We start from the raw sequence: 61,836 nt of genomic DNA, 5'->3' as shown, positions 1-61,836 counted from the left end.
CTTCGATTTTCGAAAATTGCTAAATAGATAAGCCTTTGTGGGGTACTAGTACCAATTTATTTATTTATAATCATAAAAAATGAAAACAAATCTTGGAATTTCATTATTTAATAATTAAGAATGTATATAAATAAAGAGGTATTTATAAAAGAGGGGTGTTTATCAGTACTAGTCACTCAAAGCGCCTTTTAAGCCCCCAGTCATTATAAACCCCCCTTGAATTGGCCCATCATTTGGTCATTAATCTTGGGCATTATACAGTTCTGAAGTTGATGACTAGAGCCCCATACATGTTCCGATCAAATATGTAACACATTGAGATCTTTACGTAAATTTTAAAAATGTCGATCAGTGTTCAGTATGTCTTATTACAACTATTAGTCAATTCTTAGAATCTTTCTTTTTTTTATAAATTTAAAGTTTAAAATACCAATAAGCTACGCTAAAAAAGCTGAATGAGATAGCACGTATAATAATGATAACTAAACATTATAGATTATGCCAGAACACTAATTTGTCTGCAGCCAGGCAAAGGGAGAGATCGTGGAACTCTTTTAGCGTTCTAGGAAAATCATCGAGAAAAGTAATTCATATCATAAGGATTGTTTTTGCAACAAGCTTACACATTTTATAAAGTAATTATTTATTAAAAATACTAACTTGAACACCCAAAATATGTAATTGTATCTTTAAAATTAATCGATCTATTCGTATATGCTTGATTCCATATCATCTGTTAAATTGTTTGTCTGAAAATTATTAATTAATTTCTCATTTCGACTCAAGACAATTGATCTTCATATATTTTAAAACGATTTGCTACCAACTATTCCATATTTTTTGGCATTACAAAGAGAATAGAAAACCACGGTTAAATGAACAAAAAAAAAAAAAGCAACATTTTCAGAAACACCACTTTAGACCATAGCCCAGTCAAATTATACAAGAAACAGGGGATAGTTCTTCCAAAAGAGCTGATTTTTTAATATACTGTAATTATATCAATTGTAAGGAGCTAAAATTCCAGCTTCAGAAAACGTTTGTGACCCACATAGCCCATCGAAAATAAATCGATCTCAGATATAACTACGTATTGCTATTAGTGAAGAAGATTTTCAAAGCCGTATCAATTTATTGTTACTAACTTATTTCGCAACGGCTGATTAAGCAATCATCCAAATAAAGTAATTTACTAGTATGTGACAGCAATGATTGATTAAAAAAAATTCCTATTTTACATTTGCATGGTAATACACGGTGTGATAGGTCATAGTAGTGCAAGAGCCCAATAAGAGAGAAAAGGCAGTTATTTCACCCCAATTTTTGATTACTTAATTGAAAACTAGGTATAATTACTGGTCAAAATTAACGAGTCTGCAATACAAAATGGTGGATGTTTCAAAATGTTAAAAATAATTACTTTTTTATTCGGAACTCTATATCAACTACCAACAATAATAGAAAATCTAAGAGAGAATCATTTAAAGAAGAGTAAATTTGCTAAAATGTAAGCCCTAATTATACCTATTTACGTTCAATAGTTTCCGGGATGTAGCTTTTTAAAAAGCAGCATTTCCTAAAATTGGTGTATGGAACGTACTAAGATTACGTACGAGATCAGTAGTTAGTGAATTTATTTTGAAAATCTATATCTCAAAAACCATTTGACTTACAGATGTCTATTAGCACTCAAATTAAAGCTAGTTCAATGAGCTATAAAGTAGTTTCTGACATTTATTTTCGTAGGAGTAGTAGTTTTCATGTAATTTGCTAAAATAAATAGCTGTATAGTTGTTCCGCAAATTTTGTCAAAGTTATGTTCATATGTGAATATCATAAAAACTACTACTACTCCTACGAAGATAAGTGTCATAAACTACTTTATAGTATTTTAAATTTCCTTTATTTTGAGTGCTAGCAGACATATGTGCTTCTTATGGGTAAAGAGTTATATTTTTTCAAAAATCCAACATTTTATACGAACAACTAGAAATTAACATTTTGTGAGTTTATTTTGTCAAATATCATAAAAACTGCTAGTCCTAGCAGACATCTGTACGTCCAATGATTTCTGAAAGAAAGTTTTTCATAAATCAAACCGATTGTCCGAAAAACTATAATAAATTTATTTTAGCAAATTTCATGAAAACTGCTATTCCTAGGAAGGTAAAGGTCATAAACTACTTTATAGTAAATTAAACTAGCTTTAATTTGAGTGCTAATAGACATCTATACGTCTAATAGTTCCTGAGATATAGATATCTCAAAATCAATTAACTAACTATCAATATTCTTTTGGCCTCCGGGGACAACGTCAACCTTTAGTGCCAAAAAATTGGAAGAATTTGTTAATGTTCCTAAAGGATAACAACTTGTATCGAGAAATGTAACCACTAAATCCAGAAACGGTTCCATTAACCTTATAGTTGTATACGGCACTTAAAAATTAAGCAAATATAATAACTTACTATAAAGTAGTTGATGACATTTATCTTCATAGGGGTAGGAGTTTTTATGATGATGTTCACACATAAATTTGGAATATTTGTCCGAACAACTATAAATCAATTTATTTTAGCAAATTTCATGAAAACTACTACTCCTACAATCATTAACTACTTTTTATCTCATTAAACTAGGTTTAATTAGAGTGCTAATAGACATCTGTATGTCAAATGGTTTTTGAGATATAAATTTTTCAAAATAAACTCACTAACTACCAATCTCTCGATACGCCCCATTTTTATGAAATGTTGCTTTTTAAAAAGCTATATCTCGAGAACTATTGGACGTAAATAGCTCTATTGGGGCTAATATTCCAGCAAATTTACTCTTCTTTAAATAATGTTCTTTTAGATTTTCTAGTGTTATCTTGAATTATCTTGTGCAAATCGAGCCATATCGAACATTATTCATTTTTTCTTATAGTTTACATTTTTTTCGGTGAAATCTAAATTATTGAACATAACAATAATATAAATTTACTGAAAAAAGGTAATAATACTATAAAACTGCATTAAAACTAGAGTTAAAAACTATTATTATTACCAACAATAGAAAACAGTATTATTAATACTCAATTGTTAAAAATATATCAAATTGCTTGTAGATTTTAAGGTATAGAGCTCCGAATTAAAAAATTAATGTTTTTTAAGGTTTTGAAACAGCCGCCATTGTTTATTCCCCAAACCTATACTTGGCAGACTCATCAATTTTGACTAGTTTTCATTAAAGTAATAAAAAATTGGGGTGAGATAACTGCCTTTTCCCTCCTCTTGGGCTCTTGTACTATAGCGACTGTCGGTAATAATGACCGTTTGCCTGGTCCTCTAGAGGTCGTTATGAATTATATCCAGAATAACTCTAAAACTTAGCTCCTAGGTAAACCTGTAAGGTAGTTTATCATATTCTGTTTTAAAGTAGTTAAATTTTGAGGATATAATAAGCTCTTCACAATCATTAGTTTTAAACTTTCTTTACAAATTGATCATTTTTGCAAAAAGCACTTAATGTATTTTTCGTTATCACCTCATATTTTTGAAAATATCTTGAGAACTATTCGTTATACGAGGACATATATAAAGAATGAATTTGAGGCAAATTTTATTATCTTTCATTTTATTCTATAAGAGAACAATGGTCCTCTTTAAAATTGTTAATTAACTTTATATGAAAATACAGATAAGTGCATTTCGAGAAAAATACAAAACAAAAAAGTTTTCATAAATCATAATGCAAAACGCTGACCGAATATACGAAACACAAAAGCCATTAGTGCACTCAAGAATTAAAAAATTGGCCCAGAGGTAAGTCAAAATAAAATGTAAATAAAATGACTACAAAATATACTAAAGCCTATGAAATTGTTATGTTTACTAGTTCATTATTTTTACTCTTCTGGCTGAGAGAAAGTTTTAAACAAAGGATTCATTCCAATGATGGTAGGGTTGACCAATGTGAGCTTAGTTGTGGGATATTTTTATGAAGAAATGAGACGAAATTAAGCTCGAGTAATGTCCCGTTCATACCCAATTTTCTATCACATGTTTGGCAATGTGCTTTTAAAACTTTTCCTCAGCCAGGAGTGTGAAAAATGATGAATGAAGGAAATATCTTTTATTTATTTAATTTATAAAAAAAAATATGATAATTTATCACTTGAACAATTTTTGAAGTATTTAATTTGTTTTATTAGAATTCAATACAATAATCATTTAAAACTTGTAACTGGAATTTTTTTTAAATTTATTTGAAAATGTATTTTTTGATGTTTTTGGTTCTGTCATTTTTAAGATTTATCCTAAAAATTCACTTATGGAACAAATGAATAATGATGGAATGAAATAAAACCTAATTAAATATGCGTCCAGTCTAGTTTGGATTCCGTACACTCGATATTTATTTATATGCATTTTTCGATGTTTTGAGCAACCTACTATTTTTAAGATTGATCCTAAAGATTCACTTGTAGAATGAAAATAAAACTAATTAAATTTGCATCCAATTCAGTTTGAATTCTGTATACTCAGTATTTACTATTTATATTAGAATTCAATAAACGTTTAAAATTTTTAACTTGAATTTTTTTTCTTCCAAAATGCTTTTTTCGATATTTTGGTTAACTGTAATTTTTAAGAGAACTATTGAGCTTAAAAATCCACTTGTAGAATATCTAATTATATTCATTTATATCATAAATATCTAATTATAAAATAAAGTCATAAAATATGGTTATAAAATGAAATCTAATTAAATTTGCTTCCAATCCATTAGTTACGTCTGTACATTTTTTTTTTTTTTTTTTTTTTTTTTTTTACGTCTGTACATGTAAAAAAATAGTTTTAAAATCGTTTTGAAGATATTTCACTTTATGAGAGCGGATTACAAAAAAATTATCTTTAAAAAAATATGGCCAATTTTTAAAGAAATTATTGTAAAGAGCTCACTTTGGTCTTAAATATTAAATTATATTTAACTAATTTAACAAATAATGGGACAATGTTTTATAAAAGGTGAATAGTTTTGAAGTGATTTGGTAGCTACTTGCACAATTTTTTCAAAGCAACAAACTTGATTTCTTACTATTGGTAAAGTTCCCTATGGCCTATTAGAAATTAGCATTATTGTTTAGTATTAATCTTTTGTACACACAGATGTATAATTTGTTTGAACTATTATGATTTGACAAACGTTTCTGATCGTATACTGATTCAGAGAATCTAACCATTGGAGATCACCAGCGTACTACAATTTAAGTAAATCTACTCAGTTAGATCCATTCTTCTCATTTCCGTTAGAAGCTATCCAAATGAGGGTAAAGTATTCTTTCATAATAAAAAAAATGACAAAGATTTTAGCGAAGCAATCATTCTTAGAATGTTGACCCGGTAGGTAGTTGTCATTGCTTAATCGATGAAGCAGTTAAAATATTCAGTAGGAGTAATTTCATGGCTTGTAAGTGGAATTCGTTCCTCAATAATGTTTTCCATAATTATCATTAGCTCGAATAATAAAGCAATTTAATCTAATGTAAAGTTTCTTAAGATTGTGCACTTAGGAATTTATATAAGCTATTTAAAACAGACGTCAATAATGTTATGGGAATTGAAACAATATTTACTCCCTTTCCATAGCGGGCTTTAACTTATTGATTTAAACGACCAAATACTGAAAATAACTAATAATAGCATAAAAAATATTCAAATTCATTCGCATTTTCTTTGGCTCAACTACATCATCATTAAGAAAACTTAATTTATTTTTATTTTTCATACTCTTATAGATGTTATAAAATTCTTTATTATCTTTTATTTTTACTTTAATTTATGTATTTTTATGTTATGTAGTTTCAACGATTTTAGTGTTTAAACATTTACACTCTTATCTTGGGAATACTAATATTAACGAGTTTTATAGTTTCCTATCATCGAATAGTTGAAATATTTCTACCTATAATTTTTCGGAAAAGTTACGTGTAGGCCACTACAAATGGGTCTGCAGATGCGCTATCCAAAATTGTTCAATTAATGCTTAGGCTCAGTTTTTTCCCAGTACTTTTGTTTGCTATGATAAATTTTGTCGAAATTTGCCTCATATTTGGGAGAAAATAAAATACCAGAAGTCCATTTGCTCTTCAATGGACCTCCTGCATGACTTAGCTCCTTAAGTAATATAGATAACTTTGAAAAACTCTCCAAAAACTTTCAGCTGCAATGGAGTGGAATGTTAGCTGCATTGTAATCTTTGCTTTAAATTAGCGACCCGTTTCAATTAAAAACGGCCTCGTTCAGTTCAAGCTTAAATTTTTTTCACGTGTATTTATTAACACGTTGAAATTTTGAGGAAATATATGGAAAAAATTGAAACATCGCCAATCCAATTTAATTATGAACGTTGTTTGAAGTGAGCCTTCAACCTAAGGTCAGATGCTACTTTATTTTTGAATGGCTGGTTGGATATTTTTGTGGACTGTGTGAAATTAATTGAAATGAAAATAAGACATAACGTGACAGAAAGAGAATTTATTTACAATTTAGAGGTTTTTTGAACAAGAGAGAATGTGAATGTTAAATACTAAATCTATTGTAACTACAAATATGAAGGGTGGCCGAAACAGAACATTTATGTATTAAATAAATCAAAAATTTGTATCCTTTTTTGTCTCAACACCTTTTATTTTCCACCAGTCCAATGTTTCGGCCATTTTAGCCATCCTCAAGAACATCTTCAATTATAATTTCTTCCTCACATTAATTTAAAGTTACTTTTGCAGGCTATTCTGCCCAGGTCATTTCCTTTATTATAAGTCAAAAGCCTATTTTTTTAAAATTTAAAATCATAAATATTTAATTCTTCTTATATAAGATTATCCACAACAAATTCACTACCACATAACTCTATAGTTGAGGTTATTTTGATCGGTGGCTATGAAAACTGCAAAATGGTGACTTACTCATGTATTCATGCTTCATTTTTCTTGTCCTCCGTGTCCCTCCATCTACCCTCTCCTATGGCTCTTCAGAAGTGTCCTTACTCACTCATGGTTTTCTTTACAGAACAGAAGTGAAGAAAAAAAGACAGCATCTGGCCAAAGTTCGCCGACGGGTGTGAGCGTCTTTTTTTTTCTTTCTTGGCTCTAGCGTTACTAATTAGCCATATGATTATAGTATGAGTTTCAAGTGTTCCGTTTAAACAGGAAAACATAGTTGCTGAAATTTGAAGTATGCAGTATTCTAATTCTGATATGGCGTGAAAAACAAATATTATCGGATCTTTAAAGAGAGTTCCATCGACTTCCTCTACAACTTAGCTATGTTTCTAATTCAAATACTCTCGTAAACCTCTCTGTTGAAAAAGAGTGCAATTGTGGTTTTAGCTCTTTTTTTTGTCTTAGAAAAGGAGCTGAGAAGATTATACTAGAGGCAAAAACCTTATCTAGAAGTAACCAATCTATTCTAACCAAACCAAGCTCTCATTTCGAGAGACTACCACCACAAACGGCTTAAACAGGCTTGTTTGATTCAATCGGCCTCGGTTTAACAATACAAAATTTGATGCAATATTTCTGTGTCCAGTAGGGTCCCGATGCATGTAAGTGAAGGATTTTTAATAGCGAAAGTATATGATCAAAGTAATATTGACTATAACAAAAATATAAAAATGTGAATTTGATAATTTTTATTTAAAACTCATCATTCTCAAATAAAGTATTCACGAATTGACTTGGAGTGAACATTTGTTCAAAGGTTGTTCTGAAAAGCTGAAGGGATGAGTTATGTCAAGAATATAAGAATAGAAAGATTAGTTTACCAGATTGTAGCGAGTAAATTTGCAGAGAATGAAGTATGAGGATAAAAATTCGTGAGCTCTAAATATTATGTACCCACAAAGTCGAATAGATACTGAAGGAAGATTTAATCGCAAAGGAAGATTTAAACCTTACAGTTTTCAACTGATCGTCTAATTTTATTGGAAATGAAACAAAAGTTCATTTCCATATTAATGTGATTTAAATTAATTTTTAATCTGTGAAAGTCATTTTAAAAATGTCATTTTAATTAAAAGAACTTATTATTTTTGTATCAAATAATATGCTTAAAAATGAGATTTAAAATTAAATAACATATACATATATAATAGGGAGTGGGTAGCTCATTGGCAAAGGATTGGGCTACAAACTCCAAGAACCAAAGTTCGAATCCGGCTGTAGCAGATAATTATTTTAGGTTCACTTTAGACGTGAGTCAGCCCTGTGGGTTCGCGAGCCACCCAGCCTCATACCCTTAATCGAGTGTGATTCTGATCAAATCACCTTGCACAACCATTGGTCTAGTGACAGTACTTCTTTGCAACGTATTGCACCGCTAACCCTTCATGGGTTGTAGCGGTACATATTTTTTTTTTTTTAAATACATATATAATATTAAAATAGTAACTGTTGTTCCAATAGTGCAAGAGCTAATGTAAGAGATTACCGGAGTGAAGTTCAAACAGAATTCAGGAGAATAGGATTCAAGATAGATAAAGGTTGTGGAACTCGGACTTATCCAACAGACTGACAATAGGAAGTATCTTTTTATCTTGGAAAGAAAATCGATGGAGCCACGTGGAGATCATTATATGGAATTGGTTCCCAAACAACAGACTGACCACAAGTTAGTAAACCCAGACCATGATGTTCACCGGTAAATGGACCCCTCCAATCTCTCTACACAGCATTGATTTGTGCTATTCATTATTAATTATTTTTTTAAAAATGAATAAAAACGCCAGGATAGCTTTGCTTCAAAGAGTGTTTCACCAGTGAAGACGGCAAGTGACATCAACCTAAATATAGCCTACTTATTTATAATTTTTTGTTTTCATTTTTTTTTTTACAGTTTTTCTGATCACAGGATAATTAAACACTTTTCTTCATTGACAAATTATAATGTATTGGTAATTAAAATTAATTTTTATTATTTTAATGAGGTTCTATTGGGTTCTTTTTAAAGATAATACTTACAAAAAGAACAGTTGAATACCCGGCTGAGGAAAAAATATTGCAAGGAGAGAAAACAGGAGAGGAATTTGCCAATAGATGAAAGGAATTCCAGTAAAAATGAATAAAATTACATTTATATATATTTTGCTCGAATAATTCCTTTTCTTTTGTAAAATATATTATTAGTCATAATAAATGACATTTAAAACATCTTTCATAACACAGAAAATTAAATGAGCTAAAAACTGTTCGCTATTTATTACACATTTATTTATTTAGTATTTGTACAATACTATTATCAAAGACGCAAATATCAGATGGTAATCTGGCAAATACCAAGAGTCTCGGATATCTTTTGTTTTCCATTTTTTATTCCATTTATAGAACATTTCCAATTTGAAAAATTAAACATCTGCTTGCTAATTTAAAATTATTGTGGTAAAGTGGGTGACAGTTTTAATTTAATTTTGGTTCTATATATTAACAGATTTGTATTCATCTATATTTTAGCAAGTGCCCTTTCTTCATTCTGCTTTAACACACTTGATTTACATAGAATAGAAGAGAAGCCACTAAGGGTTTCAAACTATTTTATATTGTATCTTCAGCACAATATTAAAAAAATATAATTTTTGTTTCTATAACCCCTATTTCTGAAATTTATTGTTTTTAACATGAATATACACCAATATATATTTTAATTCTGCACTTCTGTAGTTGCCTACATTTTAAGGAGTTTTTGTGTTGTAGTGGGCGTTCTTTGAATTTTATAATGTGCAGGGGCACACATTGGCTTAGAAATTTAAACTAAATCTAAAAAACTTATTACCTATATACGTTTCGTGGCACGGCTTAGAGAAAATAAGGATTGCAAACATTTTATGAGGATTTTATTTTAATTAAACATTTTCTTAGTTTAAAAACTTTCAATCATTATTTTTTCTAAAATTAGTTATTATGTCGAGATAGTGTACCTAGATGACAGTAGTACTAGTACTGAGCAGATGTATTTATGGTTATATAGTTCGAATAGTTGTATTAATAGTTCACAGTAGTGCTAAGTACGTTTCCTCCAACTTTAAGAAAAATACAATTAAAGGTTTTCTATTTTAGTAAAATTACAACTTTTTTAATAAAAAATAAAATAGTTTTTGTTACATATCATTAGTATTAAAGTATTTCATACTTTCATTATAAGGGAGTGGGTGGAAAAAAAGGATTTTTTCACCCTCTTTCTTGTAATTTGAGACATGTTATCTATTTATTCTAACATGGTAGGGGTTAATTTTTATTTCGTGGGACCGCCACAGAAATAAAACTCGAACAACCAGGCTGGATTTTAATTGGCGCCGCTATAGTAACAGGCCAGTTAAAATTGGCGGCATTACTGGTTTGGCTACTTTCAGCCCATAGCTTAATTCCTTATCCAGTGTCACCTTACATAGCTATGTTGAATCGAATTGAATGTTTGTTTGTTTTTTTTAATTCAGCTAATGTAGTGTAGACTTAGTTTCCATTTGGTTCTCAAGTTAACATTTATCGAAGATGAAAGTGAGAAAGCGTGTTCTACACATACTGTTCCTCCTTTAATGCTCACTTCCACTTGAGCAAACAAATTTTCTGCTTCACGGTATCCAAGGATTCTTTGTGCTAATATAGCTCTCAACGATTTCGTAATATTGTTTATCAAGGAGATAACTCGGTAGTTTTCTAGATCTTTTTTGTTCCATTCCTTCTTCAAGATTAGATGAAATTTTGACATTGGCCTGAACTGCGTGTGTTTCTGTATATGCATTATGCAAGTAGAAAGATTAAAGAGGTATATTCTTATTAGATGACAGGAATTTAGTAGAGGAATAAAAACAAGAAAAAAAGGAAATTCTTGCTGTGCTGCCAGTTATTAGTACGGACTCTCTTCTCTACTTTTCCCTTCTCCTTACTTCCCTTTTCCCTGCTTGGTATGTCAGAAATGACCGGTTATCGGTGAAAATTAGTTATTTTTAGGAAACAGCAAAGATACATTATTTTTATAACACGAAAGTAATCATTACATTTTAAACATTATCCTCTACATGGTTAACACAAATAAAATAGTCTACAGTTTACATGTAAGATTTTGTTTGGTAATCTGAATATGTTTGACAAAATTAACGAAGAACCAATGAAGTGTGAAGTAGTCATTCACTTCCTTATTGAAGAATTTTACTGTAAATGTGCCATTCTACGTCTGCAGATATACATAAAACATTAATTTAAGATTACATAGGTACCACAAAATGATATATATATATATATATATATGATGTTTGTTAAGTATGGAAAATGTTTGACGAAAAATTTAATAAAATATGTTGGTAGAATATTATAAAAATATTTTTCTTGCAGGAATTCTTGATTTAAAAGAAACATTTTTCAAAATGCGTTGGAGTGTTGGTGGATTTGGAGTGGTTACTGGCTTCAGACCATCTTTGATTTTCTCTCGACCCTCTTTTTCAGAGTATTGTTCATACCCAAGCCATTGAACTTGAAAATAATCTCTCAATGAATGTTGAATAGTATTCCTTTATGAGGTCGGGGCGCCAAACCTAAGTTAAAATGTTTAACATTGTATTTCAATAACGTATTTGCCTTGTCTGCCATTTTATACGATAAGGCAGAAAAAAGATGGCTAGCAAGTAACTGAATCGGTGTCTTTAAAAATCTCAATGATTTTAATCAATGTAGGGTTTTTTTTTTTTTTTTGAGATTTTAAGGAAATATCATCTTTCCTGATTTGAACTTGGTTGATGTAGTATCACAGCCTTCCATGGTATACAGAAGCAAAATGTTAGCCATTGCTCGACCAAGTTTGCGATCGGGGATGAATTAATTGATCCAAAATTTATTCGTCATACTTCAATAATCTTAACACCCAATTTCGTATTAATTTTTGTTATAGATATGTCGAAGACAGTTTCTTAAGAATCAAAAATCAATAGGTATCCATAATAAAGAAATTTGGTGGGGAATCCTTGCTGTCCGATACGAGACAATTTGGGGATAGTTTTACTTATTTATTTATTTATCAGTGGCTTCTAGTATTAAGGGTTGTCTTCCTGTGTATCTAGACCTATTCTCTACATCACACCGACCGGGTCAACAGTCTAGGGGGAAAAAAAGTTACTTCACCTCAATTTTTGATTTCTTTATTCTAGACTATATACAGACAGGTACTAGTAGAAATTAATGGCTTTACTAACCATATTTAAGGGGATTTAAAAATAGTGGCTTGGGAATGAAAAACTGTATGAGCTGTGTTATAAAAAAATAATTTATCATTCGCGAACCTATATCATTGAAACTACCTACTAGTCTACAAAACGTATCACAACACTATTAAAAAAAGAAATAAATGGTTGAAATATGAGCCCTAATAAAGCAGTTTTCGTTAAATAGTTTCCGAGATACAGTTTTACAAAAAGTAACATTTTATTTTTTTTCCAAATAACCAAAAATTAGTATTTAGTGAATTTGTGTGGACTAATATGAAGGAACTACTATTACTACTCCTCCGAACAACATATAGAAGTCCATTCCCTCTCAGTTGAGAAGTAATAGTAGTAGCAGGAGTAGTTTCATGATATTCACCAACATAAATTCACTAAATGTTCATCTCTCCTTGTTCGAAAAAAACTTAGTTTATGGAAAACTATTTCTCAGGAACTATTAGACGGTTGCTTATCAACTCTCAAACTAAAGGTCATAGAATATATGATGTATTATGAATATATTCTAGTTGATAACGTTTATCTTTGTAGGTGTAGAAGTTTCCATGATATTCACCAAAATCCATTCACAAAACATTGATTTTACGTACTTTGAAAAAAAAAAAAGTTGGTTTTTGAAAAACTACATATCGAGAACAATCCTAAAGAGCCCTGCTCCCATAGCTTATATTTTATAAAATATACTCTACTTTAAATAATACACTATGAAGCATTTTAGAGTTGTCAGTAGTAAGGATATGGATCTCCGAATATAAAATAAGCCAAAAAAGATTAGGTTTTTCCCATTAAATTCTTCAATATTTGAATTTGTATTGACATTTACTGTATTTCTTGTAAAGGGCAGGTGAAAATTGAATTATTTTCTAAAATAAATTATTCGTGACTTCTGGAATAAAAAAGGCGACTGAGTTTTTCATTCCCCAGTTGTGAGGGTTATAAATTTGTTATAGACACTGAAACTGCTCTTGAATGTACTCATTTTTATTTAGAAATCTAAGATTTATCATATTAAGTAACCAAAAAAATAAAATGTTATGTAAAAAAAGAAAACATTTCATACTTTGTGTTCAAAAGTATTCACGTATCCAAAACCTAGATAATGTGCTAATGATTCTACATGTATAGATGTATTTGTAATGAATAATAGAAGTTTTAGGACAAGATGGTTTAAATAATGTTTTGGCTTTGAAATGGTTTCGGTATTTGCTGATCCATTACAGTGCTATCAGAGCGATAACAAGAGCACTGAATCATTTCTCTTGACGTCTTCTATTACAGGCTTCGAGCTTCCTTGGCTGTTTGCCATAGCGAAAACAGACCGTTTATTCAAACACTCTCAAAGCCTGTCATAACCTCCAGTTCTATAGCTATAACTTGGCTTGTAGTCAACTAACTGTTTATCATTTTAACCCTAATAAGCTTACTTCAATTAAGCGGGAGATATAATCTATGTTTTGAGGTTTGGTGGACAATGATACAATAAAAATTAATATTCTAGTGTACACTAAGAAATCAGGCCATGCGGTATCTGGAAATATTTTTTCGGTGGCTCTACACAGCTTGTAGATCTTTGACCACCCTAACCAGCCTACACGCCTACCTGTCCTTGGGTCATTGCATTCCTGTTTGTGGCATGTAGCTCTTTCGCAACTTAGTTGATTTTGTCTATCCATCTGGATTTTGCATCCCACGTGGTCTCTTGCCAATTATATTCATAGTATGCATTCATAGTATAGAGGATTTCTTCGAGCCATATATCCTGCCCATCATAGTCCCTTACCATCCTGAGACATTAACTTACCACTACTTATCATAAGATATTGACTGAGCATTTTCTGCAAGCAATTCACTGTTAGTTTTTCTCCTCCACGTGTTAAGACTCTGATCCCAGATAGCTCCTGTAATTGTACAGAAGACTTTCCTTTCAATGCTCGTGATTATAGCAGCCGTTCATCAGGGCTGGCTTTATCATGGCAGTGTACACCCTTGGCTTCAGATATTTTAGGATTTCAGTGTTCTTAAAATAGAGAAGAAGTCTCTGTTTTCGCTTAATATACGCTGATATTGATAAGTTGATCATTTATTGAGGTTATTGTTGTCTATATATACTAAAGCTATTTGGAACCTTTGAATATATACTTATGTAAAATTCTTATAACATATACAGAAAATGTTTAGCTGTTGCAAGTAGTTAAAAGAAAAACATTAAAATCTGTACCGTAACAACTCAACCATTCATGATGGTTAGAGGTTCAGTAATTTGTAAGGAAGTACTATTTCTTGAACTACGATTGTGCAAGGAGGTGATTTTTTCATGATCACGCTCTACCGTCAGATTTTTCCCCAATTGGGGCTACCCACTATATAGAGGCTTGATGGACCCCAGAGGACTCCTGAGCTCCTAGGGCTGACTATATAATTAGGCTATAGGGTGAATATATAATTGTCTGTCACAATCGAATTCTAATCCGGGTCCTTGGAGGTGGTAGTAGTGCCTTACTAAGTGAGCCAAGCTGTTTCCCTTTAACAGCTAATTTACTGAAAAATCATAATATGCATTTATCCGCAGGAATTGCAGGAATGAAGTCGCTCTGTCCCTTAGGAAAAGCATTCTTACCACATTACGTATTGGCCAACACCATCGCACAATCGAGTATTTTGCCAATCTAGTAGGCAGGAACTTGATTTTCTTTAGATCTACTTTACAAAGAAATGGTCAATGTGAAATCTTAGAAGAATATACATGTACAAAGTGTAATGCGCAATGTGCTGATGTGCGAAATCGTCATCGACTTCAGTGACGATGTTTTTATAAAGCGGAACCCATATTTTGGTCAGCTAGATTAAAGAAATGCACCGCTGTGCATCTACTCTGTCCAAGATTTTAGATATTGCTATATTCTATATCCAGTATTTATACACTTTATCATACAGTTTAATTCAAAAACTTATTGTTTAGTTTTGTGATAAATTATTGAAAAGTTTTATTATTTTCAAGACGTCATTTATTCAGTCCAGGTACAAATTATTTGGCGAAAATGCAATTAATTGAATGGAAAGACTTTTTTCTCTATTTTTGTACTTCATAAAATTTTAATTTTATTTCCAAAATTAACCCTCTAACATAAGATCCTCAAATAATATGATTCAACCCAAAGAAAGTTAGAACAAAAAATAGACGAAAACATACTACATTTATAACAAGGTTAATCAGTATAATGGAATTTTTCCTTTGCGTGGTTAGGGCTCGGCATTCAAGCATGATAAATATTGCCTGAATATTTATGATGTTATATCTGCCAGATGTAAATATACAAAAATGGTTAGGAATCGTTATTTAGTATTTCTGCTACCAAGCAGTTCGATTCATAAATAAATGGAATGGACAATTCTTTTGATTGCCCTCAACTTAAAAATATTTTACTAAAAAATATTTCTTTTAAAAAGATATTTGAATTTCTATATAAGGCGGTATCACAGCATAAATATTTAGGCCTTTCATACAAGTATTTATTAAATTTTAACGTATTTTTAGTGTACAGCTCCAGTAATATACAGCTTTTTTCTCATCTTTATTATATTCACCTCACTCTGCTTAATGTTCTCATAATGTTAAAGAAATCCTATGAAGTAATTAGAAAGTATATAAATCTAAAAATTTTGTATATTAATTTAAGGTTGTACGACTACTGGTAAGATTTTAGAGAACATATATTTACTGTGTTTCTAATTAGATATTCGAACGGATGTTAGAGGAATATTTTCCCAGCAAATTAATCGGTACTCAAACGTAATTTATTTTTCAATGAGAAAATGTCATATAAACTCGGCAACACCAAAATATTTTGAGAATCTTTTGGGGAATAAACTGACATCTTTGTTGCAGCGATATATTAAGGCTTGTCTTACAGTAAGTCTCACAATTCCTTTATCAGGACAAGCCATTGTAAAGGTTGCCTGACATTTACCACTCTAGAGATAAATTTAAGGTTGATGAATCAAGAACGCTGGATCAAATCCGTGTAAACGATAATTATAATTTCTTCTAGTAAATAATTATTTTATGCTAGATGTGTTTAGGATAAGATTGATGCATAGTAAGCGATGTGAGAGACTAAAGATACATTTTTCATGAAAAAAAAATATATACATAAAACTGCTGACCGTTGAAAAGATTTAAAGAGCTAAAAATCTATATAAAACTGGCACAACTTGTTCACAATATATCATTTCGTTAATTAATTATTCATTTGCAGAGTGTTAATGATTATGAGTTTATAATAAGAACATGAATAATTCAACTTGTTTGTTTAGTTATCTTAATTTAGTAATTATTAGAAGAATTCAAAACAAACATTTGAGTATTTTAAAGAGCACAAAATACGTTTTATCAATTGGTGGATAATTGGAATAAAAATTAATATCAGTGAAACATCATCATCATCATCATGATATGCATTATAACCAGGTACGGTTTCTTCCCGTCCCGCATCAGGACATTGGCTCCGTTTTTCTGTCTTGCACTAGAGTCTACCATGCTCTTGTTTCAAGAAATTTCTGTATCGCGGTTTCAACTTCATCTGTCCATTTCAGTGTTACCCGTCCTCTCTTTCTTTTCCCTTCCACATACCCAAACAATAATTTCATAATAGGAGAGTCACCATCCATTCTTGCAACATTTCCAGCCGATCGCAGTCTTGAGAGGCTTAAATAATGTACCACATCCAGTTCTACAGGTAGATTTGGTACAACTTAGCATTGTGCCTTAGCCGATACTGGTCGCCGTTCTTTACATGGTCATACATTCTTCTTAAAACTTTTCTCTCAAATATTATTGAACTGTTGGCATCCCCACGTGATTAGGGCCTTGTTTCGGAGGCATAAGTTAGTACTGGCCTCTATAGAGAGATTGTTGTGTTTCTTAACGGTAGATGGCTTCTCAATGTTTTTGCCAGCCTAAACTAACACTTATTTGCCTAACTCCAAGGTACTTAAAATGATTACAGGTTATTTCGTGATATGATAACAGATTTCCTAACAATGAGGCAGTGAATACATGAACAACTCCTGATTTAAACATAATAATGTTTCTCTCACTATCTGTTAGCCATGGAGTAGCCTTAGTCCATTTCCTGTATGTCTTTCAGTTTAGAGCCATTCCTCCTAGTCCCTTTCCAAGCCCGTCTATACAATCATTATAATACGTCTTCGCCTACCAAACGTGATAAAAAATGAGAAAAATAACAATAAAAAGAGACAAGTAATGGATATAAAAATCCAATAAAAAAAAAAATCAGGATTAGAGTAAAAATGATCCAATATAAATTGCATCCAATACGACTCACAGGTTCCGCTTACGCATGCGCAAATGTATTTTCCTTGACACGTCTAAATTTCTTAATTAAATTTAAATTAAAATTCGTCTGATTTAGCCCAATAATGTAGGAAAGTTGGGGATTAGTGTAAGGATGGTCTAGTATATTTAGTTTATTTAAATTTTATTTATATACAATTATGGACGTATCCTGGATACGTCAACAGTAGCAAAATTGATATTGTGTCTAAAAGACCAATCATTCTTAATTTTATTAAACATTTTTTCAAAATCAACAACCTCAAAAACATCCATAACAATAATAAAATAATTAGGTCCGGGTGGATCTGTTATATTGCCCACTCTGCAGCTGCTTATGACTTCTGTTTAATACTTCATTTAAGAAACATGAACTTGTTAATTATTTATTAATGATTCAGTTGGTAACTTGGAAACTGTTGGACCATGTTATTACTTGATATAGCTGATCAGCGGAATTAAGCACCAAGTGCGTGCTTCCATTCCATTAGCTCCATGTTTAGTACCGGTTGGTTGGATAAGAAATGATTGCACAGTGCACAGTTTGTATCACTAGTTCATATAGAAAGTACAGTTAATTCCAGCTTGACGTTTCGTTTTAACAAAATGCATCAAGCAACTATAGAGTTTTTGCCATTTATTGCGTACAATTAAATACTTAAAAAATGGCGTTTGACGATCGTTACATATTATTTTGGCGATGTACGATACCAAACTAAATCTATTTGGTGTACATAAATTGATAGCTTATAATTTTTTTCCTTTAACTTCCTTCCACAATAATCTCTTTTTCTTATCTTTTGAAATTAATGACACTAGAAATAACGGAATTTATGTATACAAGCTGACTAGAGATAATGTGGTGATAAAAAAAAAAAAAAAAAATACAATATTCTTTTGCTTATAGATATCATTTTTTTTTATTACATGATCCTCTGGCTTAAAAAATATTTTTAAGTGCTGTTCTATCATTTCCGTCTCCTATTTCCAAGGACTTAAAATTTTTATAAACTGAAGAATTTGTTAGGAAAATTCTTGATTTATTATTCATAAATAGGAATATCAAACTCATACACATTTTGTAAAAAATATAGGAATAAATATTAAAATTATTATTTTTAAACTTTCTGTTGTAAGATATGATAGTTCTTATAAAGCATGATTCATTGGTGTTTTAGATTTAAATAAAGTGGCTAAAAAAAAAATTAGAAAAAAATTCATTGCAGTTGTGGAGAAGCACGAACACAACACCGACAACTATTTTTGCAAGAGGACATGCGATAACTAAATTTCTAAATTATTATGATCACATAAAGCATATCTATGCACAGCTTCACACATATAAATGTAAACATAGCATGACACACATTAAATACAAAATTCCTGTTATATTAAATTAGTTTATAATTGAGAAGGTGGAGTATAGGAGAGAGGATAGTTTTAAAATCATGATCAAGGATAAAAGGGTTTGAATAATGTTGTAAGGGAAATAGAAAAAATAAAACAATCTCGAAATACCTACTTAAATATTTATTGTTCTTCACAAATTTCATTTCGAGAAATGTGTAAATTAACAATGGAGATCTCTATTCATGAAGAGTCTTGCTGTTCCATATTAGTTTAGTTGATTATTTTGGGCCAAACTGATTTAAAATAATTTACCTGGACTGTAAAAAAGTTAAAATATTTCTTCTATGTACCAAAAAATCGGCATCACATTCTAATCTTCAGTTAAAAATTACTCATTCCACCTTCCAAGAAAATAATTAGAACGAATCAATAATGCTATCAATAGCTTCCGACAAAAATCAATTAAATTTTCATCAAACCTAACGGGAAACTTGAATAACTTTCTAAAACATGACATAAGAATGACTCGAAAAGTTTTCGCCGACATAAAAGTCCCCTAGCTGAATAAAGAAATAAGAAGTGTATTATTGAATACAGTGCTTCTGAGAAAATAAGATGAACCTACTTAAAATGGCGTAGATCAGTCGAAATGACTTTTCAAAAATGAAATAATTAAAATAGGAACAAACATATAATTCTTTAACATTTAAAATGCGTACAAGTAATTGACAGTATTTTATCTAATATTTGAATCACATTTGGTAATAATTGAAAAATATGTACAAATATTTGAAGTCAAATGTACTATGTCAAATGAAATACAGTCTTAAGTATTTCTCTAAATGTTGGGAAAGTCCAGCTGCAATTTTGTGTTTTTCGACAGCTGCTAAAATTGTGCTAAGCATCGGAATATAAAATGAAATGCCTCCAGCGGTGACGTACGAAGCCTATTATATAGACATATAGACAAGATGCATGACTATGTATAGACATAATGTTAAGATACACACCGAAGATTACCGTGCGCTGATCGGACCTGGCTGAGAATTGAGGTCCCTTAGCGGTAGACTGGCGGGGAACTGGGAGGGTGCTACCCCCACCACGCCCGGCTCCCCAGCACCGCCTAGCAACCGCCCTCAGCTCCTCTCCTCTCTCGTCAATTGGAGAAATTCCTCCATCCGTTCGCTCCAATAACCGATTAATGGCTCTTCGTCTCAGAAAATTAATATCACCCATGGATGAATCGCCTCCAGCCAATATCCCAATATCGAATAAGAACAAGCAGTTAAAATAAGCTCGTGTTTCAGGGCGAGTATTCAGCAACGTTATAATGAAAAATTAGCACACTTAGGATGACAGCATGCCCATGTCAATGGGACAGAAACATAATCTAAATCAGTGGTTCATAAGGTCCGAATCTTATTATTGATAAAACAGTTATATTGTTTGCATTATCCGAGGTTTTAATGTTAGCTGAACGGTTTAAACCTGTACATACATTATTTAGATGTTTCAGAATACAATAGTAAAACATTTTCGAGGGAGACCCCCTTTGTCCCAAAACGGGAGTGGAGGTGATTCCCGTGTTTTTTTTTTTTTTGACGTGACAACGTCTTATAAATCATTTTGCGGGATGCAATGTTAGAAAAAGTGTCCCGTAACGGAAGTAGATTGTTTTGTTTACATTTAATACAAAACATTATTGGATAACTATAGTAACCATTTAAACATTTATTGTTTTGTTTACATTTAATACAAAACATTATTGGATAACTATAGTAACCATTTAAACATTTTACTTATATAAACTTTTATTTTTGACGTGACAACGTCTTATAAATCATTTTGCGGGATGCCATGTTAGAAAAAGTGTCCCGTAACGGAAGTAGATTGTGGGGGAGGTAATTAGTAGTGTAGTAGTGGGGGTAAGAGGATTATAGATGCTGAGAGTCATGCAGGCAAAAGTGTCCCGTAACGGAGAAGGTAGTGGTGGGGATGGGTAAGAGTGAGGTGGTGGGGGTAAGAGGATTATAGATGCTGAGAGTCATGCAGGCAAAAGTGTAGCGTAACGGAGAAGGTAGTGGTGGGGGAAGGAAGCCTGAGATGATCTTTAAATTATGCATGAAATTAAGAATATGGTGATAATAATAAAATTCATTGGAATTAATTAAACTACCATCGTCCGATTATGAATAGAATATTGGAAATAAAGTCTTAGAATTAAGTATAACTGTATAAATATTTTGTATAACCAAGCAAAAATAAATATCTGAATACAATATGTGAACTGGTTTATTATTTCAAATATATAACATTGGATTGATTTTAATTTATATTTATGTAATATTAGCATAGAGTATACGTTGTCACGGAAATATGTCGCCTACACGGGCACGGTTTTTTTATAATTTCTGTCTTAATGGTCCACACATTTCTATGAGATGGAAATTACTTTTCTGTGTCTATGATTGTAATAGTTATACTTCCTTATTCCGCCAGATTCAAAATTAGACTTCATCTATTTGGAGTTGAGAGGATACGGAGATTTCCAGGATGATCATCTGATGCAATGCCAGCACTCTACCGGGCTTCTACTCTTAAAGAAATATGAAGGTGAGGAGCTATTTAGGGTCCTGCATGAGTTATTTATTAGTATTTGGCTAGACTAGAGAATTCCGCAGCAACGGGTCAAGGCTGTCATATGCCCTTTGCATACCATAAGAAAGCAGGTCAGGTGCATTCTGCATACAAGATGTACACGGAAATTCCCATCCGATATAGTATTATGGTTAGAAAACTTTCTTGTCTTCATTTTTATTTAGCGTTGGAGGAGGAATTAAAGGTCGCAGGAATATAAATCCAAGCCACGATATTTTCCTGATTAGTGTAGGAAATTACGTTTCCAACTCCTTACGTCAATTGAGATTAAGAAACGATTAAGATCGAAATAGCATCTGTGGCAGCAGTGTGGTAGGATAAAGATGTTCTTTCGATATCCTCAAGAACGTTTGAAGTAGATTCCATCAGTATACAAACCATTTCGTTCCTTCACAATACTCTTGTACTAATTTATTTTTCGCAGATCAAGGACATCTCTAAGAACCACAAAAGATACCTATAGAGCTTCAAACGTAACTTCGGAAAATGGTGTGGTAGCGATACTCAAAGCCTGCATTAGATCAGGAACTGGAATATGGTCGCACAAGACAGCCGGTCAGCGATGGCTCATTGAGTAAAGATTATGGGTACCAATGAATAAAAAAAAAAATCTAAATAATCGATTTAGAAGATTTTCAACCTTATATTATTTTTTTTTATTACTTATTTTGTAATCACAAAGTATATCTGTAATTATGTCTTAAAATTCATCTCTAAATTTTGTGAGAATCCACAAAAAAAGGCAATATGAAATATCAATGGTCTTGTTGGTTTTAGATTGACCGAAACCAGATGAGGAAGGGACACATGTCCCAGCGGCCTTGCGATTAATACAAAATAAGCTATATACCTACATGCAGTATTAAAATCAGACTTGGTTATAATACAATCAGTAACTTAAATTATCCAACACCGAATAATTATCTAAACTTGGGCCATCAAAACTTCATGAAATGATGTGTCATTTGTGTTTTGTGAACCGGACCTTCATTAACCAATTAGAAATGGAGAAATAAAATAAAACGTTGGAGAAGTTTTCATTAATTAAGACTACTTTTCCCTAATAAAAGCAAACAATCTGAAAAATATTGATATGGATAGGAAGAGCGGGAATTAAGATTGCCACTGTTCTAGTAAAGGTGGAATAGAACAAGATTCTAAGAAGTTGTGAATAATATTTTGATCGCAGGATAGCGATAGAAAAAATTTCCTCTCAAAATCAAGTAAAAAAATTCCAATTTTCAAATTTATATGAAAATCCGTATTTAAGTGTTTCAAAAGATGTTAACAACGAATCTTACTTGATTCCCCCTTCCGCCTAAAAAAAAAAAAAGAAATACTAGAACTATCTTTTTTTTTGTTTGTCATTTTTCGTGCATTTGAACATATTTAATAACTGTAATTGCGTTTTGGTTGGATACATAAACTTACTTATTTCCTTTTAATCCATAATATTTATGGTAAAATTCAAGAAGACATGTAACATCCTACTTCTATTCCAAACCTTTTAGTTGGAAAAGTTGAAAAATGTCTTGATGATTTTTATATTTCGAATTTATTAAAAAGGCCCACACAAATGATTCTCGATTTCAATAAATTAGCGTAAAATAATAGTACCTACGATGTTTATAAATAAAACATTAAAACTTGTTAAAAAAAAATAAAGAAGACTATAATTTAAAAAAAGGAACACCAGATGTAAATGGTACCTTATTTTTAATATTTTTTAAATAAAAGCTGAACAGAAAATATTGTAAAATTCATGCACTTAAAAATTGTTTTCATTTTAACCAAATAACTTTGGCGCTCACACAAGAACTGAACATCTAAAAAAGAATGTAGTACAAACATTAATCCATGTTTTCAGCAACCAGCATTTGTTAATTTGAAATGAATTCTCCCTAAAATAAAAAAATATTAGTGGTTAAATAGGATAAAATCACAAAAATTGGTAATTATATAAAAAATATGTATATAGATAAGAAAGGAATGATTTATTGGAAAATAAAGTCAGCTGTAGGAAAACATGCACAGAACTATTACAAAAATCCGCAAAATCACAAAAAATGGAATTTATTAATAAATATACAACAGCACCATCTGTAACCGAGGGAGTGAAGGCGACTGCCCTAGCAACTCGCACCTGCAGCGGCGCCTGATTCGAATCCGGTCTGGGGATGTTGACTTTTATTTCGTGGCAGTCCCACGGACTGAAAAACTTGACACTACCAACATGGTTAAGATAGGTTGGTAACCTCTTGATGTCAAAAATAACCAGCCAGGGGGTAATAAAAAAACAAATACTGTAGACAAATTAGTATCAATAAATATTACGTACTCAGAGCAACTGGACCAATTAAATCGTAAAAAAATGAAAAGAATTTAAGACCAAAAATACACAAACCAAGGGATTTAATGGATTGTGATAGGAATGCATTGTAAATAACAGGTTTTATGGTGAAGGAGATAGTGACAGATGTCGCAGCTAGCATCCTATATCTGACATTTGCTGTCATACTATCAGGATTTACTTGATCAACATGTATTTTTCATGCGGAAATGAGTCTTAAGCGGAATATAACAGTTTAACTAATAATTTACGAAATTGATCGCAAGAGGGCTTTGTTTGAGTGCGATCGTGACCAGTTGGGCGATCCCGACTGCTTCCGATTTTGGACTAGTTCTGTAGATATTCAGCTCACTTCAGGGGCACAGACAACTCATGGCAGTCTTCTTGTTGTATAGGCAATTAAAACAAAGGAAATAAGAAAACTGCGATGGGTGAATCCTGATTCATCTGAATCTTTGCAAAACTCTATTAAAAAGAATAAAACTGTAAATAGAAACATAAATCTTTGAATAAAAACCTTTTCTAAAAAGTACAGGTATAAAAAGAAAGAATGAAAATTGTAAGAAGAAACAGAACAAATAGAAAGACAAACATGATTGGTCAGCGAAGTCATTATTATCTCATAAAGATTATTAGATGGTTTATTAAAGGATTTCATTGTTGGTACTGACAATTGATGTCTCACGGTTTCATAGTAATGAAGGTCTTATTGATTCTATTGTAAAAAACACATTAAAATAACAATTATTAAGGGAAAAAATATTCGAAGCTCAACTGGAGGCAGCTGGTGACTGGAGTGTAGCGATGCACTGGCTTCCTACAGGTGCTTGGAAATTATGTCCTATTTTCTTCAAGTCTATGATAAAAAAAAAAAAATAAATAATCATGAAAATATTTTTAATAATGAAAAAAAATTATTAGTAAATAATGTACCATGCTCAACTGGAGGCAGCTATATTGTGGAGTTGCAGCAGGCGTTTGCTGAGTTATGCTTGGATGCACTTGCATTCCTAAAGATCCATCATAATGTACAATTCCTCTTGAGTTTATAGCGAAAAAATAGAGTAAATACTTTTAAAACACAGGATAATAATAATAATGAAAGAAAAAATACGTTTAAAAAATATATCGTACTGAATTGAAGTCAGGTTATATTTAGTGCAGCCGGCGGCTGTGGAGTGGTGTTAGGATGCACCTGGCTTCCTGTCCAAGCTTAATATTGATCAGAATGAAGAAACCCTGTAGTTGGATAAATACGTTTGCAGTTTTTTTTTGCTTGGTTTAATGCAACTATTGATTGCAAAACATCTAATTGGAACTAGATAATCTATTCCTCATCAAAATTTCTCCCTTCCTTTGAAAAATGAAAGATGTCAGTCAGGCTTTTCTTTAATTGCATGAAGCAGTTCATTGCCTGCCTTTTACTTTTAACAAATGTATTTTATAAAATTTAAATCATCTTTCTTTGCACAAGCAAGAATAGTGACAGTAATTAAACTAATGTCTTTAGCCTGTTCAACATAAACAAAAAAACTGCTTTGACAAAGGCATTCTTGAGCATTTTTTATTTATTTTAGCTATGGATCAAGTACCTAAGTTATGGACTTCTAAATCTCTTTAATTTTGTCTTTTCTTAAAAGACAAATCTTAAACAAATCCGAAATGTTCACCCCCTTCTTCACTGATTCTATGAAAAAAATGTTCAAAACTGTAACAATGATTGGTATCATAAAATTATGATTTCTAAAAAAAATGGGTATTTAAAGTTGGTTTTTTTAATATATCTTTATGATTATGATTGTTTTTATTAAAAATTTAAATATATTTTCAGAAATATTGAATAGATACTATTGAATGAATATTGGTATTTCTTCTAAGAGTATCAAATTGGTTGTGTTTCAGACATCTTGCAAGTAGTTGTAGATTGATAATATACACTACACTATAAGGTCAGTATTACAATTATAAGCAAGATAGTTTGCACTGTGTAAGTTGCTATCTGGTCTCTTTTTGTCATAAATGCATATCTGCACCAACTAAGTACCAATAGAAAAAAATCAATCAGAACATTGAGCAAAATTTTCCAAACTGAATTGGAGCAATTGATGCGAAACATATAACAATAGCCATTATACCTAATTCAATTTACTTCAACTTTAGATGTTGTTCATCTATAATATTAATGGCTATAGCAGATTCAGATTACCATTTCACCTATATTCATATAGAAAACTATGCCAAGGATTGTGATTCCAGAATATATAAGAATTCACCATTTAGAACATAGAATCAAATGAAGGAATTGAGAATCTCTGAGGAAAAATATCTTTCTGATGTAAGAAATAAGGTGTAAGAAATACAGTTATATATTTTTAATTCATTTATTTACAGGGGACCAGCTTTTTTTCTATAATCTTCATACAAATTTAATAATGACTGTGGTGTCCTGGCAGTAACACAAGATAAAGCAAATTCAAAATGAGACATCTGAACATGTTCAGCATTCATTTCTTCTTGCAAAGCAGCCAGGGCTGCTTCTGTGCAAACTGCAACAACCTGAATAACAAAAAAAAAACAATTTAACATGTATAAAATTTAAGGCGAAATTTCAACTAACTGGGACACACCAAAATTGGTAGAATATACGTTTTGCTTTTCTTCAGAATGAATAGTCTGATTTTCAATCTATACAGGGCATTTTGTGATTTTTAAATATAGAATTCAAGCTAATTGGGTTCTAAATCCATCAACTGAATATACGAAATACAACTTTTTTTTTTTTAAATATTGGGTTAGAACCACTTGCATAACCGTTCACTGTAACCAATAAGACATCTTGCATAATTCTTCCATATATATAGGGAAAGAAAAAACAAAAATATCATTTTATTTACAAGTGGATGGGAATGAGATGATTACCAGCTTGAACAGCAACCCTATGCTACAAAAACTAACTGTCTCATATGAATACCTGAATTTGTGAAGAGTCAAAAGTAACATTGTAATTAGCTTTCTGCTATTATTTATTACACTATTTTTGAAACTAGTTTTTATGTTTATTAAATTTTCATGGATCATGAGATTTTGACTTAATGGCTGTTTTAATTTTTTTAATCATTTTGATTGAATGTTTTTAAATTATTCAAAACTATTGGCTGTTTCACACTTTCACAAACTAAGAAATAGAAGAAGAAATAAATAATTCTTTAAATTTATTGTAAGTGAAAATGTCTTAGAATAAATTGTAGAAGTACAAATATTATTCCTAAATGTACACTTTCGATAAAACTCAACAACTAAGTTACTTGTCTTTTGTAATTAATTAGGAGAAACAATGGAAAAGGGGATGCAAAAGTGAAACCTATATTTCATGGAAGTATCCAGGATTGTTTAGAGCTGGAAAACAGGGAAAATTCTGGGTTTTTATTTTTCTCAGGACAAGTCAGGGAATCCGAGAAAAAGCTTGGAAAACTGAAAAAAAATGCAGATGAAATAAAAAAAAAAAATTTATGAATTTTTACGTAAACAAATTAAATATTTTATTTATCATATCAATAAATAAGAATTATTTTGGAATCACAATAACAACAATAAAAAAAAGTGCTCATAAGATTCATTCATTCATGACAATTTGTGAGATCATAATGACAAACCCTTATGATTAATGATTCTCAATTGTGATAACTAATTTTTATGGGAATTTAATTCTCAAGCCATTTTGTTTTTTATATAAGATACATTCTATTGTTTGATACTCATGTACACAAAAAATTTAAATATGCTTATGATAATTTTAATTCATAAGCTCATTGTTCAGAATGAATAACTTTTCGTCGATAAAATACCTATTTCTTTCTTTCTTTTCTTTCTCTAAAAATGAAAAAAATAATCTGAAATAATATTCTGATAACACTGGTATATTAAGCTGAACTTAGCAGTAAAAATTTTGATTAAGAAATCAGAATTTACCCAAAACAAAAATATACCTGTTTTATGGTAAATTTTGTATTCATTAAAATAATTTAGGGCTTTTTAAACCACTGTTTCTCTTTGATATAATAGAAAAAAAAAAGAAATATCAGAAATATTTAGAAATACGTAGGTCAATCAAATATGAGTTGGAGCTCTAGGATGGCAAGCGAAGTGGGGGGGGGGGAAGGTACACTTCCCTTCCTCCTGGTATAAGTACTAACCACAAATCTTGGCTTTTAATTGTTATACTATGCTTTTTGATATTCGATCATCATGTGCAACCAAAAATGACTCTGTTTGCCCAGGATTTTTTTATTTGCTATAACCTGAATTTTTAATTCACCAATATTAATAAAAATATTTTTTTAAATGCCAAAATATTAATAAACCAATTAGCATGAATTTAAATGGGGTTTTAGATGATAAATCCATTTACATATTAGAAATTTATGATTCCATCAATAAATGAGATGAAAAGTAAATTTGCTTTCTAAGTGCTGCCACCTCTTGAAAAAAAAACTAAAATTTGTTGACATTGAACCTTAATACTTAATTATATATTAAAAAAAACAAGAAAACAAATACCTCAGCTCCAGAATAACCCTCAGTTCTTTTTGCAATTTCCTCGATCAAAACATTCCTTGTTGGAACTTTTTCAAATTGTATTTTTAGGATTTGCATACGGGTTTCATAATCAGGAAGAGGAACATATATTAATCTATCTAATCGCCCAGGGCGTAGAAGAGCCTAGAAAAATTCATAAAAAATATATTTAACAATAATTTAACTAGACAATAGAGCTGGAAAAACTATCAATAGAGAGGGAAACTAATATAGTTAATAAATACAGTATTATGTTTTAATAACCAAAAGTATTGTAAAAAAGTTAAAAACAGAATTATTTAAGTTAATATTATATTCAGGATGATTTTTAACAAACATAATGCTGAAAGATGTAAAAGCTAATGCATTAATACTCCTTCAATTAGGCCTATAATTCACTAGTTTTAACACATTGAATGCTGATGGTGAAGCATGTTCCTCTACCATGAGTCTGTGAAATATCAAGAATTTTTGATATTTTACTTTCCTATTTAGATAGTGCCTATGAAATTCCAGTTTCAAAACAGCAGCTTAATATTTAGCACTAGATTTTTTTGATGAAATGATTTTTTTTCTTCTTTTATATTCTGAATCAAAATAGGATTAATGGTTATAGGTGCTATGCCCAAAACACAGATTTGACTACTGATAAAGTTGGGAAAAAAGTTGTTTGGCAGTCTTTTTTTTTTTTTAATTTTTAAATTCATCAAACTAAAATAAATCTTGTAATAGAAACAACTATAGAGGTATTAGTAATAGATAACTGATTAATATGTTTAATGTTTTCACCTTATCAATACAATCAGGTCGATTGGTGGCAGCAACGATAACAACACCATCTAGAGGGTTAACTCCATCCATCTCAGTTAGGAGTTGAGACAGAACTCTTTCATGGACTGTATTGCCCATGGAGCTCCCTCGATTAGCTCCCAAAGCATCAATTTCATCCAGAAAGATAATCGCTGGAGCCACCTTTCTAGCACTACGAAACAAATCACGCAATGCTTTTTCTGATTCACCAACCCATTTGGAAAAAATATCTGATCCCTAAAATGAAATAAATAAATAAATTAAACCAAGATTTGATGTCCTCAAGATTAAGGTTAATTTTTTTAAGGCAGAAGTTTAATTGCAAAGGTATTTAAAAAAACTATGTTTCTATTAAGTTTATTTAAAATGTGTTTTTGAGGTTTTTTAGCTTTACAAATAAAGATTTTGTTACTTCTGATTCAAAAATACAAAAGTTAAAGTTTTTGATTTTTGGTTTTGAGAAATATAGAGTTATTATTTTACAAAGATGTATAACATTTAATTATGATATTATCACAATTATTTTTGCATTAATACATTCTTTTCTCAAATTAAAAATTCAATTAAAATTATTAAGATTTTTTTTTAAACCTGAATCTACCTTTATTCCACTCCTGGAAAGTATTGGAAAATTTTCACAGAAATCTAAACTTTACCATATTGAAACCAAAATTACAGGAGGGGGGGATAAGAATTTTACTAGAATGAGTAGTTCACTGGAAATTTATTAATGTAGCTTTTGCTATTTTCGATAGTTTCCTAACCGCTTTAATTGAATTATAAATAAGAGGAAAGAAGATTATATTAACTAATATTAATGAGACATTCCATGTCAAATCAATTCACCTATGAACCTAATCATCTCAGATTTTCTTCAAATTTCAAATAGATGTTGTATAGGTATAGATTTGGAAAATATGAAATTTTGTTGAGATATGTCCACTAGTTTTTGAATTACAGAGCTGTTAGGCCCTCATAAATGGGTTCAAAAACAGAGAACATGTTTTGGAATTTCTGCAAAAGCTTTCCTAATTTAGCCACAGAGATATGAGTCTAGGGATAGGTGTCATTTTATTATTATATTTCATGCTCTTCCATATGCAAAACCTAGTTTAAAAATTAAATTTTAATTTTCTCAGAAAGTGTATACTTTAAAATTTTCAAATTATTCCTTGAAAAGGTTATCTTGATGTAAATCACAAAGCAAAATATAAATGCGGGACAGGAATGGCTGTACTGGGTTCATTATAGCTAATTAATATCCTCCCATCTTCTATGAAAATTTCCTTAACTAAAAGACATCCTTTTTATAGAAATTACTATTGGGTTGGTAAATATCTATATTTGAAGGTTAAGGATTTGTCATTAGAGAACAATGTCTATGGAATGGCATTGTTGAAATGTAGGTGTATCCAAAAAGACGTTTTTCGCATGTATTAGCAAAAGCTGTGGATGAAATTGATATTAAATCTGTTTTAAACAATCCCCAACTTTCTTATAAATTTGGGCCAAGGAGGTTTTTTCAAAATATAGATATATAATAAAAAATATATATAAATATAGGAAACTGAAAGAAGTAGATGAAATCTGATAAAATTCAATGTACTAATTAGATATCAACCTGCAAAATCCCTCAAAATCAATTGAACAGCCCTATTTTACTACAGATAGGCATGGAACCAAACCAAAATTGGTTCCTTGATATCTAAAACATAAAGCAGGAGTGAAAATTTTTAATAGTGAGGATATAATTTTTTTTACTTCCAGCATGAATAAAGCTTCTCTACCTTTAATTGTATAAAAGATTGATAAATTGTTCAAAAAAAAAAAGAAAGAATAACTCCGAAAAAATTGAAATCTCAGAACCAATGAAAGGTAAAAGATTAAAACTTCATTAAAAACTACAAGGTATATTCAAAACAATTATCAGAACTTTATAGAAATTACCTAATAGATTATTAGTATTGTTTTATCCAAGAATACACATGATTACGACAGGAATGAATATTCATGCAACTTATAACTTTAACGCTACTATGTTTTATAAAGAAAATATTGATGTATAAAAAATCATAAATAAATAAACCTTTATAGAAATAAAATTAAGATTGGTTTCTGTAGCCAAAGCTTTAGCTAGCAAAGTTTTAGAGCAGCCTGGTGGTCCGTAGAGAAGAACTCCTTTGGGAGCTTTTATACCAAGCCTTTTAAGACTTTCACCATGTTTTAGTGGCCACTCCACAGCTTGTTCTAATTTCAATCTAACTTCCTGTCCACCTCCAATGTCACTCCATTTCACCTAAACCAAAATATAACCACAAATAGAAAATGAGAATTGAATAATTAATATAAATACAGCAGACTTCAGGAAACTTTTGTTTTGCGTTACATCAATATATATTCTTTCTACATTAATATTAATTTTCTGTGACAACTATTATAATTATTTAAGAAAATCACATAGGTCCCAATGAGATCAGAAGGCTTTAAGTGTAAAGTTCGACACCGATATTTAGATCTATTAGTTTTTAGAAGTATTTTTAGTAAGGTTGCTTCTGCAGACATTAATCTATAAATTAATAAACGTTTCTGATTATTTGTCAAAATCTTGATGAAAAATATATAAAACTTAGATATTGTATTTTTCATAGGTAAATAGTATACCATAGATAGAATAAACAATACTTGATTAAAAAATTAACAATAACTTTTTTTGGGAGAAGAGCAATTATTCATAATATAGGTCAACAATTACTGCATTAATTATTACAGCTGACATTTCTGATGAATAGCTCCTCTACTTCAAGGATAAACTACTTCATTTTACGAAAATAACATGGATTGTTAACTAGGCTCTTAATTTAATGTAAAATAAAGAAAATGCTATGATTCATCACTTTCTACATTCTGCTTTACAAGAGTTACCAGTAGCTGTAATCTTAAACAATCTTTACATCTCTAATCGATAATTTAAATAAAAAATAATAATTGAAACCTACGGAATAAAATAACAAAGCTCAGTGAACCTGGTGGTGTGGTGCTTACATCACTAATGACCATTGCCTACATACCTACCCTGGCATGAACCTTGTCTATATCTAAAAATAAAAGCTCAGAGCTATTGGTATTAGCATTTGAGTGGGAAAAAAGTTTGGAAAATGTGCTTTTTGGGTCCTTTTAACCAAATCCTAATAGCTAATAAGAGGATGTCATCCGCAACTAGCCTGAGTAGGAATATTAAGATTCATTTATCAGCACTGTCCTAAAATCAATGTTTATCAACTCAGGTAGGAGTCAAACACACACTGGGCACTCTGAGACTCTCCCCTTCCTTACCACAAGCTAAAAACTGACACAGTTCTCCAACCTAAGTCTGTGGCTGTAATGGCTGAACATGTTGGGATGAGGATTTTCCAGTGGTCCCTATATGTGAATATTTACAATTCTATTTTGGTCAGTAATAGACAATGACGTCTAGGTAGTTAGGGTTTGGCAAAAACAAATCTAAAAGGCTCACTTTTCATAGAAAGCGATGAATTATAACATTTTCTATATTTTAAATATTTTTTTTTTTTATCTTTTCTTACGTTAATTTATATATAAATATATCAATTCCCACCTTGGACAATTAATATTTATTTTTTAGTGGTCCCGAGCAATGATTCTTGACACTCTCACTCTGGTAGTACAGGAAACCTCAGGTAGCTATAACGGGTTGGTAAAAAGACCACTCGGTCCACTTGCTGGACTAGTTCCACCACCAATACCAGTCTCAGCTTACCTCTAAGATCTTACATCTATGGCTCAGAGCAGATAACCTTTAGACTAGTGCATACTTCATCTTTTAAAATATCATTGAATAATAAATTAATTAATATTTTATTTAGGACACATACAGCTGGAACATGGACTTGAAGTTCCCGCATCGCTGATGGTCTCACTTGAGTGAACGCCCATATCAAATCTTCGGCAGAAATATTTCTTTCTGATGTGTTCATTAAAGCTTTTGATAATGTCTTATCAACTAATGAAACTAAATCAGCAGCAACATATCCATGGCAATGTTCAGCGATCTCTTCTAATTTAGATACATGTTCAACATCAGGGATTAAACTTTTCAGTATTTTAAAGCGATCAACTTTGTCAGGAATGTTGATTTCAATTTCAGTCTCTAATCTGAAAGATTTATAAGTAGTTTACTACTTTATTTAATTATTATTTCAATTTTAATTATAGGACCATAAAATATAGAAAAATCTTTGTATGCAAATTATTTGCGATATTTAAATTTGACAGTTCAATTAATTCATCTATCTTAACCCATTCGAGACAGCAGAGAAATTTTTTTTCAAATACGGTCCCCAGGAGTGAATTTTTTTTCTTTGTATTGTTCATTTTCAATAAAACAAATTGTTTACTAAGGAACCACTCAATTTGTAAGTGAATTCGCGGCCAAAAGAAACAAAAATAATTAAGAACTATTTATTTGCCGACGTTTTGCCTTACTTTGTAGAGCTTCATCAGGGCTAAAAAGATACAAAAACAACTAAAAATATTTTGACATAGTAGGATCATAAGATATGAAAAGGTAAATTAATGTAGAGTTAAAATAATGTAAAAATGTGTGAAAAGAAAATTATATACAAATGAAAGAAAAGAAGAAATAAAATAGTATTAGTAGTATAGTATAGTAAGTAGATATAAATGGAATATGGTTTGGGTGCGGTCAAATTAAACTCAAATAGTAATATTTTTATAAAATTAAAAATAGAACAAAATTTTACTATTTGAGTTTAATTTGACCGGACCCAAACCATATTCCATTTATTAATACACACGGTCAATCAGCAATCTTCCAGAAAAGTAGATATGAGAAAACAAAATTTAACAAACTAAAAGGTAGAAAATAAAGAAGATAAGTTGAGATTAAATAAAGGTCAAGAAAGGATAAATAAAAATAAAATCAATGATAATAATAAATGAGTAAAGAACAAATCAGGGCCACCTACCTATTTAAGTTTTCGATATTTAAGACAGAAAATTGAAAGTATACAAAGTAGAGGGGAACAACCGTTAATGGTTTTATTTAAAATACATTGTGTATATAAGAATGCGATATAAAAATATGATGAAAAATAAAAAATTACTAAAACTATTTTTGTTTCTTTTGACTGCAACCCTACCATCTTCTCCAGGATTTGAAATAATATGGTCAATTATTTATATATATAGTAAAATAAAAACTTATCATTAAAATTGATAAATATTTGTTTTTTGTTTTTTTGGTACGCAATAAAACCAATGCCAAATTTGGTTTTAATATACTTAACAAATACTATAAAAACAAAAAAAAAGTTATTACTCAGAATAACTGATAAATGTTCATCATTTTTATTGTACACACGGTGTGCAATCAGTCTCATAGCCTCAGAAATCAATTTCACACTTGATGTGCAAGCGGTATCAAATGTGTTTAGAGCAAAGAACACAAAGAATTCATACAACAATGAGTGATATAGTTGCAATATAAATCAACTACCTGAAATATCTTGAAAGGGACAAGAATAATATAACAAAATACATGGCATTTTCTAGGCAATTTGATATATAAAAACATTGAAATAAATATATCTAAGAGATTCTTATTTCCATTTAATAAATTTGTATGACCATAATGAATCAATTTAAACATATAGAACTTAATGAAAGCCTGAATGCTAAATAATAAAATTACCTTCCAGGTCTTCTAAGGGCAGGATCTAATAAATCAGGATCAACTGTTGTTGCAATGATTACAACAGGGAGGGAGCGTATAGAATCGAATAAGCTTAAAAGAGTAGATAAAACTCTTCTCTCCTGATCACTTCCTTTTTTAGAGCCAAGAGTTTCAATATTGTCCATTAAAACAACACAGGGTACTTTTGATTTAATCTCTTGAAATATCATTCTTAGACGATTTTCAGTTTCTCCATAAAACTTGCTAAATAATTCTGAACCCTTTAACATGAAATACGAAATATGTATTAGTATAAATATATTAATTATAGGAAGATCGTATAAGCCAATAAAATACCTGAATATTAATGCAGGGCTTCTGGGTAATATTAGTAAGATATTGAGCAATGTATGACTTTCCTGAGCCACTCTGACCATAAAGCAGAACACAGTAAGGGGAACAGAATTGCTCTAGGACAATAGCAGCTTATTTACAAAAATACATTTTAAATAAACTTAATAGAAACATAGTTTTTTAAAATACCTTTGCAATTAAACTTCTGCTTTAAAGTATAATGAATATTCTGAGTCAATTCATTAATCAAAGAATCATATCCTCCAATTTTCAACGGATTTATTTCTTTAGTTTTTACTTCTTTTTTTATTTCTTCATTAATCCAAACAGTGTTTTCTGTTATAGTATAAAAAACAATATTTAAGTTCATTTGTTGAAAACTGTAGGCAATATCCTCTTCTATGTGATAAACTTTATTAATTTTTAATTTTACCTTCTTTCCATAAAATGGTATCATTAAAAACATATTACTATGTAGTACTTTATCCTTGAATCGATAAGATAAATGAGGAATTTCAGATTCAATATTAGGAATGTCATCATCATTGATTAGTACAATATTAAAATAAACTTCATTAGCAATTAAAGGCTTCACTGGTAACTTTGAAACTTTGACTCGATTAGAATCCAGTTTCAATCCTGATCTCATTTCCATATCTGAAAGGGTGAATATAACCATTAAATTCTATAAATATGAATCTTAAGTAATATTAATGATTTGTAACCAACCTTCAATGCACATTCCGACACTTGTTAAACTACCTTCAACAGTAGGCCAAGCTTTTAAAACAGTAGTATATTGAGAGGTTTCAACAAGAAGAGGGTATCCAATTGAGAACCCACAAAGTTGCATAGCAGATTGAGATAAAAATACAAGATCCATGGCATAATTGTCACAACTTGGAGGTAGTATCTCTATATGGCAAAAAATAAACACAAAACAATCAGTAGCTTATTATTTTAAATGTTGATGAATTAGGCACAATTTATTAATTTTTACTGATTGTTTTTCTCTAATCTGTAATTGATACCCAATACGAAGCGAAATGATTTGGTCTATTTTAATTGCCTCCTTATATCTTCAGTATTCTATAAAAAAAGCGAATATAACAATTTTCAAGAGAGTATATTTTGTATTGTACTAGTCTATATTAATTAGTATCAATGAATATTATAACAGTAAAAAGATGAAAATCCGAAAATATCCAATACGTTGAATTCACCTTTTTTATAGTTGATCGATCACTTAAATACAACTTTATTTAGATATTAAATTACTGCTTTAATTTGATCTCAGCTTTCAACTCAAACAATGAGCAAATCACCAATGGATCCTTTTCAGTTAATAACATTTTCAATGTGCAAAAATATTAATTATATTATGGTATCAGATTGGAACTAACAATTAATAGGATCAAATGACTTGTAAATGTCAATAGTGTCAGTGAGTCCATGACAACCACAGTGTCATGAAGTGAACCATCACCTTATTTCCCTTCCAGCAACCTCTACAACCTTTAACCAATGGAGGATAGCACCTCTAAAATTATTGTATAGAACTGATTTTCATCAAATTGAGGGTTACAATCTTTTACCTTTCCACTGATTAAAAATATTAACAGTAAATTAAACAAAATTCTATATGTGTCACTGTGTATGGCATCACTTATGATTCAGCCTTAGCAGTAGTTCCCAACTGGTGGTCCACGAGAGCTTTAAAGGGGGCTGCGGGAGGGTCTGTTCACATATATTTTTGTGAGAATTTATTGTTACAATTAATTTTCCTGATGCTTAGGTGAAACATCATTAACAGGCAAATGTACAATAAAACTAACTCAAAATGCACTTATAACCAAACTAATTTTCAAATATTTTCAGAGGAGAGCGCTCTTATCGGCCCAAGTCAGGAGTGGGCTACACATGTTTCAAGTGGTTCGCAGACTTCTACGGGTATGAGTGGAGCAATCAGTAAGTGAGGATCCTTGAAGTGAAGGAGACACATTGCAGTTTTTCATACATTGCAAACAGCCTTATCATGACTAGAATACTTGATTTAAAATTTAATTTTTGTGATAAGTTCTACATTTTACAAAAGTAAGCAATATAATGCGAAGAACTCACATATACAATAAAATGCAAGTAAAAGAAATAAGACACTACAAAGTTGTTAAAATAAATTAAAATTTTTAATGGGAACCTAACTTGACACAACCATACATTTACCCACTATTGCTAAATACATACATTCATTAACAGGTCTAAAAAATAAAATATAACTCTATTAGATAGATGAACAAGGCAAAATATTTTATAAAATTTGAATAAATTTAATTTTTTTTAAATAAAGGAATATAATAAAATACCTTTGGAACTAAAATCATCAATAAAACTATACAGGACAAAGTTGTCAATAAAACCATAAGGCCTTTCCGAGTTCGATTGTTGACAATATTCAATGTGGATGTCTAAATCCTTATAATTCAATATATATGAACAATTTTCACATTTATGCCATAATGACTGATTTTTTTTTGACTTAGGAGGCATTTTAATGCCTTAACGTCTTTTAAATTACCTTCACTGAAAATTAGAAATAATTCAACTGACAGTTTATAACCAAAACTTACAGAAAACCTTCCTCGTTTGAAATAAACTCCAAACTATACCATGATCGATTTAAAGAAATTGCATTTTAAATATTTTCCATAGATTGCTGCAAAGGGAAACGAAATCATACTTCCTTTAAACTAAAAATTATTTATAATTTTGTACGCTCTATTTAATTTAACTCATAACGAGTTAATAAGACATATTTATTAATGTCGTTAGAATCGATTAATTACTAATTAGATTAATCCTAAGTTTGCACGTTATATCAGGTAGGTTGTATTTGTTGTTATATCAGTAAATGATTTAAGAGTCTGTTAACACTTTACATGGCTTTTTAGTGAGAATACCTTTTTCTCTAATATCCCGCCGTTTTTACAAACTCTTTGTTGCAACCTTGGTTTTGGTATCTTGCTTTAAACATAATAAATATTTCATACTTTTGTTTTCTCATTTTTGAAAATGTCAGAATCTGAAACTAAAGAAGGAATTAATGATCCATCTGACAACCCAAAAGATGTCGATGCTTCTAGTGAAAATTCTGAAAATATTGGCATTACATCACAAGGTGGAGATAGTACTGTACCAAAAAAGAACAAAGGTTTGTTAAAACATGTAATTAATAAATTACATAAATAAGTTCATGTCATTGATGAACTTTTCCTTTTCCTTATATGAATGCTCTGAAACCCTTTTCTTATTTAACTTACATCTGTATCATATCTTAATCTGTAATGTTTTGGTATGTTGTGAATTTCAGTTCTAATGTCATTGTGCCAAGTGTAAAATATAAATAAAACAACATTTTTTCATGTTTGTTTCCATGCTCAATGATGAAAGTGTGATTTCCTTAGAAAGTCATATTTCTGAGTTAATTACGCTTTAAGTATATAGCTGTATAATGTATGATCTCCCTAACAACTGTGGTAATAATGAATATGAAAAAAAAATTCACATTTTTGCCTGAGGCATAATCTTCGTACTTGTATCTTACGGCAAAGTTAAAACAAATTCAGAGCTTCTGAAAAATCAAGAAGGATGCAGATAATTGTAAATCGTATGCTGATGATTTACAATTACTGTGAGAATAAATCCAAGGAAATTTGGACATGTACAAGTATTTTTTGAGATCCTAAATTCCTTTTGAGTATACCAAGTTTTTGAATAATTTGATGTTGATGAAACTGAATATCATATAAATATTTCTTTTCATTTCCTAATTCCTAATATGTTTGATATTATGATTTAATCACTTCACTATTTTCGATAATGGTCAATTATAATTGATAAAAAAAGAAAGATATATATATATTTTAGCCCCCTTTCCCTCTAAATTTCTGGTTATACATTTCAATAGGATGTATGATAAATTTCTGGTTATAAATTAATAGGAGCCAGAAGTAAAATAGAAAAAAATCAGCCCGTTTGTCGTTTGCAGCTTCCCTCAAAAACTACTGGATCAGTTTTTATTCAGATTTGACACATCTCGTCTCACAGTGATACTTGTAACATTTAAAAAAATTGAAAAACATGTTTGTGCAGGGTCACCTAACATTTATTTTTGTCATTTGTTGATATGGTATTTAACAGACCATTGTTATTCTCAGAATTTACACTTCGTTTCTAATCTCTGACTGAATTTTTACTATCTTTCAAACCAAAATTTTTAAAATTCTTTTGAAAAATACAATGTAATTGGTCATTAATGGTGACACACTATAGTGGTTTGAACCAGTGTAGTATAAATTGGTAAACGTTTTAATCATCATCACCGAAAAATAAAATTGTCTCACTTCACCCTTATTATTTGTGATATTACACTTTCAAAAGTTAGTTTGGTGTAAAAGGAAGATTGCAGTAACTTAATGTTTTTTCAGTCTTTTACGCATTGTTCAGTAGCATTTATTATCTCTATCATATTTTATAACCCCCAATTTTTCAATTTGGTGTTAGTTTCTCTGTATTCTGTTTATTAACTGGAGCTTTAGGTTAGGATATTAAGTGGTATTATATTTGAAAAGTAATGTATGTCAACACGAGCCTAGGCAGAGGGGAGGACCCATAAAAAAAAAAAAAAAGAAAGAAAATAGTGAACTTATTTGATAGATGATTTCTTTCTGGAAACATGCTATAACCAGGAAGGTAATGGCGGAGAAAGATGGTGGCGTCCAAAAAATCAGAGATAAGTGCAAACTGTTTTATATTTTCATTGGTAAACCTTGTTATTAACGATTTAAATTCAGTTGTTCCATTTTCAATAATTTATTGTGATCATAGGTAATAGAAATTTAAAAAGTAATGATTGAATTTCATGAAGTAGAAATAAAATGGCGGGGGGTATTTCTTGGAATGCAGTATTAGGTATCTTTTACCAAATGTTTCTGTTTTATGTGTGTGTATGTATACTGAGGCCTGATCCCCCCTTGGCGAAATCCTCCCTACGCCCATTTATGTCAATCCTGTTTAGTCCTATGTCCTACTGTATCTCATAATTTATCCTTTAGTTTACTCTTTCACTTACTTATACATGAAATATATAGTGAGGAAGTGTACTCTTCACTAAAATACCTTTAATTTTTGTTATTTGAAATAATTCACTTCATTTTTTTTATCTAGCTAATAAATATAAATATAGTTGGACGAAGTATTTCCATCAATAAAGTTGTTGAATCTGAAATGAGTGATGATTACAAATCAAAAGTAAATTGGTGCACTTAAATTTAGGTTATAATGAATAGAAATCTTCATTTACTATTTTTTTCATGAGTAATTTAATTTATCTATTTATAAATGGGAAATTAATGCTATATGTTATTTTTAGTAGATATTTTTCTCAAAGCTACTGCTAATGCTCCAATTATGAAAAGGAGGAAATGGACTGTTGACCATGATAAAACAATTGCATGGATTATTGCTTTTCTGAGGAAATATTTTAAATTGGATGCAAATGAATCTTTGGTTTGTATCCTTTAAATAATATATTTTCATTCTATTGTTTCAATAATTTGATATATTATTTTGTATTTTTCAGTTCTTATATGTTAATCAGTCATTTGCACCTTCGCCAGATCAGGTTGTAAGGAATCTTTATGAATGCTTCGGCACAGATGGAAAACTTATTTTACATTACTGTCAAACACAAGCTTGGGGTTAAAAAAAAAAAAAAAAAAAAAATATATCTGTAAATAATTAAAAAAATATATTCAGAATGTTAAGGTGAACAATGCATTTTTTACATGTTTACTTAGTTATTATTTATTCTTATTATCTAATTATGCTATTACCAGGCAAGTCATCAAATGCTCTTGGCTGGTGACTTATCCTTTGCTAGTGATTGGTAAGTTTTCATAGCAAAATCTATACAAGTTTTGTATTATTGATACACTAATTTGCCTTAAAATAAGTTCCCAACACCATAATTGATCAATTTTCTTTTTAAATAGTGTAAATAAATACATAAAAATTTTTATTGTTTCTTCTTTGTTCCTGCCCAGAAAAAATCTGTATTTTAGATAGATTGTTAATAAAAAGATACAAACACTTAGATAGTGTAAGCATAAGTAAAAGTGTCAATGAAAAATTAAAAAGATATACTATGAAATGTAGAAATGAAATAAGAATAATAAAACCTTATAGACAATATATGAAAACAGAAATAATAAAAATATAAAAAAAATAAATATAAAAGAAAGTACCAACTAAGAGGTGAAAAAAGAGGATAAGAATAACGTAAGAAAATGAACGAGACAGAAAATGTACCTGTTAGACAAATATCAGAAGCCAGAGTGAACTGTAATAAATAAAGTGATACTTTATTATTAATTTTTGTATTATATAATTACCTCTGTACCCCTATTTATTTGGTATATTATCTTTCTTTATCATTTATATTTATTGTATCTATTCTTTTAACTCTATTTCTTCTGTGTTTTATATCCATGTACATTAATAATTTATTTTTTTTTTTAATATATAATTTTCCCCCTCATTATGTATATTATCATCTATTGTTTACCTCATTTTAATATTTTCTTTAATTTTCTATATGGTTCACTTTAAAATTATTTTCAAATGTAACATACTTAACTACCAATCCTCCCAATACAAACAGTTCACTCTGGCTTCTGACTTTTGTCTAACAGGTATGTTTTCTGTCTCATTTATTTTCTTACATTATTCTTGATTTTATTCTTATCCCCTTTTTTCATCTCTTAGTTGGTACTTTCTTTATATTTCTTTTTTTAAAATCTTTTTATTATTTCTGTTTGCATATATTCTCTATAACCTTTTACTGTTCTTATTTAATTTTTACTTTTCATTGTATCCCCATTTAATATTTCATTTACCCTGTTACTTATGTTTACATTATTTAAGTGTTAATATCTTTTTTATCCCTGACGAAACCCCACAACGAGGGGCGAAACGTTGGCTCAATTAAAATAGTTTATCACTGTTTGAGTTTTTATTTAACTGCACCCAGACCATCTTCCATTTATTATTACACACGGTCAATCAGCGATCTTCCAATAAATTAAAAATGTATTAATGTGTGAACGTATTTATTAGATGGTTCCATAAAATAGCAGGCAGTTTATCTATCTCCTTCAGCCATTTTTATTTTGTTTTCAGCTTCTGTTTCTGTGAACAATTTTTTAAAAAAAATTAAATTAAGTTTGTATTTAACAGTCAAAACCCATGACCTTTCAATGGGGTACACAAAAACACATACACACACACACACACACACACTACAATTTTAATAATCATTTGACATATTACCTAGTCTTGACTTGGGACTTTGTGGCAGCTGGTTTGGTTTGCAGTCACATTTTGCTTTACAGTAACATTTAACTGATCCTTCTGCAATAAAATTTTATGTTAATAATTTTTAAGAAGGTTTCAATCAGTATAGATTTATAAATGATTATAGATATTGAAAAAAAAAGTATAGAATGTATATTTTTTTTTTTATGGCTAGGGAAAATGAAATGAAAAAAGTATTTGGTTTAATTACAATAGGAAGATGTTTTAAATATTATATTTTATTTATAAAATAAGGCCAGTACTATAATTATAATAAATATTTTTTTTTAGGATATGTACAGTTTATGAGCACTGTTTGGGATTAATTTAAATTTAGCCTGAAGCAGAAATTTAATGATATAACTATATCAATACTTATTGAATGTACCAAACTTTCATTACCTGTAGAAGGAGTTTTTATTTTATTTCCTTCTGGAGCCTTAATACCTGTAGGAGATTTTACTTTACTTCCTTCTGGAGACTTAATAATACCTGTAGGAGATTTTACTTTACTTCCTTCGGGAGACTTAATATCTGTTGGAGATTTCACTTTACTTCCTCCTGAAGACTTAATATCTGTAGGAGATTTTATTATACTTCCTTCTGGAGGTTTGTTCTCTTGTTTTGTATTATCTTCTGTAGGTTGGCTAACTGCTTTTACTGACTGCTCTTGGGATATACTTCCAATTGTTTCTTCTTTTTCCTTTTTTGCTTGTTCAGCCCCAACTTTAGGCAATGCACTATAAGGAGATTTCCATATAAAAATTGCACCATCTGCCGAACATGAAACTATATGACTGCAATCAGGGGCTATTGCTGCTGCTGTAATAACTGCTGGATGTCCAAGTCCTATATGTGTGGTTATTCCTTCCTTATACAGCCAAACCTTCAAATATATGATTATTATTTATTATTCTGAGATTACTCTGGGTATTATGCTAACCTAAATCTAATTTAATTTAGTTATTTTTTGTTAATCTTTGCTCAATATACTTAGTTGAATAAGATTGAGTTTCCTCACTGTGGTGATAAAATCAATATTGCTAATTACTAAATTCAACACTGCAGGCAACACTTTAGTTACATGGCTGACAAAGCATTTGTAGACATAAACTCTGTGTGTTAAGACTATGGAGATATTTTGTCAATAAAAAACCTTTATAATGGATCATACATTCTAATTTTAAACCATAACACCCACCCCTCGTAGATTAATTGAACTAAAAAATACAACACTTTCTATGAGGCATCTTTGCTTACCCTCCCGTTAACTGAGACTCTTACCACCATGTGGTATCTAAATGATTCATATATGATAGAAGTGGTGACTGTTAGACTACAGCAGATTTCTGAACATTTGCCATAGCAGATGTTGTCAGAACACACGAGTTAAAAACTGAGAACTCAGAATAAGTTTGCTTTTCAATTTGTCTACATCTACAATACCAGAGAAGTATTGACTAAAAAATTCTGCAAATTTTGCCTCATTGGTGGTAATTAATAATCTCCATATATGTTTATAAATGTAAAGTATTGAATAATTTCCTTAACAAGAAATAAAATTCTTAAAATTGCAGTTTCGCTGCATATAAATATTTAATTCAGTAACTGATTCCTTTACGAATATAATTATTTGAAATATATTTATAAAAATAAGGTGGTTGATTTTACCTTAACATAGTAATCATTTCCTCCTGTAATATAAAAATTTCCATCATGGCTAACATCTAGTGTATTTAGTGCCGCTGATATTGAGCCTTCAACTTCTCGTATAAGAGAGCCATCAAATATCTCCCAGTATCCAATTTGACGGTTAGTTCCACAGGTTAAAAGCTGGCAACCTGATGGATGGTACTTCACTCCCATAAATAATGTTTGGGAAAACAGAATTGCAATTCTGACACATTTCCTGGAATAGCATGTATATGCAACATGTTGTGGTTTGTAAAACAAAAAAAAATTATGAAGGATTAGAACAGCATTTTCTGAACTTACTGAATATCCCAAATAATACAAGTGCCATCGGTTGAAGCTGAAGCTGCTTCTAAATCACTTGGTGAAATATCAATAGAAGATACAGGACCTTTATGCTCTTTTAAAACTGCTGTTAATTTCTGATAAACACCCTTTAATTCCCATATTCGTATCTGTAAATTAAAATTAATTTAATTAGAAATAATTTGAAATATTAATCATATTTAAAGATTTAATACCTACCTGCCCCTCTATTCCACCACTCAAAAGTTTCTTGCCATCCATTGTCGCTGCTATTGCCGAAACACCTTTATTATGAGCATCAAATATTGTAGTAATAAGCTTTCCACTTTGTGGTGTAAACGCGCGTATATTGCCATCATTCCAGCCTTTAAAGGAAACAGAGAAATTTAAGGTAAATCCATGATAATATTTAATCGGAAATAGTATTAATTTACTGCACTAACGTAGAAAACATTTCTTTACATTACTCAGATTGTATAATTAAAACATAATTATACATGCATGCAAAATGTACTTACCAGTCCATATAGCTTTCCCATCATGAGAAAATAACACACTAGAACAAGTAAAATTTGGTACTGTGATTCTTAATAGTTCTTTTGATTGATCAACACTCCATACCCTGACATCATTTTTGCTTGCTGTTGCAAAAACATGGGAGTAGCCACTGTAAAACAGTTTGGGATTTTATTTAAGTTGCTATATTAGATTAAAATGATCTATAATTATTGTGTGATTATATCTTACGCTGGAAAAGCAATATCAAATATAGTAGAAGTATGGCAGGAGATTATGAGCTTTGGTTTGAATTCAGATAGATCCATTACAAACATTTCACATTGTATTGTTCCAATTAGAACATTGTTCTTTCCTTGTAGCTGCATGGATGTTACAAATGAACCAACTTCAGCATGCTTTACCTGTTCAGATTAAATTAAAACTTTTCTATAGGTGTACCATTGTGTGATGTATTATTTAACCAAATACATGTTGTAGATAATGCATTGATTGAGTGAATCCAAGCCTAAATATTTGAAAAGGTCTCTAAGATGTATTTTTATACATTATTAAATTTTATCTTTTTTTTTTTTTTGTTTTGTCACATAATATTCTTAAAAAACATGTTAGCTGTTTTCTTACAATTTCTAATCTGAATTTATTGAATAATTTTAATTAAAATAGACTTCATAGTAATACTTATTTTGTAGATATGTTTTGAAGAGTATTGATTGAATTTTCGTAAAAAAAAAAAAAATCAAAGAGCGTGGTAGAAAATGAGCTGTGAGAATTAAGAAGAAACACTTAACTAAAGGTAGTATAGAAAAAAAAAATCATTTTCCAGGCCAAAATTTCAAGCAATTGAACTATCTTAATGGTCTGCCCTGAAAACTATTGAAGATGTCAGCAGAAGAAGTTGCTGATCAAACTATTGAATCATAGCACTGCTTCATACAGTTTATAAAGTACAGTTCACAGAACATGAGTTAGGCAAATACCAATTGTTTTCAGTCCCAACTGGTTCACAATAGACGAAATTTTTATTCTGTCAGACATTGGAGAAGAACTATGAATATAATTTGGATCTTCACCATACCTTTATTAATTTCCCCTAAGCTTACAAAAGCATTATCAGAGACCAGCTGTATGATGACCTGGTGAGGTTTGCCGTTCTGAAGAAGCTAATTTGCATGGTTAAGATGACAATGAAGAATGCTATTGGCATTGTTAAAGTGTATGAATCTTTAATAGCAAATTTCCTCATTAACATTGGTAGATTCCTCAAGGTGACCATACAGCAACTACACTTTTCAATATTTCCATTGAAAGTGCAAGGATAAGGATAAAGTTTAACTTGGGATGAACCTTCTATTGTAGGCTTACTCAGCACTTCGTCTATGCTGATGACATTAATATTATGGCCTGAACACCTCCTGTAGTGTTAGAAGTGGTTGAGAAATATAAACATGCCTGCATTGCAAGAGGGCTACAAATAAATGAAAAGAAGGCAGTGTTAATGAATTTCATGTCCCAGGCAACATTCAGGATCAGGAATTTTAATTTTCCAATGTTTCACGAAGTGTTTGAGCAATATGATAACAGAAGGGACTGGCATACTAGCTGGAATACATGCAGGTAATCGATGCTTGTAGACATTTCATAAAGTCATGAAATTTCAAGCCAAACGAAACTCAGTTTACTAGACTAAAAGATGTTCTGTTGTCATATATGGCTGTAAAGCATGGCACCTGTTTTCCACGAGTGAATTGCTGGTAGAGTAAGATCTTAATGATGTAAAATCTTTGAGGCCCTAATCATTAATGGCAGTGTATAGAGAATCCTGAAGTGAGTATAGTCAATTCAAACTAGTCTGAATCAGATTGCTGGACAATATTAAAAGAATGCTCTCAGAAAGATTCTCTCACACTGCTGTGTAAGAAGTGCCTAGTGGGAGGTGTCTAAGTGGAAGACTAGGGCCTGTACTAGTGAGAGGATGTTGAAGGGGATCTTAACCTTTCTAGCCTTCATATGTGGCAGAACACACTGAGGACAGTAAGCAGTTGAAATTGATTGTTGAGAAGGCCATGGTGTTGTAGAAAATAAGTTTTATTATTTGATCCATGGTTAAAAATTGCTTGTTTGTAACCTAAGCAATTTGTAAATATAATAAATTATGAATGAAGTATAACACAAAAAAAGGCAATCCTTCCCCGCCCCACTAAGACCCCCAGGGAGGGATGGTCCTATGTCAGTTTTGAAATATTAGCTTAAAACGGGAAGAGGAAACTTTAAGATAGTTAAATCGAGCTATATTTAAAAAGTGTCTGAAATTGAAAAACGGCATGAATGGTTGTTTATTTAGCTTGAGGTCTGTTTGCTGTTAGCATCTATTAGAGAAACATATACTCTTTGGCTTTTGTTATAAAACCTTCCCTGATCCACAACACATGGTCCTCAGAAACCATAGAGCCAAATAATGATTTAATTATTAATAGCTATCATTTCAAATAAAGTTTGAGCTTACCACTTTGAATAATGGGTAAGTAGGAGTTGATAGTTTTGATGTCTTATTCATTGTGTCGAGTTCTGGTTCCTGTTCTTCAACTAGTTCAATAGTTCCATCCCCAGCTCCAATCAATTTTTTATTGCCTAATAATATCAAGCACCTAACTCCTACAATTAAGAAAATGAATAATTTAACATTATTTATCTATTAACAGAGACTAACAAAACCTTTTTATACAATTATTCAGAAGTGTGAAATGAATATTATAGTGACTGTAATTAATTATGTAGGATATGAGTAAATATTGCATGGCATAAGAAATGTGAAGTAAGAATAAAATCTTGAAAAATTAATCATTCAACTTTAATATTCTTACATTATGAATGCCTCTGATTCTAAACAGTGACAGCATTTCTATTGTGCTTCATGATTTTCATTAGCTGGTATTTTAATTATAATTATATTTACAAATTTTTTAGGATACAAATAAACAATTTTAATCACAAATTAAAAAATAAAACTTATTAACTGCAACAACAGTTATTGAAATATGTTTATTATAAAATGATAATAGACAGAAAAAATTATGCCAGATTGATGAAAATAAGATAGTGCATAATCACTAAAGTAAAAAGTAATATTTTATTTATTAGGAAAGTACTATTTTGTGTGTGAAAGATATTTGGTTCCATTTAACTGTAAATTGTAGTTCAACTTATTATTTGATCTCTTTCTGTATATTTAGATTTAATTTTTGATAATTCAAATCAAATTTATTGAAATAAGTGTAATTAACCTTGTAGAACTCATTCACTTTCTGCTACATAGTATACAATAAGAAATAAACAAATAATACACTTGGAAGTGTATGGTATAATACTGAGTGTTATGGGAACTTGGTATTTTGTCATTTCATGAGAGAAATACTTTGTTCTATTTCTTAGATACTATACTATGTTCTATCTAATATTAAATTAATATTGTTTGTGAATAATGAAAACTAAATTTCAATTTTTTTTTTCTCAATGCTTAACTGATTCTTACCTGAGCCCCATAGTGTTACATTATTATTAGGGTTTCCTTTTCCTTTTGGATGCTTTGCATAACATGCAATCAAAGTTGGAGGAAATACTGGAAAGAAATTATTCAGATCCTTAGAGAAGTTTAATTTAACTTTCATTATATCACCTGTACTAGTTCCACACCAGGCAAATTCATCATTATCATCCACCTGTAAATTATTTTGTTTTAAATTAATGTAATAAAAAGAAATATCCTTTGATAGAAATCAAGCAATTATTTGAATTCATAGGATAAATGAAATAATATTAATGATGTGTCATATAAAAAGAATTCTATAGAAAAAGCACCTCAGTATTTTTAATGAAGAACATCTACTTTCTCTCATCTTACTATGCACATGTTATTAGTAAATAAATGCTTGAAGAATGCTACATAAAACATGACTAAATTGCAAGAATATTTGAATTTTCCCAAATTACTCAAGTTTGGATTTTTTACTTGCTAACCAAAAACAAGATATATGTTAATTCTTAAGAAATAATGTATTCCAGTGGAATTCCTTACTCAAAAGAACTTAATTATTCTTTTATAGAGCTATATATTATAGGTTTTTATAATGTCTCTCAGAAATTGATTAAAAACCGAGTTGAATCAAATCTACATTGAATGTACAGAATAATAAATGAAATAGTATTAGATACTGTATGATCAAAATAAAATTTTAATCCTAAGTGAAAAAATTATAATGAAATCTCATAAAAAAATATAATGTAAAATGTTGTGAGAATGACCTCTATATATATCATATTTACTATGTATCCCCCCTTAGTAAAACCAAGCAAGGGTCAGAGGATGAATCTTTGTGAACCATTCTGCAAACAACATCCTACTCTTTCATTTCAGTGTTCATTTAACACTATGCTTATGAATGAAGGGCATAGTATGTGTAGTTTTATATTAATGGCTTACAAATAGAAACGGTGTACGTTCAGCGCCTAGGCAACAGAACATAACACTTAAGTTTGTATATTTTTGTATTAAATTTCATAGTGTAAGTAATGTAAAGTGATTTACAATATGTAGTTAATATAATTAATTTTCTAGTTTTACAAAATAATACTGTGTACATATTTCAATTATGATGCTTTTATTATTTCTCAAATATATTAATCATTTTACCAAGATTGAGTTCAATATAATGTGTTACACAGAGGACACAGATTATACAAAGATCATGAGGACATTAAAATTAACTTAATTTTTGGGTCTTCAACACTATATTATTATCCAAATGACATAAATTTGCATTGAAATACTTACAATTATGCAATTAATTTTTCTTTTGATTTTTCGCAGTGTAACATCAATGCTTGAAACAGCTCGATTTTTGGGGTTTAAAGTCCATACTTTGAGAGTATAAACCCCACCAGACAAAAAACATATGCCTCTTAAATTCAAAGCTGCCAATGTTAGGGCATCTCCAGCATTTTTGTTTGATGAAAATGTACCTTTAAATAGTATGTTAATACATATAAAGGAAATTTTTGAAATTATAATAATTTATAATTTCAAAAATTTCCTTTCTCAATCAATTATAAAATATTAAAGGGTCCACAGCTCCAGTCAAAATATTGGTGAAAAAATCAATTTTAAATTGTCCCAGTATTTTGTATGAAGGCTTTTATGAACTAAAAACATTGTAATTAACAAGACCCTGCGAATTGTTAATGGTCCCAAAATATGTTTTGATTATTTTTTGCTTAGCATATAACTCAATTCCAAAACCTCCCTACTATATTTTTATCCAAAGTATAGTTCTAAGTGAATCTCGAAATTTGATGCGTTTGTTATTGGTTGGTTGTTGTTGATTGACTTGTGTGTTTTAAAAGCATTTTTTAGTAAATAAAAACCTACCAACAAATAGTAAATGGATCACACCTTCAAGATTCATTCAAAACTTTACTTAGGATAAAATATGTAGTTAGGAGGTTTAAGAATTATGGTCGTGTTTCATTCAATACTTTAAAGTTTTTTACTGCATATTTTATTGCTTGAAAATTTAATTTATCCCATTCTCTGGTAATAAAATGTCCGAGAATGTAAATTATTAAAAAATTATGTCTTGTTAATTTATGAAGTTATAAGGTATAAAAAATATATGATGTATATTTAGATTGGATAGAGTGTACACCATTTATCATTTTACAGTATGAAATAATAAAATACTTTTAAAAAGTCAAAATTACAAAAAAATAAGACATGGTGATATATAATAGGTTATATCTTGTTGACAAAAATTACTTAAATAGAGATCAAATTGAGAAAATATTTTCTATATCCTAAATGTTTCTCTGTAATGCTACAGGTGCTGATAAATATCACTATATTGATTTTATAACTATAGTTTTAGCTAATAATACTAACCACAGATTGCTTCACTTGTATTCAAATCATATACAACAACATTTGCATCATCTCTTCCTCCTAGGGAGATAACATAGTTTTCACAAGATGTAAATGCTACACTTTCTACTCGAACTTTGTGAGATTCATGAAAGAGAATAGGCTTTTTAGTTTCCCAATCCCAGACAAAGACTAAAGCCTAGAAATTAAAATCTAAAGAAAGAATTCATTTGTTTCATTATATGACATATACTTTTTTAAAATTTATAATAGCCGAAAGATAAAAAAAATATAACAAAAACTTAGGACATTTATGTTGGACCTTTCAGGATCAACGTATCCCCAAATGTCTAAAAGAAGAATAAATATATTTATTGAAGACATTGAATTTGTTTCTATTTTTTTTTTTTAACTTTAGGCAATTATAATTTTTTTTAAATAAAAAAAAAACCATGAATATTATAGATCATTTTAAATGTTTTCTTTCAATTTATGACTAGCTACTTTCTCACATTCAGTAAACAGTCTATAAGAAGCAAAATATATAAAAACATTATTACTTCTTTAATGTTGATAAAGAAAGAGTTAAACATTGTGTATAAATTAAGTTTTGTACTTAAGGTTGAGAGTGTCTGACATACTGAAGCTGTTTATGGAGAGGATTCACCGGGAATCAGGATTATTTTTAAGTTCATTTGAGATTTTTAAAATTGGGTGGTGGAAAAATTACGATCACTCCAACGACTTTTGTGTTAGATGCATTTATTCAGAACTACCATTACGTGAATGTTAACTCTTTAATCTAATTAATCCAAGAGTATATAAGGAAGGGGCTGTAACATTTATATAATGATTGTGGATCCACTGCTAACGGTATGCTTAAAGGTTTGTAATACGAGGTATAAAATAAAAAATGCTGAAGAAAATCTCATTCTTATACTAACAGTTATGAATCAAAATACCTTTTTAAAAAAAAAAAAAGCATCAAGTTTAATAACATTTCATGAACGTTTTCTCCAAAAAAATAAAAACCATATTTGTAGCATGAAATTTGTGAGTGTGTGTATTTTCCTTTGTTAATATAAATATATTAAATAATGTAGAAGAAAATTGTACATATATATTACATGAGTCAATAATAAAAGTTCATGCTACATTTATTACTTTATAGTTCAATTAAAGTCATTCACTGACGTATATCTATTGTATTGCTATAAAATATTATTTTTACCTTGAAACCCATGTGGTTAATCTGACCAGATCCAACATATTTTCCAGACTTAGAGAGTGCTACCGTTGAAATAACATTTGAGTGTCCTTCTAAATATTCAGGCTCATGTTTTGTGAGGCAGTATATTGCGACTTTAATCCCAAATGGATAGACAATGTGCTTTCCATCAGGATGGACCCATAAGCTTTTTGGAGCATTGCCTGTAACATATACGACTGAGGAATACTTGAAGCATTTTCATCTTTTCACTATTATTACCTACATTACAGTAATAAAAACGAACATAGAACATAATATCCAATGTCGTATACAAACATTATTTTGAACATTGTATATAAACAAACATAATATGTTTAATCAGAGATGAGGTGAAATGTCTTAGTTGGGAAAAACACCCCCATAACTTCAAGAAAAAAAGCAAGGCAAAATACCAAACTGGCAAGTAGAAACTCAATATCAACTGCTACTTCACGTCCTGTTGGGAGGGAGATGGTCATACCACTGAATGAAAAATCTCCTCCTTTTTATGAAAAATTTATAGCATGAAAGAATATTAATAATAGCTTGTTTTCTTAGATTCACACAGATCAGTGTCTTCAACTACCAATTGAGAATTCAAATTGTGGCTGCCTGGAGATACAAATTAACCATCTTTCTAGCATGCTCTGATCATCTTTCAGACCGAAATTTACTTAGTGAGAGTATTTTATAAAAGGTCTAGGATGTGACAGAGGTAAAAACTGTTATAATAGTTGGTATGTTCCATCTAAAATTCTAATCTGAAAATATTGGAGCCGTTTTTTAGATTTTATACAAAAGAAACTGGTTACATTGACTCATAAAGTCCAAGATTTGTGATAGATCTAGGGAATGACGAAACGAACTGAATATGTTCAACAACTAGAAAATAATTACTGATATTAACCTCACAGTGGGATGGAAATTTTGGCCTAAAGGAGTATAATAACAGAAAAATAAAATCATTCACATTCAGATGGTCAATCATCTTGTATGGCAATTCCCTATTCGTATGTAGTAGCTTTGTTCATAAGGGATTAGTGAAATGTTTTCAAAGGATAATTGAACGCCGGACCTCACGCGACGACGACATAAACGAGAATTAAATTGCCAGCAGAGCTCGTCATTTTTTTTTTTTAATAGTTTATTTGAACTCCGGTTCTCCAATCTGAGTGAGAAGCAAAGTGACAATTTTGCGGATGAGAGATTTTTTGCTGTCTATACTTGAACAAAATTCATTATTCTTACTGACAAAATTGTCTATTATTATTAGTTTGTTGTTGATAATTTCTCAATTTCGTCATTACTGAAGTATACATTTGTTTCAGTCACACTATGCAATCGGTTTTTAAGATATTTCAAAAATCTGTAAATTATAAAAAAAATTAAGTCGATTGATATAACTGTTTTGTGTCTTCCCACTTATTGTTTAAACTGTTCAATTTTTTGTATGAAAAAAAAATTTAAAGCCTCAAGTAGTAATTCCCTCACAGCTTCCAGTACACCTTTTAGAGCTTGTCTCTTAGTTACTATTTTCATCGGGAAATATCTTATTACTTTTTAATTCATTATATTCTCTAGTTTCGAAAAATATGATCAGAAGTGTTTGAACTATTATTCTTATCAAATCAAAAAGACTAAAAATAATTGTCCGTCCAAAGGTTTAATGTAACTCCGTCACATTCTTAAATGTCGGCATTCTTCGTTAATAGAGTTGGAGAAACTTATTCAAGGGATTTTTTTTTCTACTTCTGTACCCAGCTTTTGATTTAGAGAGATAAAATATCTCACGGTGATCACCGCGTAAAGAAAACGCTATCCGGTAGTCCATATTCTATCAGGTGTCATTTCCTAAATCTCTTCTTCTCATTATTATTAATTTTTTTAAAATTAATATTCCCGTTTATATTCTGTTGTTTTCTCAAGCTTGTAGATTTTTATTTCAAATGACAATCAAATTGGAAAAATCTACAGACGTTTTATCACCGATCTCAATGACTTTTTTAGATGATGTCTTTCCAATGCGCATAAGGAGTAAAAAAATATGAAGTTATTTTATATACTTTTAGCAATTAAGTTTTTATTGTTTTCGAGTTTTCCTTTGTTTAGATGTAAGGGTTCTTATAAACCAATCGATTTTGTGTTTTTTATCTACAATAAAAAAAAAAATCTTTCTGATTATATTTGATGAGTTTAAATGTATAAACAATTACACAAACCAAAATAAAATATAACTTTTGGTGAAATCTAAACCACTTCTAAGTTTCATGTAAGTGGGTAAAATCGTGTTAATGTATTCGCATTTTTTTTAATTAACTGTAATGTGATTGTTAATCTGTCGCGAAGCATACTCTGAATGTTCAGTCGTTAAACAAATATCTCTAATTCAGCCTTTTTTTTAGATTGGACCATCTAATAAAATACCTCTAGTAAACAAAATGGTCACATGAACTCCCTGGCTTTTCCTTCTACAGTAGTGATCATTTTGATGTTACATTACTTCATTGGAAATGCGAGGAACTCCCACTACAATAAAAATAACAGCTAATTAATATATAACTCACCGTCAAAACCAATGATGGATTTCAATTTGAGAAATTTCACATCATGTTTCACACCACTCATATTTTAAACTTTAATCTTAGCACAATGTATGATGTAGGTTGGCACAAAATAACCAATGTTTAAGTGAAACTATGGCAACGTGTTGGCATCGCTTCACCATGTGATATGACTCATTGGTCATGTAGGAATAATATTAATGGCTACTCATAACTAAGAAAATAAATCAATAATAAAAGGCTAGATATTTTAAAATCGATGAAAATACTCGATCGATAAAAAAGGTGATAATTTCTTATAAGTGATCATTATCATAACATAAAAGTACAAGTAAACAGTCGGAAATAGAAAATGATTTTACTAAAAACTTATGAAATATTTTTAACCAATAGCAGCGAAAATATGGTACGTGCGTCAAGAAGTTGCCCGAGGAAATTTAAGAAATTTGAATTTAGCAGCACGGATAAACAGTCAGTTCAATACTGAAGTAATATAAATTATTGATTTTATGTTAAGTATAACTACAATTTTTGTATTGATTCACCGTTGTTACATATAGATAATACAGATAAAAGATAACCTTTTATAAAAAGAACTGAACTACAAATACAAGTACAGTTACAGGTAGTTGGAAAGTATCTGCAGATACGGTTCCTTTCGAGTACTTTGTATTTGACGGACCGAAATTCATTTTTGCAAGTACAGTATCTGTACTTGAAACTCATAAGTACAACTGTAGTTGAAAAAACGTCACTGCAAATACTTTCCTCAACTAGTACTTGGTTTTGTTGTGAGTATTTAAAATACAAAATATGATTTCTGAATTTTACCATATAAAGATCCATTAATATGTTTCAGGAGATGACGAAAATTAAAATGCTATTGATTTTAAGATCATGAATCGAATTATTAAAACTTTTATGATTTCTAACATTTAGGGGTTCTTTGGCATGTTTTAGGAGATGAAAAAAATTAAAATGCTATCGATTTTATGATAACATGTTTCGCCTATCGATTTATTTTATCTTTTACGATTTCTAAAGGGGCCTCTACATGTTGGCCGAGCCATGGCGAACTCAGACATACGCGAGCATGTGGATGGGTGGCTTGGCTTGGTTGGCCTAGGCTCGTTGCCGAGCCGTCGAGAGTCGGTTTTTGGACACAGATCAAAGGGGTTCGTGAGAGCGCTCGTGTAGCATCTACACCATTGTTCTTTGTCTAGTTGCAACTGAGAGCTGTTAGGAGGTTAAAGGTGTTTGTTGGTACTTTTTTATAATAAGTTTTATATTTAATCTTATTTATTTATATTTAATTTCCTTTCATTTTCTTTTTTTGTAATAAAAATAATACAATCCAAGTGGAATGACTGAAAACACTTCAACGTCCTCCATGTTTGCCTCTCTGAATAACACTGACATGTGGATGGTCCGCACTTGGCTCGCCGAGCATTTGTACGAGCCTCCGAGCCATGGCGAGCGGCCAACATGTGGATCCACCTTAAAATATTAGGGTCTGGGTGCTGATAACTAACATATAATCGATTTTCTGATATTGGAGTTTTTTTTAAATATAATTTATTTATTGTTATTTATAACTTTTGACAACCGATTTTTGACATATTAGTGTCCCCTTATATATTTCTTGAGACGCAGAAACTGAAAATGCTATCGATTTAAAAATCACGTATTGATTTATTTTAACTTTTCCGATTTCAAAAATATCAGGGTCCCTTTATTTGTTTCCAGAGGTGCTAAGAACGAAAATAGAATAGATTTTATGATCGGGCAAATAAAAATAGATTTATTTTAACATTTCCGATTCCTACAATATTATGGTCATCTCATATGTTTTCAGTGATGCTGAGAATGAAAATATAATCGATTTTATGATCAGGCACTTAAAAATCGATTTATTTTAACTTATACGATTTCTATAATATTATGATTCTCTTATATGTTTTCAGTGGTGCTGAAAACAAAAATAAAATCGCTTTTATGATAGCATATTCGCCTATCAGTTTATTTTAACATATGTGTTTCTTGAAACGCAGAAAATGAAAATGCTATCGATTTAAAGATCACTTATTGATTTAGTTTAACTTTTGCGATTTTTAAAATATCGTATAAGGGACCCTTATATGTTTTCAGTGATGCTGAGAACGAAAATGTAATAGATTTTATGAACGGGCACATACAAATCGATTTATTTTAGCTTTTACTATTTCTACAATATCAGGGTCCCCTTATAGGTTTTCAGAGGTGCTGAAAATGAAAACAGAATCGATTTTATGATGTGGCACATAAAAATCGATTCATTTTAACTTTTACGATTTCTATCTTGTTTTTCTTCACGCCATATAAGCCACTGAATAAGAATGTTGAATATTGAAAGAGCTATGAAATTATTGAAACAAAATATCGATTTTCCATTTTGAAAGTTTACATAAAATTATCTATTATTTTTTAACTAAAAATCGATATTTCGATGAAATAATGTCGGCATATCGTTGCTAAACTTGATATCAATATTAATAAGAATGTTAAATATCGAAATAGGTATGAAATATTGAAATATAATATAGATATTTTATTTCCAAACTTTTCATAAAATCTTCTAGCCATTTTTAACGACATAGTGATATTTTGATCAAATAATCTTGGAATATTTACTAGCCTTTTATATCGCTTTCCATAAAGTTTTCTTGTATTTTTAAACAAAATATCGATATTTCTATAAAATAATAGGGGAATATTGTTACTAAACTTCGATATTGATAGTAATAAAAATTTCGAATATCGAAATAGGTGTGAAATTAATGGAACAAAATATTTCATGTTTGAATATAAGAATGTCTCTGATATTAAGAATAATGTCAATGCAATATTAATATTTTGTTGGATTATCGTTACCAATGTTTGATATGTATAACAAACCAAATTATTGGATTTGTTTTATGTGGAGGATGTTGATATTTGAATTGGATATTATTTGGTAATATCCATAATTTAAACTGGAGAATATTTGTGTATTTATGTTTTTAACATTTTTTTCTGAAAACAATTTATCCAATTATATTTTAGATCATACTTTTTATGTTTATATTATGATTGCCATGGTGTTGCTTTGCTTTACCGTTATTATGGATTATTTACATGTTTTGATTAGGTATGAATGAAATAAATCTTCCTATGATATGCTATATTATCATTTTATAATTATTATTGCTTTAATTCGTTAAATTTTCGATATTTAAATATCGATATTTTAGTGCCGATATCGATATTTAGCTTCCGATATCCCCTAGCAGTTGGTAAAAAGTCTTTGGTCCAATGCTTGTTATATACTGAGCTAATTTATTGTCTTGTAGTAGCATCGGTTTCTATGACGGCATTTGTCCTGTTGTTTATTGTTTTTTCCAGGAAAGTTATTGCAAAAAAATCGTATGTAAACCGAACGGTATTTCGATACGTGATGAAACGATCTCAGAAAGCTTCGGGACTGGCCGTATGAATTGATAATGCTCTGGCTTTTCTGCGCGAGGAATTTGAAGAATTGTCCCAAGAAATGTCATCCAATAGAAGACAATGTTCCTTGTCGGGAGAGGTGGACTTCGCTTGTGAAGGGGCTTTGTGTGATTGTTACAATTATAGATATATACGTATCTAAAAAGCAAAGAAGACTATTAACTAAATTGCTTCACATTGCTACTTGGTTATTGACAAAATATCCACAAATAAAACACAATTACCACTCTACGAAGGATATATTTATGTGTGGGTTGTTCATATGCTAGTACTATGTACGAGTATGTCAACAAATTAACTACGTGGTGTATAATCTAAAAATAATTTTATTTTTATTTTTGTAGGTTCAAGCTTGAAACATGCCTGAAAGTGAAGAAGAACAAAAAAAAAAGGTACTTAATTGAAATTATCTATTGATTTTATATTACAAATTATTTGTTTAAACTGTCACATTTGTAATCTATTTCAATACAGATACCTAACTTTCTCTGCCATGAAAATACAGAAAAAGAACTTCTGATTTTTTTCTGTACTGATGCTTGTTAAAATAAGTATAGCTTTTTTTTACATTGATCTCAGTTGTCATATAAATTTGGGGATCCTTGCATAGATGTAGACAAGATCCCATACACATAGATGTAGACAAGATCCCATAGAAATAAATGTAGATAGGATCCCATAAATATAGATGTGGTTACGATCCCATACGTATAGGTGTAGATAGGATCCCATAAATATAGGTGTAGATAAAATTCCATACATATAGGTGTAGATAAAATCCCATACATATAGGTGTAGATAGAATTCCATAAATATAGGAGTAGATAGAATACCATACATATAGCTGTAGATAGGATCCCATACATACAGGTATATATGTATGTATAAGTTAAGTATCGGCGAAAGCTAAATGTCAAAAAAGAGAAGAAGGAATAAGATGTAACACGTGTGAACTGCTGTAACATACTAACTTTATTGGGTTCGGTATATCTCTTTATATACATGCGATCAGCTGATCTCCTCAGTCAGCTGACATCGAAGTAACAGCTGACTAAGGCTGTAACTGCCCCCTCCCCACCAGCAATTAAAAAAAATACCACGTAATTTATTCAGTACATCACCATTATCGAAGTTAAATGAAAAAAAAAATTATATAAATATAAATGAAAAAGAAAAATACAACAGATAAGATTGAGATGAGGACACTCCGGATTACTCTTGCGCAGGGGTTTCGGTTAGTGGGACTTCAAGTTGTTCAATATGAACGGCCCTGCGCTTTTTAGGTTCTCTAATGCTCTCAATAGTTACAACATTATGTTCTTTTATTATTATCACCCTGAATGGTCCCTCGTATCGCTGTATCTCCTTACCCCTGTATCTCCTTCCCCCGGATCGATAGGACGTTTATACGCTCCACGATGATGGTGGAGACTGTGCAAGACGGAGAATGGCAAAAGGAGGTTACTCTAGCTCACCACCAAGGAAAAACAAATCATCGCGGTGCGAGCGAGACGTTACAAGCCCTCAAGCGTCGCTACTTTTGGTGGGGGATGAAGAAGAAGGTTCAGGAAGTTATAGGAGGTTGCGATATATGCCTCAGTACGAATTACGACCGCCACCCGCCTAAGGCCGTGCAAGAGGAAACACCCACTGCATTGGAACCATTTAGTGACACTGATTGACTCATTTACATTGAAAGGGTTTAAGTGGATAACCGTCATCGACCCGTTTAGCAAAGTGGCCATGGCACATCTGGCCCAAGATAGGACAGCGGAGGCAGTAATAGTCACGCTGAGGACATGGTTCCAATTTTATGGGGTCCCAAGGTGAATTTCCTCCGACGGGGGTCGTGAATTCGATGTCACAATCAGGGGAGAGATGAAGACTTTAGAGGTAGAGTGGCATATTAACATCCCAGGTCATCCTAGAAGTAGAGGGGGTATTGAACGACTGCATAGCACTCTGAATGACTCTGATTGCGGGTATATCGTGCGGATGAGGCAATGGTAAGGGCGATAGCCGCGTATAATCACTCCATTCATACCACTACGGGGTTTTCACTTTTTGAGGTCCTCTTTGGCCTGCAAGGGAGACGGAGGAACTTTATGGACACGGCGGAGGCGGATAGGGAAATTGTGAATCACGGGATGGTCATGCGGAAGTTGTGGGAAAAAGCGAGAGGGCGAATAGAGAGGGAGAAACATCGGCGAGTGGAACGACAGAATTTAAACCTTCGCGATGTGATGGGAGACATTAAAATTGGGACTGTCGTGTACCGCCGTTTAGGGTCCAATAGGAGCAAGGAATCTCGGCGGTATGAGGGGCCATTTCGGGTGATAAACATTAGGGAACATAACGTGGTAATCATCGAGAGTATACAGGAACCGAGAAAGAGGCGGAAGGTTCACGTAGAACAATTAAGGTTACCAGCGATAACAACTCCAGAGACACCTGGGCCCTGTTTGAATGAAAGCTAATAGTATTAGTTCGTGGTACAAGTGTAGAAACTAGTGTGGTAATAATACTAATACTTATTTTTTCCATGATAGGGATGACTATTAGTGATATTACAGGAGTTAAAAAATAACAAAGTACAAGTTACTATTGTACAAGTCAGTGTAATTGTATCAAGTTAAATCGACAAGACTAATAGTATTAGTTTGTACTTTATTATGAAACAGGGCCCTGGAGTGCCTCCTTCCTAAGCTTAGGTATACAGATTTTCGTTTTTTTTTTTTGTTTGTTTGTTTCGTAGTATCGGAGTGTAAATAAGAAAAAGTGTGAGTGGAAGAAAAGTGTAAATAGCCTTAATATGTAGATACAAAATTGTGTAAATAGCAAAATGTTAGGTTAAGTTTGTCAAGGTGTGTTTATCTAGTTTTTTTTTATTATTTTGTAACATATAGAATGGTATTTTATTTTTGTTATTTTTACTTTTTTTTTGGAGTTTACGAGGAATTGCTCGTAAACTGGCAGGGGGGAGTTATAAACAGAGCATACGTATTATGAGTCTTAATACCTAAACTCCCCATGTCAACAAGCCAGAATGTTTATATAGAGGATTATACAGGAGAATAAATCAGTATCTTAGTTGAGCTTGCGTGTCTCATTTCATGCCTCTATTTTTTTTTTTTTTAAATCTACAGTTCTGACTCATCATAACTTATATATGTATGTATGTATATATATAAGTTAAGTATTGGCGAAAGCAAAATGTCAAAAAAGAGAAGAAGGAATAAGATGTAACACGT

General features: G+C 30.5%; 4 protein-coding genes and 1 long non-coding RNA gene across 9 annotated transcripts in view; 2 read left to right on the top strand and 3 right to left on the bottom strand.

The window, feature by feature from the left end:
• LOC106690530 (melatonin receptor type 1A) overlaps positions 1-20,042 on the bottom strand; it is a 57,023-nt gene extending 36,981 nt beyond the window's left edge. Inside the window, exon 1 of the mRNA XM_014435980.2 lies at positions 19,963-20,042. The gene's annotated coding sequence lies outside the window, so the exon portion shown is untranslated. The remainder of the gene's footprint in view (positions 1-19,962) is intronic.
• A 6,286-nt stretch (positions 20,043-26,328) lies between these two features.
• On the bottom strand, positions 26,329-38,187 carry LOC106690528 (ATPase family gene 2 protein homolog A). 3 transcript variants are annotated; one of them, XM_014435977.3, is made up of 10 exons: positions 38,040-38,187; positions 36,142-36,327; positions 35,602-36,069; positions 35,416-35,528; positions 35,077-35,339; positions 33,239-33,518; positions 31,432-31,641; positions 29,325-29,582; positions 28,518-28,679; positions 26,329-26,516 (listed from the first exon to the last, which is right to left on the bottom strand). In XM_014435977.3, the coding sequence occupies exons 2-10, from the start codon at positions 36,293-36,295 to the stop codon at positions 26,346-26,348; spliced, it is 2,079 nt and encodes a 692-aa protein (XP_014291463.1). In that variant the 5' UTR covers positions 36,296-36,327; positions 38,040-38,187; the 3' UTR covers positions 26,329-26,345. The 3 variants fall into 3 exon arrangements, with proteins under 3 accessions (XP_014291463.1, XP_014291462.1, XP_066909451.1); XM_014435976.2 differs by lacking the exon at positions 38,040-38,187 and adding an exon at positions 37,776-38,033; XM_067053350.1 differs by lacking the exons at positions 26,329-26,516; positions 38,040-38,187 and adding exons at positions 27,127-27,431; positions 37,776-38,033.
• A 104-nt stretch (positions 38,188-38,291) lies between these two features.
• On the top strand, positions 38,292-41,488 carry Atg12 (Autophagy-related 12). Of its 2 annotated transcripts, none has more exons than XM_014435979.3 (3): positions 38,292-38,620; positions 40,844-40,977; positions 41,051-41,488. In XM_014435979.3, the coding sequence occupies exons 1-3, from the start codon at positions 38,482-38,484 to the stop codon at positions 41,171-41,173; spliced, it is 396 nt and encodes a 131-aa protein (XP_014291465.1). In that variant the 5' UTR covers positions 38,292-38,481; the 3' UTR covers positions 41,174-41,488. The 2 variants fall into 2 exon arrangements, with proteins under 2 accessions (XP_014291465.1, XP_014291464.1); XM_014435978.3 differs by having other exon boundaries at positions 38,294-38,620; positions 40,841-40,977.
• Positions 41,489-42,561: 1,073 nt separating this feature from the next.
• LOC106690534 (cilia- and flagella-associated protein 52) lies at positions 42,562-56,025 on the bottom strand. 2 transcript variants are annotated; one of them, XM_067053349.1, is made up of 14 exons: positions 55,892-56,025; positions 52,482-52,681; positions 51,272-51,449; positions 50,168-50,355; positions 48,869-49,055; positions 47,843-47,991; positions 45,568-45,740; positions 45,339-45,487; positions 45,040-45,185; positions 44,818-44,969; positions 44,494-44,731; positions 43,225-43,708; positions 42,799-42,879; positions 42,562-42,657 (listed from the first exon to the last, which is right to left on the bottom strand). In XM_067053349.1, exons 2-14 carry the CDS (start codon positions 52,491-52,493, stop codon positions 42,611-42,613), a joined length of 2,184 nt encoding a protein of 727 aa, XP_066909450.1. In that variant the 5' UTR covers positions 52,494-52,681; positions 55,892-56,025; the 3' UTR covers positions 42,562-42,610. The 2 variants fall into 2 exon arrangements, with proteins under 2 accessions (XP_066909450.1, XP_014291468.1); XM_014435982.2 differs by lacking the exon at positions 55,892-56,025 and adding an exon at positions 55,064-55,207.
• On the top strand, positions 55,244-58,978 carry LOC106690535 (uncharacterized). The gene is made up of 2 exons (XR_001344637.2): positions 55,244-55,548; positions 58,930-58,978. It is a non-coding gene; the product is annotated as an uncharacterized lncRNA (long non-coding RNA).
• The last annotated feature ends 2,858 nt before the right edge of the window (positions 58,979-61,836 follow it).

This window comes from Halyomorpha halys, unplaced genomic scaffold (assembly GCF_000696795.3).
Source record: "Halyomorpha halys isolate HHAL.00 unplaced genomic scaffold, Hhal_1.1 Scaffold1751.1, whole genome shotgun sequence".
Classification (NCBI taxonomy): Eukaryota; Metazoa; Arthropoda; class Insecta; order Hemiptera; family Pentatomidae; genus Halyomorpha; species Halyomorpha halys.
The sequence above is the reverse complement of the archived record's forward strand: the minus strand, read 5'-3'. Positions and strand labels throughout refer to the sequence as shown.

What these genes read in the sequence shown, in the direction of transcription:
- LOC106690528 (XM_014435976.2), bottom strand. Translation starts at nt 37,959, where the DNA reads ATGCCTCCTAAGTCAAAAAAAAATCAGTCATTATGGCATAAATGTGAA. An exon ending in TGATGATTTTAGTTCCAAAG is followed by an intron (nt 36,328 to 37,775) that starts GTATTTTATTAT and finishes TTTGCCATATAG; the next exon opens with AGATACTACCTCCAAGTTGT. An exon ending in TTAATTTTATTTCTATAAAG is followed by an intron (nt 29,583 to 31,431) that starts GTTTATTTATTT and finishes ATTTCATTTTAG; the next exon opens with GGATCAGATATTTTTTCCAA.
- Atg12 (XM_014435978.3), top strand. Translation starts at nt 38,482, where the DNA reads ATGTCAGAATCTGAAACTAAAGAAGGAATTAATGATCCATCTGACAAC. An exon ending in TGTACCAAAAAAGAACAAAG is followed by an intron (nt 38,621 to 40,840) that starts GTTTGTTAAAAC and finishes TGTTATTTTTAG; the next exon opens with TAGATATTTTTCTCAAAGCT. An exon ending in TGGATGCAAATGAATCTTTG is followed by an intron (nt 40,978 to 41,050) that starts GTTTGTATCCTT and finishes TGTATTTTTCAG; the next exon opens with TTCTTATATGTTAATCAGTC.
- LOC106690534 (XM_014435982.2), bottom strand. Translation starts at nt 55,124, where the DNA reads ATGAGTGGTGTGAAACATGATGTGAAATTTCTCAAATTGAAATCCATC. An exon ending in ATCCATCATTGGTTTTGACG is followed by an intron (nt 52,682 to 55,063) that starts GTGAGTTATATA and finishes TATATGTTACAG; the next exon opens with GCAATGCTCCAAAAAGCTTA. An exon ending in TTTGATATTGCTTTTCCAGC is followed by an intron (nt 45,488 to 45,567) that starts GTAAGATATAAT and finishes ACTGTTTTACAG; the next exon opens with TGGCTACTCCCATGTTTTTG.